Source organism: Rhinopithecus roxellana, chromosome 2, assembly GCF_007565055.1.
Source record: "Rhinopithecus roxellana isolate Shanxi Qingling chromosome 2, ASM756505v1, whole genome shotgun sequence".
Taxonomy (NCBI): Eukaryota; Metazoa; Chordata; class Mammalia; order Primates; family Cercopithecidae; genus Rhinopithecus; species Rhinopithecus roxellana.
The window spans coordinates 195,076,494-195,148,582 of record NC_044550.1 but is presented as its reverse complement, the minus strand read 5'-3'; positions in this window follow the sequence as shown (position 1 = coordinate 195,148,582).

Here is a 72,089-nt window from a genome sequence, read left to right as displayed (position 1 = left end):
ACCAAAGCCTGCTACTTGACATTTTGCTCAAGGGTTTATCTACAGAACATAAAATGAAGCAGATAAAAATAACATATAAAATATTATGTTAAAATTTTTAAACTTGTGGCATTTTATGGAACATGGGCTGTCCATATATGAATTTCCTTATAAATGGAAATCTGAATAACAGTTGAGCTTATACAAGCCCAAACCTTGAACATCAAGTATTCTTCAGCCTGGGTTTGTGGGACTCATTTGTGGGAAATTGTGATGTGAGGTATAAGTAAATATTTTTAAATTAACGATGGAAGGGGGAAAAATCATAATAAAGTAGTTGTAGTTTGCTACATGTCAGATCATTTTCTTTAAAATATTCTACAAGCATCTAGGTGAAGTTTTCTTCTGCCCAATTCAATTTGATTATTATTTCCTTTCAAATGGGGTGATGTCAGAAAACCATAAAGCAATGTTGATTCTAGGTAGACCCCTTGGTTTAATATTAGTGAATTAAAACTATATAACTTTGGTTATTGTTTCTATGCTAAATGGGAGAGAATAGATTCTGTAGAAACATGTGGCATTATCCACGTATCACACAGAGGCATACACACATTGTTCTTTAAGTCTTTCTTCTGGCAGACAAAATATGTGTACAAGATGTGGGAAATGTGTTTGTCAGTATCTGTGCCTACTCTAACAGGAAGAAAGTCAAATTTTGTTTATCCGTCTTGTCTGTATGTAACACCAATGCAGCTGCAGTCTTGGATTTGTTTATTTTGAAGCTTGGGAGGAACAGAGTGTCTAGACTAAAGAATGGTTTGTTGGGTTCCTGCTATTGTCAGTCATGAGCATGTTCTTCTTGCCATGGTGCTGTTATTAGGTGTGTACTCCAGATTATAATGAGGCTGTTAAAGTCACAGATACTCAGTGAGAAAAACAGACACTCTGTTCAGCAAAGGAGCAAAGAAAAAGAACACTTATAGCTTTAAATATTTGAGAGTGAGGATCAACTTTGTTTCTTTCCCTTCTTGTTCTGGCTCTTATACAAATGTGTAGATAAGTCCAAGAAAAATACAAAACATCCAAATATTATGAACATAAGTCATGCTGGTCTCAAAATCCCTACAAGATACATCATCATAACAGTTGGCTCATATGTTCTTGAAAAGAAAAAGAAAATGTTGAACAGCTTTGCATATTCTATCAAAAAGATTACTCAACAATGTTGACTGTTATTATTTGTAAGAAGTAATTTGGCCATTTGTTATTGTAGAGTTGGGAGGTTCCCTGCAGCTTATTTTCCAGCTCATGGATGGATCGTTTCTTTTCTTTTTTTCCCATAGATTTAGAATCATGTATGTTATTCAGATAGCATTTTTAAGAATAATATTATAAACACAAAACTACTTTAAAAATTCTGGCAACAGTTCTCCTCAAAAAACAACTTTATTCCATGTGACATTTATCATAGCAAATTCTGAAAATGGTCTCTTTTTTTTTTTTTTTTTTTTTTTTTTTTTGAGACATAGTCTCGCTCTGTCACCCAGGCTGGAGTGCAGTGGTGAGATCTCGGCTCACTGCAAGCTCCGCCTCCCGGGTTCACGCCATTCTCCTGCCTCAGCCTCCCAAGAAGCTGGGACTACAGGCACCCGCCACCATGCCTGGCTAATTTTTTTGTGTTTTTAGTAGAGACGGGATTTAACTGTGTTAGCCAGGATGGTCTCGATCTCCTAACCTCGTGATCCACCTGCCTCAGCCTCCCAAAGTGCTGGGATTACAGGCGTGGGCCATCGCACCCGGCCTTCCCTTTTTATATTTTATCTATTTGTAAGTTTCTCCATGTGATAGTGAATATGGGAATTGAAGTGTCACCCATTTTTACACCAAATATGTGTATTCTGGGAAATGTCTGGGAAATGTCGTGACACCAGTATGTGTGTTATTTAGTATGTAAATGAGCATCTAATTAGGTCCTAGGAGCTCTCTATAGATAATGGTTTAAACCATTATTTCTTCTTATTCTTAAAAATACCACTTAATTTCCTTAAAATCTCCTAAAGTCACTTAGACTGCCACTTAACAATGCAAATGACATTTTTTTCTTCCTCTTTATCAGTCCTCATGAACTCTTAGAACAAATACTCGTTATAATCTTTGATTGCATAATTTAAGGTCTAGGGAAAAAAATGCATTTTTTCCATCTTATATCATTCTCCTACCTTGTTACATGACTATTTTTAGATTAGTGTGGCTGCTTATTTAAAACTGAATGGTGGTAGACAACCTTATATACACAACCACTGACTCTTGGAGGTTCAGTCACCTGAACTGCATTTGTATACTGATTTGCTGAGCAGGGTTTCTTTAGGCTTTGCTTTTAATGGGTTTATATAATGACATTAATTTGCATTTTCTAAAATCAGGTCTTTCTACATATAAATACAAGTTTTATAAATTTTAGAGTTTAAGAAATTATCTTTAAATAATTCAAATATTTGATTATCTTGAGCTATGTATGTTTTTATATGTGTAAACCAAAGAGTATCTGAGACAAGTTTCAATTTAGAAAGTTTATCTTGGCAAGGTTAAGGAGGTGCTTGTGACATAGCCTCAGGAGGTCCTGGTGACATGTGCCCAAGGTGGTCGGGGTACAGCTTGCATGTATACATTTTAGGGAGACAGAATATATCAATCAATGCATAGAAGATTTACATTGGTTTGATCTGGAAAGGTGGGACAACTCAAAGCTGGGGGTGCTTCCAGGTCTTGGTAGATTTAAACATATTCTGATTGGTAACTGGTTGAAAGAGCTATTACCAGTAGAAAGGAATGTCTGGTTTATGATAAGCGGTTGTGGAGACCTAAGTTTTATCAGGCAGATGAAGCCTTCAAGCAGCAGACTTTAGCAGATGCAAATGTTTCTTGTCAGATTTAAGCTTTGTGCCGATATTAACGCTGGAGGGGTGTAATGAGGCAAGTCCAAATCTTACTTTCTGTCACAGCCTACACCACACTTTCAAGTTACATTTTAGAGTGCCCTGGCTGAGGAGAAAGTCCATTCAGATAGTTGTGGTGAGGGCTTCGAATTTTATTTTTGGTTTATATTTTCATCTAAAATAAATATGCAAATACATATGCAGGACCTATTTAAAGAATTACTGAAACTAACTTTGCTTTCCTTAAGACTGACATTCTACTATATGATCTTTCTTAAAAAATCTAAATGTCTTACATAAAGCTTTTGGAGAAAATTTATGCTTTTTTTCTATATCTTTGACAATTACCTCCTGCGTGATCTCATTATTCTTGCCTTGTTCATGCCCTATGTCTCCGCTACTTAGAATTAACCTGTATGTGAAGCATTTATTATTCTCTCTAGTAGGATACAGTATCTTCCTCCGGACTCCTTAGCATTTTGTGCCAACTTTCTTTCAACTTACTTTTTTTAACCTTAAATTGTTCAGATGTGAGGGTAAGTGCATATGTGTGCAAATAATCAGACACTATCTTAAGACATTTGTATTTTTTCTATTTATGTGTCTTGATAACTCTATTATATCATAAATAACATGCAAAATCCTTCTGCTAATTTAATTTTTATCTGGTAAATGCCAAATACTTGCTTTCAATAAAAATTTGTTAGCACTCATCTGAATATACATAAAACCTATTTTCTGTAAAGTTTCTCAGTGCGTGAAAATTATATAAATCACCATTTCAGTATGACCACACCAGCTAAATCAGTTTCTTCCTACCTTTCTCCTCCTTTTCTGTCATATTACTTTACTTTAGATTCTTTGAAGCAGGTATCCGTATCTACTTTTTGAAAGTTAATATAGACTAAATATATGTAAATGAAGTAAATAATTAAACACTTTATACTTTTAAATGCAGTGTGTGTTGCATTTTTATAATTGAGAATGCCAAGAAGATCAGTCAATTGAAGGAGGATACAAGAAAGTCAGCATGGGACCTGCCCATTGTTGGATTTAGGGAGGCCACTGTGGGTCTAGAATATGATATCCAAAGGGTTGCAATGTAATAATAAAAAAACCCTGACATTAGGAGTCTAACTAATAATAGTAAGGTGTTCCAACATCATTATAGAGATGGGGCATCCATTAAAATGCACTATGTAAAAATCCACAGACAGAGCAGTGATAGGTATAAGAGACGTTCCTCGGTTGGTAACAAGAGCCATCAGGACTGTTAGATATGCCTAGAAGCATCATATTAATTGGGAAACCCAGACATTAACTCATTTACCATGAGTTAAATAAGAAATCCTGTTAGCATCCCAAGACAAAAGCTAAGAATTCAAGTTGGAGGAACCAGTCAAACATTAATATATTAGACTGGATTAGACTGGATTATTAGGTTAATAGTGGAAAAGCAGCAAGAGACTAGGCATAGACATCCACAGACGAGTCTGGAATAGCTAATGGATCACCTGCCTTTGGGAGGCAGAGAAGGGCAGATCACCTGAGGTCACGAGTTCGAGACCAGCTTGACCAAAATGGAGAAACTCCGTCTCTACTGAAAATACAAAATTACCTGGCCGTGGTGGCACATGCCTGTAATCCCAGCTACTCAGGAGGCTGAGGCAGGAGAATCACTTAAACCTGGGAGGCGGAGGTTGTGGTGAGCCGAGATAGTGCCATTGCACTCCAGCCTGGGCAAAAAGAACAAAACTCCATCTCAAAAAAAAATAAAAAAAAAAATAATAATAATAATAATTGCTTCTCGGCCTACAAAATGAATTGGAAGGCTATTGGTGAAGGGAGGAAAAGGCTGCAGATTTAGAAAACTGGCAGAAGCTGACATAATTATAAACATATTTACTAAAATCCTTTATATATCATAATAAGAATATTAAACATTGTTACAATCATGAAATAATACATTCATATTTTGTAATCTTTACTGAGCCAATTAGCATATTAGCTACATAATCTTAAAACACTTATATCCTTATTAACTTTTCCTATATCTGAGCAGCACTTGTGCTATTATATATTACTTTACTTTAAATTGAACACCTATACAAATATAAATAGTTTTAATGTTTTAAAGATTATATTACTACACTAAGTGAAAAATATGTAAGAGATATGATCAATTAAAACTAGCTGTGGAAATAAATGTAATAAAGAACAATAGTGTTATTAAATTTTAGCTTGATTTACATCATTATCAATGTCTTCACCTCTCTGGCTTGTTTCTGTCCTGTTAAAGGAAGAGATTAGAATGTGCTTAAATGGATACTGAGTTTCCCCTTTATGTAATCAAAATGATTACAGGAGAATAATTTCAAAGTTCTGTTTTAAAATTTAAAAATTTTTAAAATTTAAAAATAATTTTAAAGTTATTTAAATTCAATGACTTTGTAGCCCCTAAGCTCCTGCAGTTAACAGAATCTCACTTTTGACAAGATATTCATGGAGTGAAGTTGCCCTGGTGTATGCAAATCTTAATTGCCCTGGGTTCAAAGAAAAATCAGTAACGGACAAATCCTAACCACAAATTGTCTACTCAGCATTTCTTCAACATTAGCCAGAGTCTTTCTTATAATTGATATTTAGAGTTTATTGTCTTTACCTATAGCATAAAAATTTATATGATGACAAGAATATTTAAATGTTTGGGTTGGGTTTTTCAAGTTTAAATCACAATGTTATGTTTATAAAAAATTTTCTTCCAAATTAATCTTTTTGTCTCTCTCTCTGTCTTAAGTATACATTATTCTCTTTTCTTAATCATATATAGAAATCTCGATTGCCTACATAACTGCACATTTAGAAACAAAATTTTAAAATTTTAAAAGAGCTTATTTTATGCCAAATACATTATTAAGATACCTGATATTTTCAAAATATAAATCCAACGCTTATACTTAATTACTTTACAGACTCTCCCACAAAGTTAGAAGTTTTAAAGGTGAATAATAACATCTTATTTTGAGGACATATTGACTCACTGTCATAGAAACATGTGGGAAAATAGATATCCTCTTTTAAAGTATAAGGTATAGAAACACTTTTATTAGTACCTTATTTTCAAATAATTTTAACCTGGAGATGTTTTAAACTCTAGTCAGGAAACTCAGCTTTTGCCATTCATCCCATGAGACATAAATGAATTATTTCCAATTGGAATGAGGCTCGTCTTTTCTAGGGTAGGCACCTGTCTATGGTAACAAGACTAAGCTTACCATTCATTATTCACATGCCACATGGCAGATGGAGGATAACAATGACCTTTAGTCATTTTGTCCAGTGAGAAATTAAAGTTAGCTCATAAATTGCCAATCTGCTAAGCCATCTGGTCTTTCATGGCAGATTTTTAAAAGTCATTCACATGGTTTAGAAAAATAATTTATTGACCACCTATGTTCTATATATTTAAGACTGTCTTACAATGATAATTTGTAAACATTTCAGGATGTCCAACAGGAGAGTATTCTCAAAATGCTCTATGTGGAATATATGTATATATCTTGTAGATATATGTGTTTAGAATATTTAAATTTTTTTACATGAGATGTTTTGACATCTCATATTTTCTCTGCTATGGGAGTGAGGTAGGGGTATAGTATAAATATGCTAAATGAGAAACCACAGAGTGAACAGCTTTTACTTGGAATTATCCATAAATTTCCCTGACATAATTTTGCCACATTGATAAATAGGTTATTTATACTTTTCTAGCACATGTATTTTGGCATTACTGTTGTAGTTTTAAACTAGAATTAGAATAATTTACATGAAATTTAAGAACCAACAACATTGTAATGTGGAAAAAGATTTCTATAAGTCTACATCCTGCTCTTGATTTCCAGTAGGTCATTTTTAATTTGTTTGCATTTTAAATGTGAGAGGCTCTGAGAAGAGTGCCTCTCCTAGGCAGCAGTAGTGATGGTGAAAGTGACAGCGTATTTTACAGTTGTGAACACCCAAAATTGGTGTTCATTCTTTTGGAACTTAGGAATTATTTCAGTTAACCATTTTATAAAGAATGATGGAAAAGGACCCTTTTTTCTGATAGTAAATATGCATTAAGGCTTGTATAATATGACACCCTTAGAGATTATTTCTAATACTAATATATCAAACAATTGTTTTCAGAAAGCAAAAGTGTAAATAATGATCATACCAAGGGATAGCCAATGCTTTATTCAAACCAACTGCTGCCTTGGCAAGCAGTCAATATGACTTACTTGCTTTTTTCAAAAATAATATTGTTATCATTACCACTGTTATTTTATAAAATAGAGATCATAGGCAGGTACAAGCTACATTTTTTAAATAACATCTTTCTTTTCCTCTTTCTCCCTTTTTTTGTTTAAGTCTATGACTTAAAAAAAAAATTTTTTTTTTTTTTACAGCCAAATCCATGGCTGCTAAATTGGTAATGGTCTCTGACTTTGAGAAGATTGCCAGATGAAGGAAGTGTAAAACATGGTACTTGACTTCTCTATTTCCTGGCATTCCATCTGGGGACCACTATTCACTATGATTATTGCAGTGTGAGAAGAATCTCTCCATCTGTCCCCAGGCTGCAGTGTAGATGCTATATGTGCCATTGCCAAAGAGGGGAAACAATGGGAAACACTATATAAGCAGACAAAATCAGATATAGAATATAGGGTTAAGTAAAACCATCAAATGGTATTTGACAACATATGTGAAAGTTTGGAAGTGCTTTAATTTCAGACTCTTTTCTAAAAGTAACTTTCCTCCTTATCCTGTATAAGGCAATAGAGTGTCTTAAATGTCAGTTAGGTGACTGCTTCATCTTAAATATGTGCCTCACATATGCACATAAGTACTTTTAAGTATTATTTGTTTATTATTTTACTTTAGGTTGACTTGTTTGAGACCTGAAAATTTTATTGTACATTTTATTCATAAGTGAAAGACTGGCCTGTAATCCCAGCACTTTGGGAGGCCGAGGAGGGCATCAGGAGTTCAAGACCAACCTCGCCAACATGGTGAAACCTTGTCTCTACAAAAATACAAAAATCAGCTGGGCATGATGGTGAATGCCTGTAATCCCAGCTACTTGGGAGGCTGAGGCAGGAGAAACACTTGGACTTGGAAGGAGGATGTTGCAGTGAGCCAAGATGGCGCCATTGTACTCCAGCCTGGGCGACAGAGTGAGACTCCATCTCAAAAAAAAAAAAAAAAAAAAAAAAAAAAAAAGGTGAAAGATTAATATCAATACCTATTATATAATTAAAAATAAGTATAAGGAGAAGAAAATGAATAAAGGTTTACATAGATATTGTTGCCTATGAAAGACTCTGATCTGAGTCCTTCTTTGTTAACTGAAAAGTGGAATTGTCAAGTACCAGAGAGGCAGTCAGTGTAGGGTATTCCCAAACTGCAGCTCACTCCTTGACTAATACAGAAAAGTAAACAGAAGTAGAAAGCAAATCACTTTCAAATTCTCTGGATCAATGTCATTAGAGTCCGTGGGTATGCATTGAATATTATTTCTCCATTTCACATTTTGGTAACCTGAAATAAGTGTTAGACTTTAGACTCAGAGGCATCTGAATTTAAAACCCAGTTTTGCAATTTTCTAATTTGTGTTTTTGGATAACACACGACTGCCTGAGTTTCTCTTTCTTATCTGTAAAAACATTGCTTATTTTGGAATATAGCAATGAGGACTGAACAAGAGTGCATGTAAAATGTTGTTCTGAAGCTATAATGTACAATTTCTGCAACAATTTGTAGATTGTTGAGGATAGAACATGAAATGAAAATATGAAAATATTAGTCAAAGCATACTAATCTAGTACATGGCCAAGAAAGTCTCCCAGTATTCTTTATTTTTAAAAAGATGAGGTCCATTCTGACATGTTTTTCATTCTTTGACATCATTTGTCTTTTTCTCACTTAAATTAATTTTAGATTTAAGTAAAATATTTCATAAATTGACACAGTTTTAATGAATGCTTATTCAAAAACTGAATGATAATTTTCCAGGGAAGTTATATTTTCCAAAGATAATCTCAGTGATATCTACCAGCCTATGGGCTGCAAGGTAGGCTTTTGTGGCGATTTCCACCAACAATGTACAGTGGGAGTAACAGTAGGTGACTTCTGAGAGCCAATTGAAAAAGCCATGTATCTGCCAATTTCTTCACCAGAACACTTCTCCTGGAGCTCTGCACCTCCACAGGAGTCTGACTGCCCTGTGGTGGCTTCAACATAAAGAATGTCCAAATTAGCGCCTACAGAGAGACCCATGGAGAAACTCTGAGAGGAGGTGCCAGGGAAAGCCCAGGCTGCTTCATCTCCCGCTCCACTATCCCAGCTCCAGCCCTCACCTGACATCTACGTGAGAGACCCTGAGCCAGAGAGCCCAGTCAAGCACTTCTGACAGAAACCAGGAATGATACAAAAGGTTTTCATTGTTTTACACCTCTACATTTCAGAGTCATTTTTTCTATTACAATAACTAACCAGATCAAATTTCAACATGATGCAATCCTTGATATTTTTGTGTACATAGCCATACATATATTACTAATGTGCTTTCTCTTTCTCAAATAGCAGAAGGCTATTGTTCTGTCTGGAAAACATCATGTTCCCAAATGTTACCTTCTGGTAATCCTGCCACCCACTTTATTCTCCTACATTGTTTTGGGCATCGTTATTATTTTTGTGTATTTTTCCAGTAATCAAATACTTTGGACGTATCAGGTAAATTTAAGTAGAAGGCTATGAAGAAAATGCACTATCATCTTGAAGAAAACTTTTCCCAATCTCTAATTAAAGAATATTTGGATTATTATCTGGTTTATTCTCAATTTCCCTTTTCTGTTACAGAAGCCCAGAACTGTGGGAAAAAAAGAAAGCCTTCCAACAATAAATCACATATTAAAAAAATTATTTTAGAGAAAAAGGATTAATTGAAAAAATAATTTTGATTATATGTAATAATTGAGAATTTACCTTTATAATACAGAATGATGAATATTAAAAGAAATAAAAAGAATGACATGGAATATTTTATTCTGTCATCATCTTGAGAAAAAAAGGGCTTAGATTATTTTAAGAAAAGTATCCAGAGCTATAATAAAAATTTGACATTTCATGAGGTCTAGTTTTCCTCTAGTTAGCCCCTCTTTTTCTCTTAACCACTACTCAGGGTTCTCTTGTTTTTCATAATAACTAGAAACATTACAACCTAGTCACCTGAGCCTCTTTCTTCGAAACTTTTCATCTAAAATACCAATTTAAGAAGTACTTTCTTTAAAGTAGGTTTTATGTGCTTCTATTTTTAAAGGCTGATAACAGCAAACAACACAGTCTTTTGATTTTAGTTTGAAAGCAAATCTAAATTGTCTGCAAAGACTCTGAAGATTCATTGTATGAGATTAATAAAGCCTGTAGTCCCAGCTACTCGGGAGGCTGAGGCAGGAGAATGGCGTGAACCCAGGAGGCAGAACTTGCAGTGAGCAGAGATGGTGCCATTGCACTCCAGCCTGGGCGACAGAGCAAGACTCTGTCTCAAAAAAAAAAAAAAAAAAAAAAAAAAAAACAAATCAAATATGAATTTATTTTTGATACACTTTTGTCAAAAAACAATGCATTTTACTTTCATTGTTTTTGTTTGTTGTTTTTAGTTCTACAAATTATGTTTATACTAGGTTATCAACCATATTGAGTTTAGCATCCAGCTCTTTTACTGAACTTGAAATTTGTATTTTGCTTCACCATTCAGCTACATGTGCATCTCACTCCTGGCCCTCTATAACTTTGGGAGCCTTACCCTTTAATAAACACCTTTAGAATGGGTACCTTCCTTCTTATGTTAAAAACTTCCCTTTATATGCAAGTTATTAGCTTGTATATTTTTATCAAACACACACACAAATACACACATCAGAGAGAGAGAGAGAGACATTACTTTTCCTGTTTCTAATCAGTAATAACTATCTCCATTCATCAGGATTGAGACACAAATATTTTAAAATATTATTTTTTAGATGATTGTAATAATATTCTATCTGAAGCAAAGATTAAAATGACAGATCAATACACACTAAAAGAAATAGATAATACTATCACATGAAGGGTAACAAAAAGAATTCTTTTTGTAGTAGGGTGATACATGTTAAACGCAATGGCTTTTCTGCCCTGGAGGACTGAGCACGACACACACAATCACCCCCTTAACGACGCTGATTTTTTTGTCATTCTTATCTTTCACTATGATTTGCTTATTTTTGACTCAGAAAAGAGAAACAATTTCCAGTTCTAACAGAAAGGTGATTAAAATATGTTATATGTTTCCTTTTGTTTGCTCCCCTTTGAAACACCATAGCATATATTGATTGGTGGTTCAGGAAAGTTTATCTAAGGATCTTCCATAAAAGTTATTAGAATAAAATTATTATATGCATGTCTGAACCACACTATAAGTACCCACTTAAAAAAACTTCCTCACCAAGTTTACTGTGAGGACTCTTATGGGTACTTCCACTATTTGTTTTTATTTTTCACCCCTCTAGTTCCCCTCAAATTCTCAGAAAAGTCTATTTATAAGAGCCCAGTATTTTTATATTGTCATGAAGCTTTTAAATAATGAGTACTTACACATTTTCCCATATTAGTCCTTCTGAGTTAAAGGTTTTGAATGTTCAGATAAACTGAGCTTCATGGTGTGGAAATTTTGTCTAAAGTTCTAGAAGTTTCATTGTTTAAGTGTCAACAGTGACATATAAAAATAACCTTTTGTTGAAGACAGGTTTAGAATATTCATTATAGCTCTTAATAATGCCAACAAAAATACAGAATTTTATTTGCTGAGCACAGTACTCGATAAACGCTAATAAAATCCTCTGCTTAGAACACAGGGATTAGTTTCACTAGAAAAGATTTTAAAATAGTTTGCCTTTTACATTATTCCATGATAGGACAGGGTATTGCCTGCTCTCAGAATTCAAATAAAACACATAATTTCAAGTTAACTTAAGTTTGAGTCATATAAACATTTAATTAAGAATGAATGAAATATTGTACTTGGGCAAAATATATATAGAAAGCATCTGTTGGGCAATTTCTGAAAGACGAGCTGTATTACATTCTGTTACAAGCCTTTTAAAAGAAATGTATAACATAATTTAAAGCGGCAGACATTTTTCCTTATAAACACTGCCAACCAGTTTTATAGATAGCGTTATTCTAGAATGCTACCTATATCTTGCCAAAGTACATACTAAATAATCTTTTTTTCCCCCTAGACTGAGTCTGTCCTCTTTGTAGAATTTGACTTTTGTTAGGAAGTTGAAGTACCTGAGACTTGATGTTACCTGCTCTGAGGAAACCAGCTCGAATCAATTTAACTTCATGCAGCAATCAGCTGTTTCTTTTATTTTCTAATTCGCTTTTGGTCATCTACTCTAAAGTGTTTTCACCGTTACATACTACTTCAAAAAAAGATAAAACTGCAGCTATAGATAAATGAAGAACTTCTTTTTAGTAAATTTATTACTGAAATTTATAAAGAATATCTTTTTAAAAGTCCCTAACAATTTAATTTTTTTAATCTTTTTTTTTTAACTTACTAGTTTATACTGGCATCTTTCTTGTTCTTTTCTATGTGAAATTTGGAAACAACTTTTTAGAGATCAGTTTATTTGTTTTTATAATCACCTTTATCGAGGTAACAGTAACATAAAATAAAATTTACCATTTTTAAGTATATGAGTCAAACAATTTAAAAAAATATATTCAGTTATGTAACCACCATCACAATCATGATAGGGAATATTCCATTACTCCAAAAAAGTTCTGTGTATATTCTTGTGGTCAATCTACTCCCCTAACTCCAACCCATGAGAACCATTAACTTCGTTCCTGGCCGATAGTTTTGCCTTTTCCAGAATGTCATATACATGGCATCCTACAGTGTGTAACTTTTTGTGTCTGGCTTCTTTTACTTAGCACAATGCTTTGAGATTCATCAAGATTGTTGCATGTATTCACAGTTCACTGCTTTTAATTGTGGAGTAGCATCTGACTGTGTTGATATACCACAATTTGTTTATTCATTCACCAGTTGATTGCTTCTAGTGTTTTGAGAAATTAAATAATGTTGCTTTGAACACTGAAATACAAGTTTTATTGTGAACATATGTTTTCTTACTAAGTTGTATAAAAACTTAGGAGCAAGATTGCTGGGTTCTATTATAAGTGTATGTTTCTATTTCTAAGAAATGGCCAAACTGCCTTCCAAAATGTCTGTACTCCATGTAGTACTCCAACCAGCAATGAATGACAGAGTGTTCAAATTGTTCACACATTTACTCATAAGTGGTATCATGAGTTTTTGTAATTTAGATCATTCTATTGGGGTGCGTAGTGGTATCTCTTTGACAACTTTTAAAAACAGTTTTATTCAGTGATTATTGACAAATAATATACTTCACATATTAAACTATACAGTTTGATAAGCTTTGACACATGTATACCTATGTTACTCCCATGAACTTATTACTAAAACTGTAAAAGTATTTGTTACCCCAAATAATTTTCCCATGCTCCTTGATATTTCTTTCTCCACTTAACGCAGCTCTACCCTATGAACTCATTTTTGTTGGCATAATTATTTTGAAATTTACTCATGTTTTCACATGTATCAATAGTCCTATTACCAAGCAGCATTTCATTGTAAACTGTAACACAATTTGTGTATTAATTAACCTGGTGATAGACATTTGGGTTACTTCCACTTGTAGACAATTGCCAATGCATTTACTATAAATTTCCATCTACAAACCTCTTTATAGGCACACACATTCTTTTCTCTTGAGTAAATACCTGGATGTTAAATAGCTGAATCACATGACATGTGCATATTTAACATTTTAACAAACCGTCAAACTGTTTCTTAAAGTAGTAGTGACATTTATAGTTCCATCATCAGTGTATGTGTGTGCCAGTTGGCCCATGTCTTTGTTCTGCTAAGTAATAGGTCTATTTTTACTGTTTTTTAAATAATGTTTTATCTTCATCATCGATTTTTTAGTAGGTTGACTATGTTGTAAATATTCAATATTTTTTTTCTAATTAGAGTTACTTGAAATAGTTGGATCTATGGGATAATAATTTTCATTAAATTTAAAGAGGTTTTTGTCATTAATTTTTGAGTTAAATGTCCTGCTTCTCTCTTTTACTCTTTAGACATTTCAACTAAACAAGTGTTGGAATGTTTGATATTGTTCTCAGAATTTCTTTTTCATTTTTTCAGTCTTTTGTTTGTGTTTCTTTCTGGACATTTTAGTGTTCTCTCTTTTATATTCCTGATTTATGTTCTGTAATTTCTAATATGGTATTACTTCCATTCAGAGTATCTTTTACTTCAGAAATTATGTTTTCATTTGGAATTACTAATTAGCTCTTTTTTATATGTTTTTATTTTCTCATCATATTTAAAATTTCCTCTACCTCCATCAATATATGTAGTGTATGCATAGTAGCTGCTTTAACTCCTCTTTCTGCCAATTTCATCGTCTATGTTAATTTTATTTTTCTATAGGCCATTTTTCCTGCTTCCCTCATGTCTGGTAATTTGCATTAAATACCAGACATTGTGAATCACATTGTTGATTACTGAATTTTGTTATATCACTTTAAATGTTTTTGTTGATTTAAGATGCACTTAAACTACTTGAAATCATTTCTTTTTTTTGTTGTTATTGTTCTTGTTTTTGTTTTTTTGAGATAGAGTTTGGCTTTTGTTTGCCCAGGCTGGAGTGCAATGGCACAATCTTGGCTCACAGCAACCTCCGCCTCCTGGGTTCAAGGGATTCTCCTTCCTCAGCCTCCCGAGTAGCTGGGATTACAGGCACGCGCCCCGACACCCGGCTAATTTTGTATTCTTAGGAGAGGCAGGGTTTCTCCATGTTGATCAGGCTGGTCTTGAATTCCCAACCTCGGGTGAGCCGCCTGCCTCAGTCTCCCAAAGTGCTGGGATTAGAGGAGTGAGCCACTGCACCCGGCCATTTTATTTGTTTTAACACTTACCTTACAACTTATTTAGGGCAGATTCCAACTAGTTATTATTGTAGAACTAATGTGGTTCTACCACTAAATAGTGCCTTTTATATGACTCTATCCCAGGCATGCATTAAGATGCCATTCAACTCAGGTTTGTGGGAACACAAACAATTCTTATCCACAAGGGAGTTCCAGGAATTGTTTCACCTATTATTTTCCGATAGAAATTATAAACATTATTATTTTATAAAAACTAATGATGTTTTGGAAACACTAAACAATGTTATTTTATTATTAATTACATTTTACTATAAATTAACTATAATCAACTTATATTGTGTAGACATGGGGACATTTATACAGTATAACTTTAAGTTTACATTATAAAATATTCACAGTAAATCACATAGTATAGTTCTTTGTCTATAAATATGTCAGTGCACGTGTCAACTTGTATGAGAGAGAATTTAGCTCTATGTGTAGAGGATTAGAGAGGAACATGTTAAACAAAAGTAAAGAATGTGACCACCTCTTTCCTTTGGTAAAGAGGAAGAGAATTTAGAGGAAAGAAAGTTTCTTAATTTATATACTTGTGTTTTTTCATGATTTGATTCAAGAATGGCATCATTTGTTACTTGAACAATTAAAAATTATACTTGATATGTGATTGCATTGCATACTACATGAATTTACCTTTACATCTCAAAGCAAAATAAAAATAAAATTCAATGAAAACTCAATTACCTTTGCATGGCTCAATCACTCAAAATGCATACTGGATATCTGCCTGGCCCTAGGACCTACACATAACTACTATAAAACAATAATAAAAACAGCAGCACAGGAAACCTTCCCCCTAAGGAAAGTTTCTTTGTCGTTAATAATGTCAGTACACCTATTGAAAACATCTGCGCATGTCTAGGTCAAAGATTTATACTTTATTTTCATTGTCTAATTAAACATTCTAGTGAATTTTAAAATTGAATATGGAAAATTCCATGTTTTTCCACAATTGAGAAAAAACACGAAAAAAGAAGCATGGAATATTTCTTTTTAGGATTAATTTAATTTGTTACAGGTGTCATCATGAGTGAGCATTGATGCTATTCTGTTTTGCATTTGTTAATGATTCTTGTACTTTTTAAAAAATTAATATAAATAAGACATTATATAAGATTGTTTCCTTAAAAATGACAAAGTAAATTTTTAAGATTTAAACTTACATCTCCATAAAGTGAGCTGGAAATTTTCAGAAATGAAATGTGCCTCTCCTAAATATGCTTTCCAGCGATCCATGATTCTTTATCATCTTATTTCTACTGTATCACTTATTTTTAGAGAGAAAATGCTGGTTCTTAATAAGGGAAATTTTTGGGAAGAAATAATTTTCAATTAAATTATGTGACTTATCTTATTGAAACATCTGTAGTTAAAATCCACCATGTATTGTGCACAGTCCAATCTCGTTAACCATATTTTCATTTATTAGAATTTCATTTTGCAGTCATTTGATTATTATCCCTTATAGAACCTATTCTAATGTTATGAAATCAGATGAACCTTTCTTCAATTGCAAGAAAGAACGCTAGACTTATTAGAAAATATTTCCTTGAACTGTTAATTAAGTAACTCTCATTAGAAAGTGAGAGATGTGATACTTTGGGGAATTCATTTGAAGAATATGCACTTTTCTCCAATTCTATTTATTTTATATTCTACACTTATAAGCTAAGCATCCTAGAAATGAATAGTACACCGACATTACATTAACCCAGTGATTTTGAAATTTATCAGAACAAAACCTTCCTTTTCTTTTTAAATAAAATATGTTGTAATAAGCATTCAACTGAAATGAATACAAAACATAATTTTATTCTAATATAAAACTTCAAATCTAAAAACAAACATAACCTATAAAATACCCTAATGGTAATATAAAGATATATAAGAAGAAAGTAATTCTTAATAAATTAATAATTTTTAATATAGAAATGAACAGGAGTGAGACTACCTTGGAATGTATAAGGAAGAAAATCTATTTCCTGAACCAGGAACTAGGGTATGTATTTACAACAGCTATAGAACCAGACTTACGCAAATTTGAAAATGGCAGTCCAAATACTTTCATATTGGTGATGTGACTTTCCCAAAATGAAAAAAAACTGATAAATTTCTAAAGCAAACAAATTAAATCTTCTCTCTTTATTAGTAATTACCTTTTCTACATAGTAAAATGCAAGAAATGTTTTGCATTTTTTTGAATGTAAACTAGTTTCTAAGCTCAAATAGTCATAAATGTCCTGTCTACCAAGATGAATGTCCAGCAGGTTATGTGCAACTCGGATAAGTCTTGAATAACTGTATTGTGCAAGACCGTTACGTGTATTATCATATTTGCCATTCCTAGCCTCTTTTTTTAGGCACCAGTAATGCCTCCCTCAATTACTCCCATGGGAAAAAATGCCGTCATCACTCCATAAACTTCTAATAATCTTTTTCCTGGGCTAAATGTTGATGTTATCAGTCTTTGTTTTTAAAAACTAGCACATTTTTATTTGTAATACATTATGAGAAAATATTGGTTTGATTTAATGTGATATAAATGTAATGTCTACAGAGATAAAATGTGCATTTCAATGATTAAATTTTCATATGCATTATATAAAATGAATTGTGCATTGAGAAAATTATAAATCCATGCACTGTGAAAGTTATAAATCAATATATAATCAATATATTTTATCAGAGCCAGTTTGTTGTTTTAGAAACTCCAAGAGCATGAGTAAGATGTGTCAGCCCCATATGATGTACATGATAAGAATTTGATACTAAAATATAAGAATTATTAGTTATAAGAATAAAATTTAGTTTCTCCTATAAATCTAGTGAATATGTTTTTTAAATTACAAGTTATATGATAAAAAATCAAATGTACGTGTAACAATAAATAAAACTGGAGTTGAAAACTGCACATGAAATTCTTATTGTATTAACCTAGCTATAACACATCTTGGAAAGTTTTCAAAAAACTTCTTTTAGATTACAGTCTTTATACTATCCTGGACTTCATCACCTTCTACTGCATTGTAGAATTCTGGCTTTTCTGTGCATAAGCAAAACACAGGCACACATGCCCACACACAACGAGTCAGATTGAAATGTCCCTAATTGGACAAAAACAGGAGACTCCTTAGTTTATTGCTATCATGTTAGTTTAAATAAATTACCTTATTCTTAATTTTATTGTCAATAAGATTAAGTACAAAGTGAATGATGCTTGTTATTAGTATTTGATAGTAGCTCCCTAGTGTATAAAAAGACAATATAAGTGAATAAGAGCATGGGCTCTGGGGCCAGATTGCACGTGTCATATTCAAGTTCCTCAATTTGCCCGCTAGGTGACTTGGCACCCCAGAAAGAAATAAAGACGCACCTACCTCATATGTTGATACAAAGATTTAAATGAAGTTATGTATTTAGAAAAATATCTGGCAGAAAGTGTGACATAAGATTACACAGTATTAGTTTATTGTGTATTTAGCTTAGTTTTTGAAATAATAAAAGGTGAAAGAGTGACATGTCTTTTAAAGAAACAATATCTCCCAGTGTATTCCTATGATAATTGGCATGCAACGTAATGATTATTTTTGATTACTAGTTAAATAAAAATTTAAATATCTCATTCATATATGGCATGAACAACATTGCTGATTATATATTGCCCCTCCTGTCTGGAACTAATCTCCCTCCCTCCAAGGAAGGGAAGAGGAAGAGAAGAGAAGCAAACCAGAGAAGAAAAGCTTTCCTCTTCCCTCCTTTCCCTCCCCCTCCCCTCCCCTTCCCTCCCCTCCTCCTCCCTCCCTCCCTCCCTCCCTCCCTCCCTCCCTCCCTTCCTTCCTTCCTTCCTTCCTTCCTTCCTTCCTTCCTTCCTTCCTTCCTTCCTTCCTTCCTCTCTCATCTCCTCCCCTCTCCCCTCCCCTGTTCTTTCCTCTCCTTTTCTTTCTTTCTTTTTTCTTTCTTCCTTTCTTCCTTTCTTTTGCTTTCTTTCTTTTCCTTTCTTTCTTTCTCTTTCTTTTTCTCTCTTTTTTCTCTTCCTTCCTTCTTCTTTCTTTCTTTCTTTTTTTTTTTTTTTTTTGAGACGGAGTCTTGCTCTGTCGCCCAGGCTGGAGTGCAGTGGCCGGCTCTCAGCTCACTGCAAGCTCCGCCTCCCGGGTTCACGCCATTCTCCTGTCTCAGCCTCCGGAGTAGCTGGGACTACAGGCACCCGCCTCTCCGTCGCCTGGCTAGGTTTTTTGTATTTTTTATTGTAGAGACTGGGTTTTCATCACGTATTAGCCAGGAGGGTCTGCGATCTCCTGACTCGTGATCCGCCCGTCTCGGCCTCCAAAGATGTGCGGGATTACAGGCTTGAGCACGACGAAAGGAGCGAGGAGGAGGGAGGGGGAGGGGCGGGAGGAGGGAGGGTGGGAGGGAGGGCGGGAGGGAGGGAGGAGGAGGGAGGAGGGAGGGAGGTGAGGAAGGAAGGAAGCTTAAGCGAATGCAGGAATGGAAGGAAGGAAGGATCGGAGGCCGTACGATGATGGACCGAGCGTGGGCGTCGGGATGATGTCGTTCTGTCGTTTTTCTTTCTGTTCTGGCTTGCTTTCTTTCGTCTGAGTGTTTCGTTATCTTTCCTCTCTTTCCCTTCCTTCCTTCCATCCTTCCTTCCTTCTTTGTCTCTCTCTTTATCTCTCTCCCTCCCTCCCTTACTTTTCTTTTCTCTTCTCTTTTCTTTTCTTCTTTCTCTTTCTGTCTTTCTTTCTTTCTTTCTTTTTCTTTCTGTTCTTTCTTTCCTTCCTTCCTGTGCCACATTATTATTTAAACATAATAATATAGTCATTTAAACATATTATTTAAACATAATAATATAGTCTATAATTTGGACTATGTGAAATATTATTTGCCATTGAAGATTAGGTTACATAACATATATATATAATATATTTATATTTTAAAATATATGTCACTCAAAACATTCACTCTATAGCACTCAAATCTATGATATGTTTTTCAAAAACAATTTTAATTTGTATTTAGACTACAAGGTTTATATGTAGATAATTTTTAACTGCTCATCATCCTAAAATTTAAATTTGTCACTGGGTGCAGTGGCTCACACCTGTAATCCCAGCACTTTGGGAGGCTGAGGCGGGCAGATCACAAGGTCAGGAGTTTGAGACAAGCCTGGATAACATAGTGAAACTTCTTCTCTACTAAAAATACAAAAATTAGCCAGGCATACACCTGTAGTCCCAGCTACTCAGGAGGCTGAGGCAGGAGAATCCCTTGAACCCAGGAGGTGGAGGTTGCAGTGAGCTGAGATTGCACCACTGCACTCCAGCCTGGGTGACAGAGTGAGATTCTGTCTCAAAAAGAAAAAGAAGAATAAAATAAAATTTGTCAAAAGCTTTTGTTAAATAAGTAAAAATTAGTATCATCATTAGTATTTATTTATTTATTATTTTTTTTTTTTTTTTTTTTTTTTTATTATACTTTAAGTTCTAGGGTACATGTGCATAACGTGCAGGTTTGTTACATATGTATACTTATGCCATGTTGGTGTGCTGCACCCATCAACTCGTCAGCACCCATCAATTCATCATTTATATCATGTATAACTCCCCAATGCAATCCCTCCCTCCTCCCCCCTCCCCCCTCCCCCCTCCCCATGATAGACCCCAGTGTGTGATGTTCCCCTTCCCGAGTCCAAGTGATCTCATTGTTCAGTTCCCACCTATGAGTGAGAACATGCGGTGTTTGGTTTTCTCTTCTTGTGATAGTTTGCTAAGAATGATGGTTTCCAGCTGCATCCATGTCCCTACAAAGGACGCAAACTCATCCTTTTTTATGGCTGCATAGTATTCCATGGTGTATATGTGCCACATTTTCTTAATCCAGTCTGTCACAGATGGACATTTGGGTTGATTCCAAGTCTTTGCTATTGTGAATAGTGCCGCAATAAACATACGTGTACATGTGTCTTTGTAGTAGACTAATTTATAATCCTTTGGGTATATACCCAGTAGTGGGATGGCTGGGTCATATGGTACATCTAGTTCTAGATCCTTGAGGAATTGCCATACTCTTTTCCATAATGGTTGAACTAGTTTACAATCCCACCAACAGTGTAAAAGTGTTCCTATTTCTCCACATCCTCTCCAACACCTGTTGTTTCCTGACTTCTTAATGATTGCCATTCTAACTGGTGTGAGATGGTATCTCATTGTGGTTTTGATTTGCATTTCTCTGATGGCCAGTGATGATGAGCATTTTTTCATGTGTCTGTTGGCTGTATGAATATCTTCTTTTGAGAAATGTCTGTTCATATCCTTTCCCCACTTTTTGATGGGGTTGTTTGTTTTTTTCTCGTATATTTGTTTGAGTTCTTTGTAGATTCTGGATATTAGCCCTTTGTCAGATGAGTAGGTTGCAAAAATTTTCTCCCATTCTGTAGGTTGCCTGTTCACTCTGATGGTAGTTTCTTTTGCTGTGCGAAAGCTCTTTAGTTTAATTAGATCCCATTTGTCAATTATGGCTTTTGCTGCCGTTGCTTTTGGTGTTTTAGACATGAAGTCCTTGCCCATGCCTATGTCCTGAATGGTACTACCTAGATTTTCTTCTAGGGTTTTTATGGTATTAGGTCTAACATTTAAGTCTCTAATCCATCTTGAATTAATCTTCGTATAAGGGGTAAGGAAAGGATCCAGTTTCAGCTTTCTACTTATGGCTAGCCAATTTTCCCAGCACCATTTATTAAATAGGGAATCCTTTCCCCATTTCTTGTTTCTCTCAGGTTTGTCAAAGATCAGATGGCTGTAGATGTGCGGTATTATTTCTGAGGACTCTGTTCTGTTCCATTGGTCTATATCTCTGTTTTGGTACCAGTACCATGCTGTTTTGGTTACTGTAGCCTTGTAGTATAGTTTGAAGTCAGGTAGCGTGACGCCTCCAGCTTTGTCCTTTTGACTTAGGATTGTCTTGGCAATGCGGGCTCTTTTTTGGTTCCATATGAACTTTAAAGCAGTTTTTTCCAATTCTGTGAAGAAAGTCATTGGTAGCTTGATGGGGATGGCATTGAATCTATAAATAACCTTGGGGAGTATGGCCATTTTCACGATATTGATTCTTCCTATCCATGAGCATGGTATGTTCTTCCATTTGTTTGTGTCCTCTTTGATTTCACTGAGCAGTGGTTTGTAGTTCTCCTTGAAGAGGTCCTTTACATCCCTTGTAAGCTGGATTCCTAGGTATTTTATTCTCTTTGAAGCAATTGTGAATGGAAGTTCATTCCTGATTTGGCTCTCTGCTTGTCTGTTGCTGGTGTATAAGAATGCTTGTGATTTTTGCACATTAATTTTGTATCCTGAGACTTTGCTGAAGTTGCTTATCAGCTTAAGGAGATTTTGGGCTGAGACGATGGGGTTTTCTAAATATACAATCATGTCATCTGCAAACAGGGACAATTTGACTTCTTCTTTTCCTAACTGGATACCCTTGATTTCTTTCTCTTGCCTGATTGCCCTAGCCAGAACTTCCAACACTATGTTGAATAGGAGTGGTGAGAGAGGGCATCCCTGTCTTGTGCCAGTTTTCAAAGGGAATTTTTCCAGTTTTTGCCCATTCAGTATGATATTAGCTGTGGGTTTGTCATAAATAGCTCTTATTATTTTGAGGTACGTTCCATCAATACCGAATTTATTGAGCGTTTTTAGCATGAAGGGCTGTTGAATTTTATCAAAAGCCTTTTCTGCATCTATTGAGACAATCATGTGGTTCTTGTCTTTGGTTCTGTTTATATGCTGGATTACGTTTATTGATTTGCGAATGTTGAACCAGCCTTGCATCCCAGGGATGAAGCCCACTTGATCATGGTGGATAAGCTTTTTGATGTGCTGCTGAATCCGGTTTGCCAGTATTTTATTGAGGATTTTTGCATCAATGTTCATCAGGGATATTGGTCTAAAATTCTCTTTTTTTGTTGTGTCTCTGCCAGGCTTTGGTATCAGGATGATGTTGGCCTCATAAAATGAGTTAGGGAGGATTCCCTCTTTTTCTATTGATTGGAATAGTTTCAGAAGGAATGGTACCAGCTCCTCCTTGTACCTCTGGTAGAATTCAGCTGTGAATCCATCTGGTCCTGGACTTTTTTTGGTGGGTAGGCTATTAATTGTTGCCTCAATTTCAGAGCCTGCTATTGGTCTATTCAGGGATTCAACTTCTTCCTGGTTTAGCCTTGGGAGAGTGTAAGTGTCCAGGAAATTATCCATTTCTTCTAGATTTTCTAGTTGATTTGCGTAGAGGCGTTTATAGTATTCTCTGATGGTAGTTTGTATTTCTGTGGGGTCAGTGGTGATATCCCCTTTATCATTTTTTATTGCATCTATTTGATTCCTCTCTCTTTTTTTCTTTATTAGCCTTGCTAGCGGTCTGTCAATTTTGTTGATCTTTTCAAAAAACCAACTCCTGGATTCATTGATTTTTTGGAGGGTTTTTTGTGTCTCTATCTCCTTCAGTTCGGCTCTGATCTTAGTTATTTCTTGCCTTCTGCTAGCTTTTGAATGTGATTGCTCTTGCCTCTCTAGTTCTTTTAATTGTGATGTTAGAGTGTCAATTTTAGATCTTTCCTGTTTTCTCTTGTGGGCATTTAGTGCTATAAATTTCCCTCTACACACTGCTTTAAATGTGTCCCAGAGATTCTGGTATGTTGTATCTTTGTTCTCATTGGTTTCAAAGAACATCTTTATTTCCGCTTTCATTTCGTTATGTACCCAGTAGTCATTCAGGAGCAGGTTGTTCAGTTTCCATGTAGTTGAGCGGTTTTGATTGAGTTTCTTAGTCCTGAGTTCTAGTTTGATTGCACTGTGGTCTGAGAGACAGTTTGTTATAATTTCTGTTCTTTTACATTTGCTGAGGAGTGCTTTACTTCCAATTATGTGGTCAATTTTGGAATAAGTGCGATGTGGTGCTGAGAAGAATGTATATTCTGTTGATTTGGGGTGGAGAGTTCTATAGATGTCTATTAGGTCCGCTTGGTGCAGAGATGAGTTCAATTCCTGGATATCCTTGTTAACTTTCTGTCTCGTTGATCTGTCTAATGTTGACAGTGGAGTGTTGAAGTCCCCCATTATTATTGTATGGGAGTCTAAGTCTCTTTGTAAGTCTCTAAGGACTTGCTTTATGAATCTGGGTGCTCCTGTATTGGGTGCATATATATTTAGGAGAGTTAGCTCTTCCTGTTGAATTGATCCCTTTACCATTATGTAATGGCCTTCTTTGTCTCTTTTGATCTTTGATGGTTTAAAGTCTGTTTTATCAGAGACTAGGATTGCAACCCCTGCTTTTTTTTGTTCTCCATTTGCTTGGTAGATCTTCCTCCATCCCTTTATTTTGAGCCTATGTATGTCTCTGCATGTGAGATGGGTCTCCTGAATACAGCAGACTGATGGGTCTTGACTCTTTATCCAGTTTGCCAGTCTGTGTCTTTTAATTGGAGCATTTAGTCCATTAACATTTAAGGTTAATATTGTTATGTGTGAACTTGATCCTGCCATTATGATATTAACTGGTTATTTTGCTCGTTAGTTGATGCAGTTTCTTCCTAGCCTCGATGGTCTTTACATTTTGCCAAGTTTTTGCGATGGCTGGTACCGGTTGTTCCTTTCCATGTTTAGGGCTTCCTTCAGGGTCTCTTGTAAGGCTGGCCTGGTGGTGACAAAATCTCTAAGCATTTGCTTATCTGTAAAGGATTTTATTTCTCCTTCACTTATGAAACTTAGTTTGGCTGGATATGAAATTCTGGGTTGAAAATTCTTTTCTTTAAGAACGTTGAATATTGGCCCCCACTCTCTTCTGGCTTGTAGAGTTTCTGCCGAGAGATCTGCTGTTAGTCTGATGGGCTTCCCTTTGTGGGTGACCCGACCTTTCTCTCTGGCTGCCCTTAAGATTTTTTCCTTCATTTCAACTTTGGTGAATCTGGCAATGATGTGTCTTGGAGTTGCTCTTCTCGAGGAGTATCTTTGTGGCGTTCTCTGTATTTCCTGAATTTGAATGTTGGCCTGCCCTACTAGGTTGGGGAAGTTCTCCTGGATGATATCCTGAAGAGTGTTTTCCAACTTGGTTCCATTTTCCCCCTCACTTTCAGGCACCCCAATCAGACGTAGATTTGGTCTTTTTACGTAATCCCATACTTCTTGCAGGCTTTGCTCATTTCTTTTTCTTCTTTTTTCTTTTGGTTTCTCTTCTCGCTTCATTTCATTCATTTGATCTTCAATCGCTGATACTCTTTCTTCCAGTTGATCGAGTCGGTTACTGAAGCTTGTGCATTTGTCACGTATTTCTCGTGTCATGGTTTTCATCTCTGTCATTTCGTTTATGATCTTCTCTGCATTAATGAGTCTAGCTGTCAATTCTTCCACTCTTTTTTCAAGATTTTTAGTTTCTTTGCGCTGGGTACGTAATTCCTCCTTTAGCTCTGATAAGTTTGATGGACTGAAGCCTTCTTCTCTCCTCTCGTCCAAGTCATTCTCTGACCAGCTTTGATCCGTTGCTGGTGATGGGCTGCGCTCCTTTGCAGGGGGAGATGCGCTCTTATTTTTTGAATTTCCAGCTTTTCTGCCCTGCTTCTTCCCCATCTTTGTGGTTTTATCTGTCTCTGGTCTTTGATGGTGGTGGCGAACTGATGGGGTTTTGGTATAGGTGTCCTTCCTGTTTGATAGTTTTCCTTCTGACAGTCAGAAGGACTCTCTGTTGGTCTGTTGGAGATTGCTTGAGGTCCACTCCAGACCCTGTTTGCCTGGGTATCAGCAGCAGAGGTTGCCGAAGATAGAATATTGCTGAACAGCGAGTGTACCTGTCTGATTCTTCCTTTGGAAGTGTCCTCTCAGGGGTGTACTCCACCCTGTGAGGTGTGGGGTGTCAGACTGCCCCTAGTGGGGGATTTCTCCCAGCTAGGCTACTCAGGGGTCAGGGACACCCCTGAGCAGGCAGTCTGTCCGTTCTCAGATCTCAACCTCCGCGTTGGGAGATCCGCGGCTCTCCCCAAAGCTGTCAGACAGAGTCGTTCGCGTCTGCACCGGCTCCCGCTACTTCCCCTGTTGGTCTTCAGCTGTGCGCTGTCCCCAGAGGTGGAGACTACAGAGACAGGCAGGCTTCCTTGAGCTGCTGTGAGCTCCACCCAGTTCGAGCTTCCCAGCGGGTTTGTTTACCTACTTAAGCCTCAGCAATGGCGGGCGCCCCTCCCCCAGCCTCGCTGCTGCCTTGCGGATAGATCGCGGCAGACTGCTGTGTTAGCAGTGAGGGAGGCTTCGTGGGCGTGGGACCCTCCCGGCCAGGTGTGGGATATATTCTCCTGGAATGCCTGTATGCTTACAGCGCAGTATTGGGGTGGGAGTTACCCGATTTTCCAGGTGTTGTGTGTCTCAGTTCCCCTGGCTAGGAACACGGATCCCCTTCCCCCTTGCGCTTCCAGGTGAGGCGATGCCTCGCCCTGCTTCAGCTCTCGCTGGTCAGGCTGCAGCAGCTGACCAGCACCGATTGTCCGGCACTCCCTAGTGAGATGACCCCAGTACCTCAGTTGAAAATGCAGAAATCACCGGTCTTCTGTGTCGCTCGCGCTGGGAGTTGGAGACTGGAGTTGTTCCTATTCGGCCATCTTGCTCCGCCCCCCCCATCATTAGTATTTATAAAAATTATTTTATTAATTGATTCATTCACATGTTTATTGTATTTTGATATGTATAAAACATTATATTAGGCCCTAGGAAGGTAATAGTGAGACAAAGAGTTTATATTATCATAGAAGTACATGTAACATATCTAAAATAAGTTAATAATATGACTTTTATGTGGTTTAAGTATTGTGGATAAAATGTAAAAGGAAAGGTTAATGAGGATGGTCAGAAGATATATGGGTATAGATTTAAATTTTAAATAGGTGAACAGTAAAGTCCTCATTAGAAGCTAGTATTTGAGGAAGTGCTTATAAGAATTAAAGGTAGAACGATGTAACTATTTGAAGGACTATGGACTCCAGGCAAAGGAGAGAGCAGTAAAAATGTTATGAGACAGAAGCCTGCATAATATGTTTGATGAATAGCGAGGCACCCAGTGTGGCTGTAGCAAAGGGAGAAATGCAGAGAGTAGTAAGTGGTGAGGTCAGAGTTAAGGGAAGGGGGTATATTATGCAGTAACTTTAAGACATTGAAAAGACTTCTGCTTTAATTCTGACAAAGGCTTTGTATTTCATTCTTAATGACATGTGACGAGCAGTTACATGACCAGGTAAACATTTCTAGAGAATTAGTCACATGTTGAATTGAGGAAATACTGAAGATGACAAGATTTCAAATAAGGAGACCACATGAATTACTACATCAATAAATAATGGTGACCTTGACCAAGAAAGCTGCAGAAAAGGTAATTTTACATCTGTTAAAACTAATAATGACAATAATAATGATTTAATATATTGTTTCTTTCTTTTATTTTGCTGGTAATTAATTTTTATTTTATTTTATGAAAGCTTTTGACAAATTTAAATTATAAAAAAAAAACAAATCAAACAAAAAAACTGCCACTTCTCTATATAATTTGAGATGAATTGCTTTTAAGTAAGGTGCATCCAGAATAGTTCATACTTGTGTATGTTACTGAGTCTCTACTTTTTCTAATGTAGTACATTTCCAATTTATTATACAAAGTTTATGTTACCCTATTGCAAAGCCTAGAAAAACTTAGCACACATACAAAAATTTACAAACATATTTGATTAAAGTAGATGCAAAAATGTTAACAAAATATTAGCAAATAGAATTAAGCAGTGTATAAAACTCATGTGCAATATAATCAATGGTGCTTATTTGAGGTATAAAAGGCTGGCTTAACAAATATAAATTGATGAATATAATCCATCATATCGATAGATCAATGAAGCAAAAACATGTTTATTATTTGAATAATAAATCATTTTTATTTTAATAAATCAATAATTTATATGCCTGCATACATATGCATATATATGAATACATATATACATATGTGTATGTGTGTGTGTATAGTAATTGATCTATGCAATGATGGAAACTGTGTATCCCATGATCTGCTGTCTGTCTGAGAGAACCTGGACAGCTGGTGATATAATTCAGTCTAAATCCAAAGACCTGAACATCAAGGGAGTCAGTGGTGTGAATTCCAGTCTGAGTTTGAAGGCTCAAGAATCAAGAGAACTGATGTCTGAAGGCAGGAGAGGGTGGATGCCCCAGCTCAAATAGAGCAAATGCACCCTTCCTCCCAATTTCGGTTCTATTCAGTCTCTCAAAAGATCAGAGGATGTCCCGCGGCATTGGTGAGGGAACAATTCTGTACTCAGTTTGTTAATTCCTATACTAATCTCTTCCAGAAACACCCTCACACACACCCAGAGATAGTGTTTTATCAGCTATCTTGGCACTACTTAGCTCAGTCAAGTTGACACATATAATAAATTATCAACAAGATGGAAGTTCTAGCCAATGCAATATGAAAGAAAGAGAAATAAAAGACATTTCGGTTGGAAAGGAAGAAATAAAACTGTCCCTATTTGCAGAGGATATGATTGTTAAAAAAAAAATTCCATTGTATCTTCAAAGAAAACCTTCTAAAACTAATAAGTAAGTTGAGGAAGGTTACAGGACAGAAGATAAGATTACAAACAAATTTTATTTCTCCGTATTAGCAATGAATACATGGACGTGAAAGTTAAAAACAGAAAAATACCATTTACAAAAAAAAACCTAGGTACAAATCTAATGAAATGTATATAGGCTCTGTATGCCAAAAACTACATGTTGAAGAAAGAAATAAAATGTCAGAATAAATGCAGAGAATTACCATGTATTGGGTTGGAAGATTCAACATTTTAAAGATGTCATTTGTCTTCAAACTGACATACAGATGAAGCATAATTCCTATCAAACTCCCAATAATATTTTTGTAGATATATACAAGAATATTGTAAAATTTATATGAGAAGGGAACCAGAATTGCTAAAATAGTTTCGAAAAAGAAAATAATAGGAGGAATTAGTGTAACCGATTTCAAGACATTATATAGCTACAATAATCCATACTTGCTGGTACTGACAGTGGCATCAATGGAACAGAACTGAGAAACCAGAGATAGAACCACACCAATATGCCTACCTGATTTTTGACAAATTTGTAAAAGTAATTCAATGGAGGAAAGATTGCCTGTTAAACAAATAACATCAAGCAATTAGAAATCCTCAGGCAAAACGCTAAAACAAAAACAAACAGACTTATGACTCACATCTTACACAAACATTAACTCAAACTATATCACAGATTCATATGTAAAACATAAAACTGTAACTTTTTCAGGAAAAAAACACTCATAACAAAATATCTGGGACGTTAGGCTAGGTGAAGTTTTCCTAGAATTTACACCAAAAGCACAATTCATAAAAGGAAAAATTGATACATTATGCTACATAAAAATTAATTTTTAAAATTATGAAAGACTCATTAAAAGTATCAAAAATAAGCTTTAGACTGGAAGAAAATATTTACAAATCATGTATCTTTAAAAAACTATTTAGAATATAAGAAGAAATCTCAAAACTCAAATACATTAGGCAAACAATCCAATTATAGAATGGTACAAAGAGATGAAGAGGAGTTTCACTGAAGAGAACAGACAGATGAAAAATGAACACATGAAAAGATTTTCAACATCATTAGCTGTTAGATAACTGAAAACGAAAACCACAATGAGATATCACTACATACCTAAAAGAATGGTTAAATTTAAAAGTAGTGACAACTCTAAATTCTGTGGGGAAAGAGAGAAAATATATACTCATACATTGCTGTTGTGAATGTAGAATATTACAATCACTCTAGAAAAGCACTTGGCTGTTTATTTAAAAAAATGCAAACATCATATGACCAATTTCTACATTCCTACACATTTATCCCAAAGAAATAAGAATTACACAAAAATCTGCACATGAATGTTTATAGCAGCTTTATTCATAATACGCCAAACTGTAAACAACCAAGCTGTTTTCAGAAGATGAATGAAAATATCTGCTTAAATAAAAAATAAAACTGAATTTTTATCAAAGCTAGAAAAAAGTTAGTGGGTAAAACTATCCAAGATAATTTTTAAGAGAAGAGTATTGGGAGGAAATTGCATCCCCAGGTATTAAAATATATAACTATAAAAGCAAATGATGTTATCATCACAAATATTTAAGGGTATTGCAGTAAAACAGAAAAAAAAATTGGAAAATAAATGCTGTTTTGTGTAATATTTGTGTGCATTGTATTACGTATTATATGATATACACAGTCATATAATATATTGTAAGGGCTTAATAATAGCCACACAAAGAAATTAAAAGAGCCAAGATTATCCAACCTCATTCGTATTCATAGTAATGAAAGTCATAACATCAATGATTATTTATCTTACAATTTGGTGGACCTTTATAATACAATCAGACTTGGTGATTGATATGGTTTGGCTCTGTGTTCCCACCCAAATCTCACCTTACACTGTAGTCCTCGTAATCCCCATATGTCAAGGGGAGAACCAGGTAGAGGTAATTAAATCACGGGGGTATTTTCCTCCATGCTGTTCTTGTAATAGTGAGTGAGTCTCAGGAGTTTTGATGGTTTTATGTGTCTGGCGTTTTCCCTGCTTGCACTCATTCTCTCTCCCGCCACCCCGTGAAGCGGTGCCTTCTGCAGTGATTGTAAGTTTCCTGAGGCCTCCCCACCAATGTGGAACTGCGAGTCAGTTAAACCTCTTTCTTTTATAAATTACCCAGTCTCGGCTAGGTCTTCATTAGCAGCATGAGAATGAACTAATACAGTGATAATGAAGATGTAAATTAATAATAGCCCATATTGATATTGGAAACTTAATTTTATTTAAAAATTGACACCCAGTGCCAATTGTTTCAAAACTACACTTCTAGGAATCTAAAACAATAATTGTAAAAGTATTTACATAATTTTTGTTATGCAGTAGCTTATCTGATAAAATACTACTTACAATATTGAAAAACTGGAAAAGAAATAAATGGTTAAATAAAATACTGCATATGTGGATTTTGTAGGGATTACAATTATATATTTAAACAATACAATGTTAGTATGGTAAATAGTATATAATATTAAGCCATTTCATATACAAAAGTTACCAATATTTTTTCAATATATATCTTGTACCTTGTTCTTTAAATCTAATCTACGTACAGAAAACAGTGTATATTATACATATGTATATATGTAAAAGATATAAGCACATAGATAAAAACTAGGAGACATTTCACAAACATATTAATAGTGTTTATCTCTGTATTGCAGCATAATGATACTTTCCATATTTAGGGCTAAAAATGTTAAAGTAAAATTAAAGGAAACCAGAAATGAAGATGCATTCTGATCATCATTGTGTGTAGGAGCTGAACTAGGTAAAGGAATTGATTGATCAAAAGGAATGGACCTCTTGAGATGCTGCTGACCCGGACAATTCCTTCAATAATCTGGTCTAGCAGGCTCTATTTCTCCACATTTCCACCAGTCCATCCCAATTAGTTCATTCTAAAGAGGTTAAATAACAGACATCCTGACCAAGATGCCAAAAAGCATTTGATGATGGGTTAAATCTGCCAAGCAATCATTGCTATTCATTGGTAAAATTGGATGTCCTTATGAGTGTGCACATAGAGGAAATTTCAGCATGTATTGCAACTGTGTGTGGCAATCTGTTGCCATGTAACGCTCACTTCCCTGATATTTACTGTCAGACTTCATTCACAGATATTTCACAGACAGATGGTTCCTTTCACTGGCTCAGGAGCCACTTCAAAGTGTTCTGACTCCTGACCAAATCATATATCATACTTCCTTTAGGAAGATTTTTTCCCAGCTGCAAACTTTAAAATAAAATCAAGAATAATCAGAAGGCTACACAACCCTTTCAGCTTAACTGCCTTCACAAGGCAGACAGCAAAGGCTTCTTCACCATGGCAACGTATTAGAAATTAAATCATATTTAATACTTCTTCAAAGACAAAATTAACATCATGGGAGAGACTCTTATTAAGACAACTGGCAGGAAATGTATAAAGAAATTCCACAGAGATTTGTGCTTGTCATTCACATTACTTCCAAACTAAAACTGAAGGCGTTGAATATACTATTTACCTCTTCATTTGCATTCATATAGACTATTCAGCCTTAAATTCCTTCAGCATTAGCACTTATTTTTCTGCTTGATCAGAATCTGGGAGTTCAAAATACATTAATATTTTTACAGTATGTGTTTAAGATTTGGAATAATTTTCTAGACAAAATTTTTACTATTACATTAAGTAGTTGCAATTTGTAGGAACATTAACATTTTAAAACAACCAAACTGAAATATAAGATGTTAACGGAAATTATAATAACAATAAACACAATGCAATAATTTTGAGTTTTCAATTTTTATAGCATCTCTATCTTTCCTCTTTTAGTGTTCTTTTATCATTCAGACTTGATTGTAACTATTACACAGTTTAGGATCTGACTCTTACATTTGGACCTGGGAAGGCTGACTTACAAAGTGTCTGTTTTTTGCATGCAGTAGGCAATTCTCATGAATTTTAGATCTCAGAGGCCTCAGAAAGGCAATTTTCATTTTTGGTTAATACAATAGAAATGCAAATAATGCTAATTTCAATAATTAAAGGAGCAGAGTTAATAAGAGTAAAAATAGTCATTCAAATTGTGGCTTCTTGGAAAAATATTATTGAAATAGACCATTCTATTTGTGTTTAGTCTTACAAAAATAAGTAAAACATTAGGCTAAACTCTTTCTTCACTAAAGAAATAAGCAATTTAAGAATATTTTAAACTTATGCTTTTCCAAGTGGTCAATGAAATAAGACCAATGGAAGGAGCAACTTTTTTTAAAGCTTCATTTTAGTTTTAATTTACAAATAAATGTGTATATTTGTGGGTTATAATGTGAAGTTTCAATACAGGTGTATTTTGTGGAATAACCAAATCAGATTAATTCACATATTTATTATATCAAATACTTATCTTTTTTGTAGTGAGAAGATTTAAAATTCATTCCTTTTGCTATTTTGAAATAGATAATACGTTATTATTTACTATAGTCACCATGCTATGTAATAGATTACGAGAACATTTTCCCCTTGTCTAACTGAAAGGTTGTAAGCTTTGATTGACATTCTCTTTTCCCATCTATCCCTTGGCTCCCAGCTTCTGGTAAACATGATTCTACTCTCTGTTTCTATATGTTCCACCCTTTCAGATTTCATATTAAGTGAGACCATGTGGTACTTTCTCTGTGCCTGGCATACTTCACTCAACATAATGTTCTCTAGGTCCATCCATGTTGTTGCAAATGACAGAACTTCCTGTTTTTTTAAAGGATGAATAGTATTGTATTTTGCATATATGCCACATTTATAATGCATTCATCAATTGATGCACACTTAGGTTGTTCCCACATCTTGACTATTGTGATTAGTGCTGCAGTAAACATGGTAACGCACACATTTCCTCAACATACTGATTTCAATTGCTTTAGCTATATACCCAGAAGTGGAAATGATGGATTATACGGTAATTCTATTTTTAGTTTTTTGAGGAAACTTTATACTATTTTCCAAAGTGGCTCTATTTATTTACATTTCCACCAACAGTGTACAAGTGTTCCCTTTTCTCCACATCCTTGCCAATGTTATCACTCATCTCTTTGATAATAGCCAGTCTAATAGGTGCAATGTAGTATCTCATTGTGGTCTTTATTTGCATTTCTCCAGTGATTAGAGATATTCAACTTTTTTTTTACAGATCTGTTGGCCATTTGTGAATCTTCTTTTGAGAATTGCACATTTTATAATAGGTTCTTTGTTTTCCGGTTATTGAGTAGTTTGAGTTCCTTGTATATATTGGATATTAGCCCTTTGTCCATGTTAGCCTTTGTTTATTCTATTTTGTCTGCTTGGCATATATCGTTTTTTTATTCACCATCAATATTTGAGTGAAGTAACTTTTTAACCCATTGTTTTATGTCTATGGATGCCTTCAATCACGTTAATGACTTTAATTTAGTCAACTCTGAAAATTAAATGGTTTCACTTTTTTAACCACGTTCTCCTCTCCTTTTACTAACCCATTCTTATATTCCCAGTATCTACAATTAAGTATCTTGAGACTCAAATATTTAGCATCCTCACTATCTCTTAGCTCAAACTTTACCTTTTTTGCTATCTAACCTATATTTGATAGGATCTTATACCGGAGTTTCTAAGCTCCACAGAGGAAAATCATACAAGCACAGGAAAGATTTTGTTCCTCACTCCTGTATAATAGTAGACCTGACTCTTTGGGCCTTTCTCATTCCAATATAGTGCCATGCCATATTTTTTCTTTTATATTCTCCTCCTACCCTTAACAATTCTTCTTGATTTTTAGTAAATAGAAATAACTATCTATTTCTCTCAGAATCGTAGACTATCAAGTAAGAATTCCCTCAAACTCCTCTCCTATCCTTGTTCTCCACTAGATGCTTCCTACCCACTAGGTGCTTCCTAGTGGGGAAACTCTCTTTTCATTAATAAGTATCTAAGGAGCATTCCTGAAATGGCACCTTGGGTTCCCTGCTTTCTCCCCCATTACTTACCATTTTTGGTACAATCATAATTGCTTGAAATGAAAACAAAAATTTACAGGGTTTCAAATCCTATAAATATCATAATATCTATAAAAATAATAAAATGATTTTATTAACTGCCCTATGGAATTTGGTGATACTTTTAAAAAAATGGGCTTCACTCTCTTTGGTCGCTTCTTGATAGGAAAATAATCTGATAATATAAGTTTCTCTGATAAGAATAGAAAAGAGAATTAAGAATTTCTTTCAAATTATTATTGCTGATATTTTGAAAATTTCCCTACTTCACAATTTGAAATTGGTAGTGACATACAAAGTTTTATGATTCATATCAAATTTGGAAAAACATTTAAGTGGCTTTTAAATTTAACTTGATAGATTTCAGTACATATGTGATACAACCTCTGGTCCTGTCTTTCTTGTCAAGACGATGGGTGAATTGGCACAGTGAAGGTGAGGAACATTCTTCACAGTCATTGCTGTTGCATGCTGGCTTGCAAGAATATAACTGTACACCGAAATGCCTGTGAACCACAAAAATACATCCCACTAAACCAAAACTAAATGTATTTCCAACTCAACTTCCTTTTACCAGATCCCCAAAAATATCTGTGACCACTGCAATGCTACCTTAGATGAAAGGATGTGTATCTGAGGGAGGTCTAAGTGGAAAAAGACAGTGGTCTTTACAAGTGTGGTTAAAATACTTTACTTCTGCACATTCTGAAAAAACATATGACCATGCAAACGCATTCCTTGAGTCCTCTCTCAGGGCCTTAAAATCCAGGCTCAAGCAAGTGAGAGTTCTGTGACTTAATGGGAAATATCCTTTTGACTATCTATATTATATTTTTATATACATTTTTCACACTTTCTTCAGTTATTTTCATTGTCTTCTTTTGCTCTCATCCTGGATCTTCTTGTCTGTTCTCCACTACTCTCTGGACAAGGAAGATACATAATTATTTATGCATCTTCAGTGTCTATCAAAGTATCTAGCACAGGGACATTCATTGAAATATAAAGAAAAAAGTTTATAATTTCGACAATTATAAGAAGAGTTATAAAAATATATAAAAATTAGATAAAATATGTTTATAAATAATCAAACAGATTGAAAGTATTATTGCGGACCTTTGTGGAAGATCAGGTGAGAAATTATGGTAGTTCGGACAAGGTCAATGGTAATGAAGACGTGTACAGAGGGTACTTCAAGTTGTATCTTTTGTAAGTAGAATCAGCAGAAATTTCTGACAAATTGGAGGTAGTAAAGGGAGAGTGAGGTATAGAAAAGCATTAAGTGTTTAATTTGTGATTCCAGGTTTTTAGCTTGACAAACTGTATAGAGTGGAACTAAAACGGGAAAGAATGAGTAAACACCATGTTCTGGTTAGAAAATTGAGACGTTACTTTTTGACATATTTTCATGTGTTTGAGACATATTGAAGATTAGAAGTTGAGTAGGTAATTCAAAGTGGCTGACCAGGAGAAAAGATGAAAGAGCCTCAGAATATCACAGAGTAAAAGCAATGGCTTTGCCAAGAAGACTTTCAATAATGTATTGTGGTCATGAGTGCCAGAGGTAAGTAGAAGCAAGTGGTCAGTAGTGAAGAATGAAAAGTAGCTGAAACAGTGATGGAATGGAGAGAGGAGGCTAAAATACAGGGAACTACTTGGTTTAGTACTATTCAGTGGTAATAGTAGTCCGAGTTAGTGGGAAGCATGAATGTGCTTTGGACAAAATCACAGGCAAAAACCTATAGTCTAAAAAAGTCAGTTTAATGACTCTATGCAATGCAAAAAGTCACTCCAGGCAAACCATGGAATGCCACTCAACAAGAGGAAGGGTAAATAATTTTTGTAAGGGTTGGGTTTTCTCAGTTTTCAACTGAAAGGTTCTGAGGAAGGAACTAAGAGAAGCATAGATCAGCTGTTTCTGTGATGAGATTAGGAGAAGAGGAATTATGTAGGGTTTGCTTGCTGCCATGAGGCAAGAGTAGTTTAGCAACTGAATCTCCCCAGTCAGAGATGGGTGTGGCAAAGTGGGATTGGAACATTACTGGTAAGAAAACAGTAGTTACTAAAATAGGTAGTCATGTCATTGTATAGCTGCTGCATGACTTTGGGAGAAACTATGTCTCCTGTTAACTTTGAAGCTTGGCTTTATATGTCTCTCCTCATAGCCTGGTTAACAGTGAGGTTACTTTTTTTTTTTTTTTCTGTATGAGCAGATGTTCACTTTTAGTCCCAGATAAGTTTTACCTCTTTAAAAACAGGTGAAATGGCCAAGCTAGTAAATATGACTGCTTTGGGGATAAACTAGGCAAAGCTGGCCCACTGGCAAACAGGGGGACTAGTGACAAGGCCTACCTGCAGGCAAATGTTTGACAGGTCTCTTCATCTCTTTAACAATAGGGAGATTTGTAATGATGATGTTACTTACTATTCTGTCCTGTATATTCTTCGAACCTCAAATTTTCCTTTTAGACTTCTATCCCAGGAAGTTATACGCAGATGTGCACAAAGCTTTATACAAAGATGTTCATCACCACATTGTATATGTTACCCAGATATCAGTTATGTTTGCTCTGTATTTTGAGGTTACAAAAATGATTACCTCCATTTCTCCTTTGTTTGGGCCCATATATTTCATTATCATTATTTTGCATGGATCAAGTTTTTTATCCTTCAAGATTTTTGGCCAATTCCTGGTTGGATTTGAGTTTCTTCTTCCAACAGAGCTTAAGTTGAAAGTGCATAAGTCTTTTCTCTTTACTCCATAACAAACCAAGTCTAATTTCCATGATTTTTTTTTTTTTTTTTTTTTTTGAGACTGAGTTTCACTCTGTCACCCAGACTGGAGTGCAGTGGCACGATCTCTGCTCACTGCAAGCTCTGCCTCCGGGGTTCACGCCATTCTCCTCCCTCAGCCTCCCAAGTAGCTGGGACTACCTACAGGAGCCCGCCACCAGGCCCGGCTAATTTTTTTTGTATTTTTTTTTTTTTTTTTTTTTGGTAGAAATGGGGTTCCACCATGTTAGCCAGGACGGTCTCGATCTTCTGACCTCGTGATCCGCCCGCCTCGGCCTCCCAAAGTGCTGGGATTATAGTCTTGAGCCACCGCGCCCAGCCATTTTCCTTGATTTTTATTTCTTCTAAAATACATTTTTGAGACCAGGCGCAGTGGCTCACCCCTGTAATCGCAGCATGCTGGGAAGCCGTGATGGGCGAATCGCCTGAGGTCAGGAGTTTGAGAGGCTGGCCAACACGTCAAAACTTTGTCTCTGCTGAAAATACAAAAATTAGCCAGGCATGGTGGCAAGCGCCTGTAGTGCCAGCTACTCGGGAGGCTGAGACAGGAAAATCACTTGAGCCCGGGAGGCGGATGTTGCAATGAGTCAAGATCGCACCATTGCACTCCAGCCTGCACGACACGAGTGAAGACTCCGTCTCAAAATAAAATAGAATAAAATAAATAAAATAAAATAACATTTATGTGTGAATAGTAATCTTCTTTGGCGTTTTGAGAAGCTCAGTTCATTTACCTTGTTCAAATTATTTGAAACAGACCTTCTTTTTCTTAAAAACTTTTTGCCTCTTAGTATTAATTCCTCTTAGGTCCCTTATTCTGTAGGTTCCTAGATTCTTTTATTTGCATTCAGACTGGAGTTTTAGGTCATAATCTAAGTCATAAGCATCCTCAAAGAGTTTGCAGATAAAAATTGTAGAATCCTGTTGAACTTTTACAGGAAAAACATTTATCTATACATTCACTAACCTCAAAACTGTTAGTAGTACTTATTATTCTGTCGCCAATAGATATTTCTTTGATCCTTCCTTATTATCTTAAAAATGCTGTAGAAATCTTGAAATGCTATCTAACTTGTCACTCCTTTGAAATCATGGTTTTAGAGCCACCACCATTTGTTTATTTAAAGTATAAATTTGAACGCCCATCTATTTCAATATAATTGGGTTTCCTTAAAATTCTATATATTTTATTTTATTCATTTCAAAGCAATATTGTGAAAAGAGGTCCATGTGTGAGAGCCACGTGATTCTTCTTTTGAGGGACTAAGCAGACCATATCCTTTTAAAGTAGACTATATCCCTACAAATTTGGGATTTCCTCAGAAAAGACTTAACCTTCCCAATGTCAATCATTTTGGGAATAAATTTATCGTGGGACAGAAAATATGAATTTTAGAGATAGAATAATGTCTTCCTCTTAGTGTTTCCTGTGAAAAACTGTATAGATTATGAGAAATGTCTCTACCAGAATATTTCTGGTAATGAGAAGTGATCTGATCCCTCCTTGTGGAGATGAGCAGTGACCCAGGTCAAGATGCAGCCACATAAGAGACCTTAATCAGTCCTCAGTAGGCAGTCTCTGGGAGGTGCCCTGTCTATCAGATGACATGAGCCATATGCTATGCTATATTTCTCTCAAGCAATATGCATTTCCTGAGTAAGAGACTACATGAGGCCCCCAAATCTCCTCTCACAAAGTTAGATAATTGAGAGAAGATAAAAATATTTTGTTTTTTTCTGATATACCATGTGGTACAAATAACAATCAAAATCTAAAATTAAGCAAATAATCTAGTCTTATTAGATGTTAACTATTATAGTGTGACCTCTGAAATTCTGTCAAACATAAATAAACACATAATTAATTCTACCAGGAGTAGAGCATTTCTCTCCAGAGAGATTAGACAAGTTATCTACCCCAATCTCAAAAGATGTATTCACATTTGTAAAATCCTTTCAGACATATTTACTTACCAAGTGTTCCTCTTTGGGAAATTATTTAACCTCTCCAGTCCTCAGTTTACCTATATTTAAATTTTGGATAGTAAGAGTACTTAATGCATAGAGTTCTTCTGATTAAAGATGAGTTAATAGAAAATAACCCAGAAATGTGATTGTAATATATATGGTAAACACTCAATATTTTAGCTGCTCTTTTGATTGTTGTTATTATTGTTGTTACTGACTCTTTTAGGAGCCTGCCCTGCATACTTAAGATTCCCACATTTTGGCCTCCTTTTCCCAGCACACTGTACATCTTAGAAGACACAAAGAGCATTGGTTTCTTGGCTTCTACTCTGAAATGTAATTATGCATTCCATACTAGATTTAGCTACATAATGAAATCCAAATTAAAACAAAAAATGCCCCATGTTTCTTGTTAAACACTATGGAAATCCTGATGCAGAATGGAATACATAGGATAGAAGTTGTTACGAAACATTTCAGTTCATTCCCAGTCTATTGCTTGCAGCCATGAGTTCTTAAATACATATTCAAGTTCTAATTTTCCTTACTAGTGCCTTGCCTATCTAAACTGAATGACTTGTTCTGGATTAGATCTAGATAGTGATCTGAATCAAAAGTATGTTAGGCTGATAATTGAAATTGATAATTAAAACTTTCTAAGGAAGCGTCTCGCTCTTTTCACTAATTAAAGTTTAAAAACCCCTATTAAGGTCTCTGCTGACTTTCCACACTGTGGTTTTGTTTAGAGACTGTGGACTTGAAAAGCAAAAGAAAATGTAAATGTCCAGCTTACCAGGACTTTAAACTCTTTCTTATGTGACCCAGAAGAGAGCTGGCATTTTACATGTTTTCTACTTCAATATGAGATCAAATTCTGTAATGTCCTTTTTTATTACCAATAACATAGATTCCATTTACTAATCTAATATGTACCAGGTATAGAAGAAGTGCTTTACATAAATTTAATTTAAATATTACAATAACTAAAAAATTAAAAAGTCTAAAATTGACGCCACTTTGACCACATCATACAGCTGACAGGTGTCAGCATTGGATTCAGAATAACTATCTTCTGATTATAAAACTATATAGTTGACCCATCTGATCATTACAATTCTGTATATAAGCATGCCAAAAAGTACTTATGGAGCAGCAAGCACTTATTTATTTGATAAGGGTACAGAAAACATTAAGAAACCATCTTTCTCATGTAAAAGCTAAAATCAATAGTTCGATCCAGAAAATTATGTAGATTCAAGTATAGTCTCACTGGCCATTACACCAGAAAATGTGGTATCTCTTGGGTGCATTGAGGAGGACATTTAGCTATTTGCAGGGAAGCTAATCAAATGATCGCAAATATCTAATTTGCTGAATTGAAATGTATCTATTAAAAATTTAAGATTCCTTTACATACATGTTTAAAGACTATTTGGGGACTTATAATACTTGTTTTTAGTATTGCACTTGCTTATTTCATAATGTAATTTCTGATTGACATTTTTTTATGCCACTACTTTTTTCCATAAAAGTTCATGTTTTTTCTTCCTCCATATTTTCTATTTCCTCTAAAGAATTGGAACCTTGTTCTTTGTATATACTGCCATGTCCTGAAATTATAATTCTTAGTTCTTTCAACCTGCCACTTCCAATAATGACATGAGAGAAAAAAACTACTATGCATGCCAGTTGGCTCTATTTTGTATCGAAAGGAAAAACTACATCTGCTTTTTGGATTAAACTGCGCTTATAAAACCATGCCTATTTAGTTGAAGGGAGAAAAAAGTACAATTTACATGTTTTAGTAGACTTCAGAGCTTTAATTCACCCTAAGTTTACCCTTGGAAAAAAAAAAAAAAACTGAGAATTTCAATCTGATGGTTGTTAGCCAGCTGTTTTCTTTTAGACTGGCAGCATGATGTTTGCCAAAGTTACGACCACTTATGCCAATCCCTATTAGTGACTAAATGCTGTTTGCCCCACACACTTGTTCATCTGACCTAAAATTAGTTTCAATAAGCACTCATCTAAACCATAAGTTAATTCAGAAAGTATTTTAAAGTCACTTGTTTTGTGCATTGTTCAGTGCTGGTGCTGTAACAAATATGAAGAAACTGACTACGTGGCCTATGGTTCTGAGGACTTCCAGTTGCTTAGTGGAAGGGAAGGGGGATGGCAAATCGTGTAAAAACTTCGTAGAGTCATTATTACATAAGATCGGGGGATCTCTAATTCAAAAAACAGTCAGATTATTAACATGAATGAGTTAAGTGGTGGGAGAAAATGTGTATGGCTGATGTGTTCAGATAAGTCTTCATTGAGGAAGTACAAAATGGGAATAAAGTATGAGGTACAAAGGAAATCGCTCCCCCTTTAAAAATGATATGAAGAAAATGGTTTCTTTTTGTAAATTAGAAAAGAATACACTGGTGTGAAGCTCTGAACTACATGAGAGAAAGAAAAGGATTTTATCACTTCTAATATTTTGAATTAATAAAGGTTCAATTATTTAGCAAGTATTTAAAATTTTACAAAATTTGCTTCTCGAGTAGAAAACAATGGATGAGTTGCTACCTCCATATAGAACTTGAATAATAGCTTGTGTTTGCATGGTTAATATTTAAAGTCATATCTCATAAAAATTTTATTCAGAGTGCTACTGTCTCAGCATTCTGAAGGTATAAATCCTAATGATCTCTATATCTTCATTTTCTTTTTAAATGTTGAGTTTCAGAAGCAAATTAGGGATAAAGGAACAGAAATGTGTACTGAAAGAGACTTATCTCTAAGTCAATAAGTCTCTTACATAGATCAAAGAAGGTATTTCAAGGGTCCAATAAATTTTCAGTGCCTAAAATCAGCACTTAGGAAACATATTTGGACATGCCTTCCAAACACTTTTTTATGCCAGTTTCACTTGACTTTTCATTATATCAAAAAAGACAGCAAATCCAGGAGGAAAAAATAAGAAAAAAGCATTAACAGTCTAAAAATAATGTGGAAACTCAGTTGTTTAATTTTGAGATGGTATTCTTAAGGTCATAAAGAATTTGAAATCTTATAAATAAAACTCGAGTATCTGAAGGCTAAATGCCCTTGAAGCTTAGAGACTGATGTTGCATATTTATGAAAATGCAAACTTTGATTAAATCAACTTAGTTTTTGTTGTTGTTATTTTGGTTATTCTAAGATAAAGTTATATATTGAGTTTTTTAAAAACAATTAAAATTTTTTGAGTTTATCAAATTAATTGAATTAGGTAGTTACTCTGGCGTTATATACTCAGTCTCGGTGTGGAAAAAAATAAAATTATAATTTCCATACTAAAAATAACAAATTTTCGGTGGAAATCTGTCATCAAAACATTTTCCAGCTCTAATATTACTGAAAATAAAGTTTCCTCTTTTTAAAAATTAACACTTAACAGCATCTTACATGGGCAGAATTTTATGAAATTATTTTGCTAAAAATAGATAAAAATTGAAAGAATTTATCATGAAAAAGTGCCAACAAATAGCAAATTAGAGATTTTCATCAACAGATGGCTCTTAAAAATCCAAATTTTCTCCCATCTGTAAATGCTATGATGCAACTAAAAAAACAACACCTACAATCTCTAGCTTATTAATACAATTATTATTTATTTAGACACATTTACAGATGGGAAGTATTCTGCTGTAATAATTTGTTATTTTGCTCTGGAAATTGAGACATATATATATCTTAAAAGCTATTTTGTCATAGTAACTCCTAAAATTTGATCTGGAAAAAGTGTTCTTTATAATTTCTATTACATGTAGCATTATAGATGAGATATTAAAATATAAATTTTTGAATATGCTTATAATATTATTTATAGTAATATGCATAGCATTATAGCATTATTTTAATAATATCTGAAATAATTTTTTGTCTCACATTAAAATAAGAAAATGTTCATTTTTCTATGTATCATAGAAGTATAATGTAGCCACCTTTTACCTTATGGTTAATCATTTTTAATAAATTGTTGAAAGAGTTTTATGATTGGGAATTTTATTACAAAGCATAGGGAGTTAGAAGCGAAATGCCAGGTCTTGAACTTTTAAAATTTGAATTATCATTCAGTAATTTGCCAACCTGTTCTTTCATTAAACACCAGGGGTATCAAGACAAACGTGTTTGTCCTTGTACTCAAAGACTTGAGGTCTTATAAGAGAGACAGTCAAACAGGTAGATAATTAATTTAAAATACTGTCAGTATAGAGAGGAATGTGCAGTTTTCAAAAAATAATTCAGAGGTGAATACATGAGGATGGGATAATTAATTTTACTGAAGAAGCTAGGAAGCGAAAGTCATTGAAATACTAGAAAATTTAATGGAAACAAGACACTGAAATTCTAAATAAAGTTAACAGTAAGGTTCCCAATAAAAATGTAAAAATGTTTAATACTATGTTGGTCTGACTGCATGGGCACCATTTTAGTCAATTTAAAGCACCACATTTATATGAGACACTGATAAACTGAACTACATAGGGATGATTGAGATCAACACTAAAGATACTAGGAACTGCTCAACATGAGAAAGTTTTGAGAAAATGAAGTAAACAAACTTGAGATATGATACTCTTTTTAGATTTCTGAAAAAGGGTTAATGTAAGGGTGATGTGTTTCTCTAAAGAGGAGAATTTTAAAAAATTACTAGTTACCGGCAGGACAGATTTTAGTTAAATAATAACAAGGAAAAATGCAAAAAGAAAACAAAACAAAACAAAACAAAAACTTAAACCATTGAACAACATAGATTTTGTATAGGCACACATAATTGTATTGTATTTCAATTTATCATGCTTCACAGATACTATATTTCTTATACATTGAAGGTTTATGGTAAACCTGCATTGAGCAAATTTATTAGTGCCATTTTTCCAACAACATGTGCTCACTTTGTGTCTTTGTGACACATTTCAGTGATTCTACCAATATTAAACTTTATTATTATTATATTTGTTAAGATAATCTATGATCAGTGGTCTGTGATGTTACTATTGTTTTGGTACACAATAACACACCCCCATGTAAGATGGCCAAATCAGTTGATAAATACGTGTATTCTGACTGCTCCACAAAAATCTGAAAAGGATTCTCCATTCTAGATGTCATTAAGAACACTAATGATTCATGGGAGGTCAAAATATGAACATTAACAGGAGTTTAGAAGAAATTGACTCCAGCCCTCATGGATGATTTTGAGGGATTTAAGACTTCAACGGAGGAAACAATTGCAGATATGGTGAAAATAGTTAGAGAATCAAAAGTGAAAATGGAGATGGGATTCATTTGCTGCAACCTCATGATAAAATTATAACAGATAAGGAGTTGCTTCTTATGATTCAGCAAAGAAAGTAGTTTCTTGAGGTGGATTTGAATTCTGATGAACATTGTTGAAATGACAACAAAGGATTTAGAACATCATATAAATGTTGATAAAGCAGTGGCTGGGTTTAAAGGATTGACTCCAATTTTGACAGAAGTTCTACTATGGATACAATGTTATGAAACAACATTGCATGCTTATATTAGTCCGTTCTCATGCTGCTAATAAGGACATACCTGAGACTGGGTAATTTATAAAGAAAAAGAGGTTTAATAGAGTCTCAGTTTCATGTGGCTGGGGAGGTCTCACAATCATGGCAGGAGGCAAAAGGCACATCTTACATGGCAGCAGGCAACACAGAAATAAGAACCAAGGAAAAAGGGAATCCCTTTATAAAACAATCAGATCTTTTTAGATTTGTATCCTCCTATGAGAACAGTATGGGGCAACTGTGCCTGTGATTCAATTATCTCCCACTGGGTCCCTCCCAGGACAGGTGGGAATTACTGGAGCTACAAATCAAGATGTGATTGGGGTGGGGACACAACCAAATCATAGCAATGCTACAGAAAATTTTTCTTAAAAGGGTGAGTCGATCAATGTGGCAAACTTCATTGCCATCTTAGTTTAAGAAATTGCTGCAACCATTCCAACATTCAGCAACCACCACAATCACCAACCACCAAGATTGAGGCAAGACTTTCCACTAAAAAAAGAGGACCCCTTGTGAAAGGTTCAGATAATTGTTAACATTTTTTAGCAATGCAGTATTTTTTAATTAAGGTATGTATATAATTTTTGTAGACATTATGCTATTTCATATTTAGTAGACTACAGTGTGATGTAAACTGGAAAACCAAAAAATATATGTGACTTCCTTTATTTCAGTGGTCTGGAACTGAACCCGCAATATCTCCAAGGTATGCCTTTAGGTATGTAGAAAACTGCAAGTAAATGTTCTATTAAAATATACAAATTTCAATTTATTTCATGTTGCTTTGTTTTACTCTTCACATAAATTACAGCACAACAATATGCAATATGTAGCATGAGAAATTTTGTTGAATATTAGGTTCTTGAGCTTTCAATATAGCTATCTTTTTTTATTCTGTAATTTTCATGTGAACATTGACATAGGTAATTTAGAAACTGTACAACGGTTTAAAGAACTACAGCTAGCAAGGATGAAAATAAAGGGGCTATCGATTCTTGTGCTTTAGGGCATTGACTGCTTTCCAGATGGCTTAGAGTAATACATACTCTGCAGTGTAGTTTATTAGGTGCATTAGCAAGATTTTATGACATTTTCAAAAATGCTTGACAATGGCAACTTTTAAAACAAAATACTGAAATAAATACCTTACAGTTTCTAGTTCTGTGTCAATTTTAGACAGTTTTTAATTTGTAAAATAATAGAATTCAATTAAATATGACCTTTTTAGAGATTTTACAAAGCGTACGAAATGAATTCTTACTTATGAAGTATTGAACAGTATTTTCTTTTTCCATGTCATTTTAACAGATGATTGTAATGATTATTTATAAAGTTTACATGTAAAAAAAATCAAGCTCACCTCCCTTGTTTTTAGGTACTGTAACATTTTTGAAGGACATTAAAATAAGGTAGGAATTTGATGTATTCTGTTTAAGTATGGTAGTGCAGAAATGCAAACATGTGAAGTTGTGACTTGTGGTATTGACTGGAATTTCATGACTGCATTTTATTCAGATAAGCTAAAGTTTAAAAATGTATAAATATATGATTCTCTCTTCTCAGCTCCATAGTTCTGAAGATTTTAAGAGACACAGAGAATATATTTACACAAGAGATATTTGAGAAGGCTTGAGGGTGTATACTGTATTCTAGGCTTATGGTAATAGAGTTTGGGAAAGAATGGCCCCTCCCACCCTCACATACACTCACTCACTCACTCACACATACATACCTGATAGAGATGCAATTCATGCTTCTTAATCTCTGACCAGTAGAGCCATTTTTATTAACTTGTTTTGGGTGGAAAAAATGGAGTTAATACTTAGAAAGAAAATTGTTATTTTATTTATTTATTTTATTATACTTTAAGTACTAGAGTACATGTGCACAACGTGCAGGTTTGTTACATATGTATACATGTGCCATGATGGTGTGCTACACCCATTAACTCGTCATTTATATCAGGTGTATCTCCTAATGCTATGCCTCCCCCATCGCCCCACCCTACAACAGGCCCCAGTGTGTGATGTTCCCCTTCCTGTGTCCAAGTGTTCTCATTGTTCAATTCCCACCTATGAGTGAGAACATGCGGTGTTTGGTTTTCTGTCCTTGTGATAGTTTGCTGAGAATGATGGTTTCCAGCTTCTTCCATGTCCCTACAAAGGACATGAACTCATCACAATAGCAAAGACTTGGAACCAACCCAAATGCCCATCAACAATAGATTGGATTAAGAAAATTTGGCACATATACAACATGGAATACTATGCACCCATAAGAAAGAAAATTATTTTTATGGGGAATTTTGCTGATAATTAGCGTTCTCAAGATGACAGTGAAAGAGTTAGTGAGGTCAAACAGGGGTGCTTGACTGTGAAAGAGTAGAAGATGGGGGATAGCCTGTTGAGTCTTAGCTTCTAATTGTAGCAGAAGTAAAAAGGGATGCAGATCATAACAAGATTAATTCTGCTTTAATCTTGTTTGGAGATGGTTTATCAATTTTCATTGTACATATGTTTTTAGAGACTTGTTTTCTAAATGGATGATAGTAATGAAACAGGAAAGTTTGGGAGAAAAGAAGGAGGCCTTGCCAGACCCTGTGGACTAACTACAAGAGTCTTCTTTTGTGTTCTGGCAGATGAAACTATAGAGGCCAGGAGAGTGAGATTTTATTGAAACACATGGCTATGCAAATTATTCTTGTCATCCAATCAATACAGCATTCAGTATATTTTGTCTTCGATTTAGAGTCATTTTAATGAATAAATAGAATAGAAATTATCAATTTATTTATAGATTTAGTCATTTAACAAGAATTTCTGAATTTATGCGGAAGATTCTTCCAGGAATTAGATTTCTTTTTAATATTATAATTCTAAAATTATTGTAGATTTACATGCACTTGTAAGAAATAATAGCGATTTACATGCACTTGTAAGAAATAATAGCGATATCCTATATATTCTTCACCCAGTTAATTATGATAACATCATTCATGACTACACTATAATATCACATAAATAGAATGAGTTGTTTCCAGTAAATGAGTAAATGTTTCACAATTCTGGCAGTCATTGTTGTACTCACTTAGAAAAAAATTAACAAGATAAAGAAGTAGTAACATAAAAAAATTCTAGATGAAAGTATTAAATGTTGAGATGGGCAGATCATTTGAGGTCAGGGGTTTGAGACCAACCTTGCCAACATGGTGAAATCCAGCCTCTACTAACGATACAAAAATTATCATGGTGGCACATGCCTATAATCCCAGCTACACGGAGGACTGAAGCAGGAGAATCTCTTAAACCCAAGAGGTGGAGGTGGCAATGAGCCAAGATTGTACCCCTGCACTCCAGCCTGGGTGACAGAGTGAAACTGTGTCTTAAAAAAAAAAAAAAAAAAGTAGCAAATGTGAGTAATGTGCGATAAATCTATAATGATTTTAAAATAGTATTGTTTCAAGAATATGATAATTAAACAGATATTTTTAAAGAGTGCTGTACAATAAACAAATTTTTCAAATCACCAAGAAATAGAGACCATTAATGATAGTGGTACAGTTGTTCACTTTCAGAATAAATAATCTTCTAAAAACCTCAAAAGGAAGATAATAAAATGTGAAGCAACCTGAATATATAAAACTTCTCGTGATCTTGGTTAATCTTGTATTTCTTACTCTTGATATAATTTTGACCGTAAGAAAAATTTTGTTTCCTACTGTGAGCAAAGCAACAGAAACATTACACAAATAAATGACAACCTACACTTAGACACATGACATTCATTTCATAAATATTACTTAGACTCTTCTATTCAACAGGCTTTATTCTAGGTCCTGGAGAACCTGACAGCCAAAATTTGAGTGATCTAAACAAAGAAGAAATGTCCAGTAGCAATAATTGACATGAATACAAAATAGACAAACAGGATGGAGATGAAGCTGAGTAGGAAAATGGTGAGGGAGCCTCTCAGGCAGTTCCATATGAAACCTAACCTTTATGACTCAGAGAAGAAGGGGTCTGAATCATGAAAAAGGAAAAAAATGGGCACCCTGTTTAAGATGCAGCTGTCCTTCAAATTGAATAGATTGTCATTGTGTGTTAATGAGGTACCCATGGTATCAGATTCTCTTACTTATAAGTTAGAAAATGGATTCTTACAGAAAAATTGTGGATTTTTAAAAGTTGGTGACTAAATTAAGTTTAGAATTGATGCTGCCCACTCAATCAATTCAGGGCAAACTTATTACATTATTATACCAAATCCCTCAAGCCACTGATGTCCAACCACTAACATAGATCATCCTTATATGTATATTTTGGCCACATAAAGAGTTCATTTTCTTTATTAAAGAAATGAGAGTTTTCAAAAATCCCATTAGTCCAGTGAATATGTACTCCCATCATCCACCAGTTTGTCATTTGTATTATAGATCATTAAATATTTTCTCCTACCATTCTTACAGAGTCCATATTGCTTCATTGTAGAAGTGGGAATTCTAAAATTCCAGAGGTTCAGTGAGTATTTACTGCCTGGTGATTTATATCATTTCACTCTATAGATTTTATAGGTTCACTTGTTATGATGCATGATAAATAGGCTTTGTCTGAGCCACAGTTCTGGGATAGCCATCAGATTGGGAGCCCCCCAAACAATTAAATCACCTCTCATATTTTTAATGACTATAGGGAGCTAATTATGTCTAATTTTACTGAAGGAGTATAAATAGACATGAACTTCAAGTATCATTTTCATCTTCTCCAATCATATTTTGCAGTTTAAAAAAGTGCATACTTAGTTATTACAGTTTTAGAGGTTATTTTTATAACATTTCTATACCCCAAAGTCTGAATTTTTTAACTTGTTCTATCAATTTGGCAGTGGCAATACAGGCAGAGAAGTGAACAGCAATTAATATAAACACTAAAGCTTTTTCAAATTAAAGCTTACCTGCATACATAAAATAGAGTTTTAGTACTTTGAAAATCTAAAGGAAAACACAAATTGTGTATTCTCATTAAACAATGCAGTTAATAATTAATTTTATAGCATGAATATTTCAAACTATTTTACACACCTTAATCAGTGTTCATGAATCCCATTTGCATTTGATATTACTGCATGCATATGTGTATATCATAATAAATTCAGTGTAGAAGACAACTTTACTATTTACTCACTAAATTTATTTTGTCATATTGAGCATATATTTTCTGAGAGAATAATTCTGCCATTATAATTCCAAATAATATAGATTTTCCACAGGTAAGGAGGATTTTTTGTTTTGTTTTCTTTTGTTTTGTTTAATAACAGATGTACCGAGGGAAGCTCTGGGGTTTGCTAAAGAGCATACACGTCCTAACAGATTAATTGTTCAATCAATATTTATCTGGTATTCACCCTTTCACATTTTTCTTCTCTCCCCAATTCAACAATCTCACCCAGTATACAAATCCATAAATAATAAGTAAACAATAAATCATACAACAGTGGAAGAAAATGTAATATTTTGAATATTTTTCTGTGTCAAACCCATGCCTAAGGTAAATTTTAGAAAAAAAGTGTTTGCCTTATGTAAAAATGAAAGACATTGGAAAACTCTTTAAAAATGTAAAGTAAATGTTAAGAGAAAGATATTGAATTTCCAAATACTTTCATAAATTTGATAACCTATTAATATTAGTGATGTTTAGTATCTATGTATATATTTTTAAAATTTCTTTGCATTCAGCCTTTTTACTACTTATGGAAAGCAAATAAGTATTGTTACATGAAATTTAATAACTTTATAAACCAATTTAGTAAAGAAAATATTGGTTTTGACTGTAGTTGAATAATAATTATTTTATATTAATTATATCTCAAAAAGAAAGTTATATGTGAATGTGAGTACAGACACAATATAAATTTATATTTGATTACTGGCAGTATATTACTAAAAATGTCTATTGTTTGAAAAGATACATTATCATAATTAAAATTTCATTGATTCTAGTTATGATAGTAAATAGATTTTAAATTACTTATAAAATAGATATCCATTTTCACTGTCTATAATGTTATCGAGATATGCATATATAAACTAAATTAACTTTGTAAGAGTGGTAATCTGATTCATTTTTTTGTTGAGGTAGGCAGGGCATAAATAATTATTGATTGCTTTAAATTTATTCAAAAATCATTTATATTGTAATTCAGTTGAACTTTGTCAATGAATCATAATTTAGGATAACTAGATATTCATTATGAAAATAAAAAATAAGCAAAGTTATATTTACAGCATAAAACAATCAGCTAGGGTTTAATGTAATATATTAGCATGCTCATGAATGTAATTGACTGCATATCACAAATCCATGATACAAAATATTAGATACTTGAAAGTATTATAGTTTAGAGCTTATTCTAATTTTTCAAAGCTTTACAAGTAAATGATTCAAGTGTGACATTTGAAGCAATGTAACAGATAAAGATTGATTTTTTTAACCCCAGAATTTCACCCTTAAAAAATTAGAAAATGGGAAGATTAATGGCTTAATTTCCAGTTCAGTCTTAGTCTCATTTTAAGTCTTTCCATCATTCTACGTGCACCTTTTTCAGAACTAGGAGTCATTATATTCAATTATTTTTATAAAGGAACAACTGTTCCTTTATAAAAGGAAGAATATTATTAAATGAATACCTAGTAAATAAGAATTTTACTCAAACTAGTACAAATAGCTTATAGGGATTATTTATCAAATTATTCCTAGAACTATGGGGATATTATTAATCATGTATATCTGCCAATAGTCACAATAAACACACACAGATTATTAATAAACAAAACTATCTTTACATTAAGGACAACATAGAGAGATTATAATATTTTCACCAAAGTGGTCAGCTGCCAAATTAGAGACAACAATGGAGGACTGGATAATAATAAGACATGAATTAGAATTAGAGTTATGAAATGTTTTCCCAGCTTGAACCATTTATAATAAAATGATCATGAAAATATAAAAGGAAAGCAACTTTAAATGATATGATTTTTATATGTAAGTGCTAGAGCAGTATTTAAAATCATTCAACAAATTTTGATAGTTTTTGTGCATGAGGGTTTGACTATGTGTTGTGTGTGTGTTTTTGTTTGTGGATGTTTAACATAGGAAGACTAAAACTATCAAAACATTTATTAATTTTATTATCAACTATAGTCTATTTTAAGCATAAACTTTTGTAATGTGAGTTAATAACTTTTTCTATTGACAAAGAAACTCCACAATAGCTGAGTATTCCCCCTTACATAGCAACCCAGAAAGAGCCATTGTTCAATGAGTTTATGCCCTTTAAGCATAGATAATTGATCATAAATCTTTAGGCGGCCCAGCTGGTTTTCCATATGACTGCAGAAAAGCACCATATGGCCTCACACACTCACAAGGATCCTCAGTACTCACAGGTTAGGGATTAAAAATCTGTCACATTATTAAGAATCGAGCTGCTCTCAAACTGGTGGAAAATAAATGATATCCCATTTAAAGTGGAGAGAAACAGCTTTTTCAAAATGCTGATGGCTATTTCTGCAGTTCCTGTACTGTTCTGATAATTTCCATATAATTTAGGTACCTGAACAACTCAATGAGATTACATTTTAAAGTCCTTATGCCTTGGAGAAAAGCATTAAATTGTGGCTTTGCTCAGTCCTAACATGTGTGAGTCCTACTCTCTTCTGCATATTGGCATATTTTCTTAGGTTTTGTCCATATGGTTGGAAATAATGTCTTCCAGATAGCTTCCCTCTTCACATTTCTCTACTACAATGGGACCTAATCCATTTACCTAGCTTTAGCTCAAATAATCCTATGGCAGGATGAGTTACGCGTCCATCCTTTCACATGTGGTAAAAAGAACAGTCCCTACTGTAAACTAATGGTTAAAAGGCAGAATAAAAAGTCCCCCAAAATACATAAGTTGATATTTCTAGAAGAAGAATTAGTTACTAAAATATTATTATAATGATCATGAACCACATGTACAACCACTTACCCATACTAGCTAGGAAATTTGGACCCTGCCACCAAATAGGATAAGTAAACACGATTATGCCTGATATGTAGCTAAAACTTTACCATCTTTAGACCAAGGAAAAAGGTACCATGCCCTGGGAGGAGACTGTAGGGCCAAGAAGACATGATCACCCAAAACTCACAGGTTCCTCTTCAGGATCATGTTCCAGATAGCCAAGACCCTAGAAGGTCTTGCCCAAATGTCCCAAGGCCATGTTACCAGTTCCCGCATGGGCCTCTTTGAGTCTGCCTTCCTTAAGGCAGAACACACTGATGTGTGTATACTTCTGGGAACATTCCAAGGAATGATCAAGGGGATGCTCTTTACAAAGGCTGTTTAGATGGACCCTAAAAGTAAAAGATGGAATGTTTACACACGCAAGCATTAAGCCCCTTCAGGTACAAGGTCGGAGATGGGAATACAACGGGGCAAGCTGTGAGCAGAAGACATGGGGCTGGGTCTCAGCTCTTCCTCAACCAGCACACTCAAACACAGACATCCAAGGGACTGAGAACTTTAAATTCAAACCTAGCTTTCCAGGTTGCTGTGAAGGCATATTTTTTATAGTAAAGTACAGAACTAATTTTATCTGATAATTTTTTAGTTTGGTTTAAAATCTTTAATTTATAAACTTCCAATTTTACTTCTAATTTAGGGTATAAAAGGAAACTATCTTTAACATGGATGAACTATTAATTTATATTCTTGCAGACTGAAGTGATCACTTATCTGAGAAATGGATTAATACACCTTTAAATATGCTATGTATCTAGCATCTCCAGTTATAACTTCTAAGAATAAAAGAGTTTCAAACAGAAAATTCATAACTTGCATAGTTAATTTGCATCATTCAAAAATGCTAACCTTTGAGAGAATGAAGGTTTTAAATTTTAATAAAACTTTTAGCAATTATAGGATCAAAGAATAAGTTTGATTAATATCTAACCTTATGGCATTTTAGCCTCCTCATTTGTAAAATGAGGAGCTATGTATCTATCTACATATCCATCAAAGGTGTGGTTTAGGGATTTATTAAGCACCAGGAATATTATCATCTGTGGATATTAATCCTTGCTTTGAATGAACATTTAATTATTCTGAAAATGATTGTATCAACTTATTGGATAAATACTTTTATATACTTGGTAATAAGATGATAACTAATTGCATATTTCAAATTGTTAACTGTCTATTAAGGCAAGAGTCTAATACATGATGGTAATATCACATTATTAGGTAGGTTAAAATTTAAGAAATTTATATGAGGTAGAAACATAGGTTTCTATTAATCAAAAGGATTTGCCATTCACTAAAAGGCAACACTATTTTGATATTTCTATAGTCAGCCTCTACATAAACCAGTTTGATTTAATTCATTATAAAATAAGTGTGAAATGAAGAAACTATGTTTCTGATCTATGTTATACTATTCTAACTTAACTGAATATTTAATTTGTATATTATTTTAAAAATTCATGGCCGAGTGCTGTGGCCCACACCTGTAATCCCGGTACTTTGGTAGGCCAAGATGGACAGATCACCTGAGGTCAGGAGTTTGAGTTGAGCCTGGCCAACATGGTGAAACCCCGCCTCTACTAAAAATACAAATATTAGCCAGGCGTGGTGGTGTGTACCTGTAATCACAGCTATTTGGTTGGCTGAGGCAGGAGCATCGCTTGAACCCAGGAGGCAGAGGATGCAGTGAGCCGAGATTGCGTCATTGCACACCAGCCTGGGTGACAAAGCGAGACTAAAAAAAAAAAAAGTTCATAAGCATCATTATAGATTATTTTAAGTTCATAAGAAAGAAAACACACATAGATAATAAATCTTTACTATTAGAAAGAAATCTATTTTTTTCTGATGTTTCAACTTGTTAGTATTTTTATAAAAATTAACTTCAAGCAGGCTAATTTTGCATCAACTAAATTATATAATGCTGCACAAATGGATTGGTTTATCTTTTCTACATTATTATACTTCTAATTCCAAAAAGGTTTTTTAACTTTTTGAAACAGTGTAACTTAAGATCAAAAGAAATAGAAATTACTAATATAAAAGCTTATATAAGAAGTCAACATGTATCATACTTTTCTGTCTTATAGATTTAGTAATACAATGTATCTGAACCAGGCCACTGTTTACTTATTTTCTGTACTAGAAAAATTGAAATGTTAACTGTTAGACAAGCATAAATTTGTCAAACTACTAAGATAAGAAATGAATGTTTGATGGTAGAAACCAAATAAAATCAGTTATATGCCTTTCAAAATCCAAGTAAGTCCTAAATTTTGCCCAAAATGAGGTTGTGTATGATTCATCACCTTATATATGATCATACCTAAAATTTTCAATCTTCTCTGAAATGCTTAGGCAAAAGATCTTAGCCTTTGTAAGATGAAGACTATTTTTTACCTTTGAGTATGATCCAATGATATCTACTGGTTTATGAGTTTGTATTCCTGCTTGAAACTAGGTGAAGTAGACAATTTAAACTGACATGTCCAGGGAATTGTCTTTTTGTATGTCTTTTTTAACTTGTAGATTGTAAACCCCACAGAAACGTCCCACCCAACGTAGAATTCTGGGCTTTCTCCATAACCAACACACAGAACTTGAATAAAACAGCCAATGCACGAGCTTTTTCTCATCTAGCAGAATAATTGAGCCAAAATATTAAACACAATGTTCAGAATATTTGGCAGCAGCTTTTTCTGCACTAGAGATAAGGCCTAAAGCACAGTTTTATACATGGTTTCTAATGGATATATTATTAACCTCTGTCAAAAGCAAGTAACCATTTGCAGTGAAAGAATTAGATAATTAACCAGGAGGCAAAGTAGTAGTGTGATTAGCTAGGTTTTAGAGTAATTCTGTTGTACACTTATCACTTCTGACTCCTACTATCTATATGATTTTCACAAACCTATTTAAGGATAGATTTTGGGAGGCATACAACTAATAGGTCCAGGAGGAAGAGCCATATGATTCAACTTTGAGCATAAACAGGACAAGATAAAATGCATCTTAATCCTCTTCACTTAAAAAATACAGCAGATTTTAAAATGTCCAATACCCAACACAGTTTGACTTCTCAGTTGAGAAAGTGAAGTGGATATCAGCATGAGTCCGCAATTTAGTAATTCTCTGCAGTTTCATTAGTGACATTAAGAAAGTATGAACACCAACAAAATCAATCATTACATAGTCAATAGGCAGTAATAAACATAAAAGAAAGGTTGTTTATAGATATACCCACAAATTCCCACACACCTCTACATGCACCTCTACATGAAACATCTATAAGTCTTTATCTCCTATTCTGCTCTGCCACTGAACATCGTTAGTTATCTCAATCTTACAGTTACAGATCTCCCTAACTCCAGTTATTCTGGACATATGCAATATTTAGCTCTGGGCTCATTTTAATGTCAAACTATGCTTCTGCTTATCAGGAAGGATCATTCTACCCATAAATCTATCTTAATAATATTAAGTTTAATAATGACACACAGAAATGCACCCTTATGTAATGTGTATAAAGAACAATAATAGAATATCCTTGAACACAAAGCTCAGGGATTGCTTCCAAATATAATCCATGAAAGCCTCACTTTGCTCAACTAATTACATCTACTACTTTGTAGTTTTTAAAAATACAGTGAGTAATGATATGAAGAGCAAGAACTATGTTTGATGCATTGGGAGGATTATAGATGTTGAAACTCACTTTTTGACATTTTTAAAGATGTCGATACATTTATGGTGTAAAAGTATAATTTTATAACATGGGTTGAATGTGTAGTGGTGAAGTCAGGGCTTTTAGGATGTCTATCACCAGAATAATCTACATTGTTTCCATTAAGTAATTTCTCGTCGTCCACCCAACTCCCACTGGCTCACTCTTCCTGGTCTTTATTGTCTATCATTACACACTCTACTCCATATGTCCACATTATTTGGCTCCCACTTATAAATGAAAACATGCATTAGTTGGCTTTCTATATCTGAGTTGTTTCACTTGAGATAGTGGCCTCCAGTTTCATTCATGTTGCTACAAAAGATATTATTTCATTCTCTTTATGGCTGAATAGTATTCCATTGTTTATATATGACACATTTTCTTTATCTAGCCTTCCATGATGGACACAGATTAATAGTGCTGTGATAAATAGTGCTGCGATTTTTTAAACATACCAATGCGGGTGTCTTTTAGATACAATGACTTATTTTCATTGGTATATATCCAGTAGTGGATATATACTTTCAGTATGATCCAGTGGTATCTACTAAGTTGAGGATTAGTTCCATATTTAGTTTTCTGAAAAAATCTTTATACTGTTTTCCATAGAGGATGTACTAATTTACATCCCCAACAACAGCGTTTAAGGGTTCTGCTGTGATTTGGTTGTATCCCGACCTAAATCTCATCTTGAATTATAGCTCCCATAACTCCCATTTGCTGTGGAAGGGACCCAGTGGGAGACAATTGAATCATGGGGGCAGTTTCCCCCATACTGTTTTCATGGTAGTGGATAAGTCTCACAAGATCTGATGATCTTACAAGGGGTCTCCCCTTTCACTTGACTCTCATTCTCTCTTGTCTGTTGCCGTGTAAGATGTGCCTTTCGTCTTCCACCATGGTTGTGAGGCCTCCCAAGCTATGTGGAACAGTGAGTCCATTAAACTTCGTTTCCTCTATAAATTACCCAGTCTCAGGTATGTATTTACAGCATGAAAAGAGACTTTGCAGCATAAAAACAGACTAATACACACTAAAATATACTAATTTTTCTCTGAATATTCATCAACATCTGCTACCTTTTGTCTTTTTAGTAGTACCTAACCTGACTGGTGAAAGATGTTATTGTGATTTTAATTTACATTTCTCTGACGATTAGTAATGTTGAGCAATTTTTCCTATGCTTGTTGACCATTTGTATGTTTTCTTTTTGAAAATGCCTACTCGTCCTTTGCCCACTTTTGAATGGAATTATTTCTTGTTGTTGCTGAGTTGTTTGAGTTCCTCATAAATTCTGGATATTAGTCTCCTGTCAGATGCATAGTTTGCAAATATTTACTTTCATTTTGCAGGTTGTCTATTGACTCTTGATTATTTCTTCAGCTGTGCAGATGCTTTTTAGTTTAGTAAAGCCCATTTGTCTATTTTTTGTTGTTACCTGTGCTTCCGAGGTCTCAGTCATGAATTTTTGCGAAGACTAATGTCTAGAGGTCTTAATCATGAATTTTTGCGAAGACTAATGTCTAAAAGAGTTTTCCCTAGGTTTTCTTGTTTGTTTGCTTGTTTTTGACACAGGGTCTTACTCTGTCACCCAGGCTGGAGTGCAGTGGTGTGATCTCAGCTCACTTCAATCCCTGCCTCTCAAGCTCAAGTGATAGGCTCACCTCAGCTTCCCGAGTAGCTGGGACTATAGGCTTGTACCACCATATCTGACTAATTTTTGTACTTTTGTAGAGGTTCAGTTTTGCCATACTGCCCAGTCTGGTCTCTAACTCCTAGGCTCAAGTGATCCACCCACTTCAGCCTCCCAAAGTGCTGGGATTACAGGTATGAGCCACCATGCTTGGCTATCCTAGCTTTTCTTTAAATAGAATTTTTATTGTCTTAGGGTTTACATTTAAGTCTTTAATCCACTGTGAGTTGATTTTTGTATACAATGAGAAATAGGGGTCCAGTTTCATTCTTCTGCTCACAGCAATCCAATTTATCCAGTTCTATTTATTTATAAGGATGTTCTATCTCCATTGTGTGTTCTTGCCAACTATGGTAAAGATCAGTTGACAATAAATACATGGATTTATTTCCGGGTTCTCCATTCTGTTCCATTAATCTTTATGTCTATTTTTATATCAATACCACACTGTTTTGGTTACTATGGCCTTGTAGTGTAATTTGAAGTCTGATAATGTGAGGCTTTCAGCTTCCTTGTTGTTGTTTTTCCTTAGGCTTGCTTTGGCTATTTGGGCTTTTTTGTTTCCATGTAAATTTTAGGATTCCTTTTTCTAATGCTGTGAAAAATGTCATTGGTACTGATGGAAGAAATTGCAGATGAAACAAAGAAATGGAAAAACATCCTATGCTCATGAATCAAAATAATTGATCACTGAAAAATGATCATACTGTCCAAAGCAATCTACAGATCCAGTGTAATTCTTATCAAACTCACTCTTTAAAGTTCTACAAAACTAAAAAAAATTCTACACAACATTTTCTCAGTGAAAACATTATAGAAAATAAAATTTGCTGACATTTTAATGTAAAATTTTAAGTTCTTAAGAGTATATGGACAATAATTATATGAAATATTTTCCTTTAATAATTTAATCCATTTGTAAACCAAAGAGGACTTTCTTTTTGGAAGGAAAAGGAAGGGTAAACAATGAAAGAGTAACAGAGCTTTTTAAAAATGGAATTCTTATTGTGAAATTACTTCTCACATTGTATAAAATTACAGTTAAACAAAAATTGACAAAGTAAATTAGCTATAGCTAAACTGCACTTTTGTTTATTTAATGCCAATACCATCTTTAAAAGATATCACGGGGTGGAGAACTACATAGTTTTGAGTTATTAAAAAACGTAGGTCTACTTTCTTGAGGATATTCTGTCCCGTGCATGTTGGCAGTTTTAAAATGCTTCATGCCTCTTAGCTCACAATATAACATCAAAGTACTTATTTTGACTGCATGCAAACAAACAGCCATAGGCACTAACATTGCAGTATTGTTTATAAAGAAGAAAATATAATAAGTTAAATGTCTGAAAAGAAGTGCTTAATTAAATGAATGATAGAACTTTTATATGACAGAATTTTGTCTTTAAAGAAGATTTTCTCGAAATAAAAATATTCACAATGCAATGTTAAAGAGAAGTAGGTTGTTCTGAGTGTGTGTGTGCTTTCAGGAAGAGAGAAAGAGCGATGAAAGAGACAAAAAGAGAAGAAGGGATAGGGAGGAGGAGAAGAAATTTGTCCCTGTCACTGAAGTGACCTTATCCTCTTACTGCTTGCTTATTCGTATTTTTAAAATGTTTGTAATTATTATTCATTATATTTTCCCTAAATTATTTTAAAATATACGAAGGCATTAAAAATAGAACAGAGGGACTGAGTTTCAAGATGTCATCTCTAGTTCCTTTGCCTTTGTAAAGCTTATTATGTTTACACATGTATATACTATATAGGAAATATTAATATTTTTTATTTTGGTATTTTGGTTTATGGTAATATCATAGATAGTATCCAACATCGTCTTAAAAGTTATTTCTATATGGCTGTATTAGCCAGAACCCAAGCAGAAACTAGATAAGACTCACTCAGATTGTGTAATTCAAGGGCAGAGTAATCTGAAGATATTTACAGAACTAGACAGAAGATGGGGCAAGGATCTGCAAGGGAGAGATACTACTTATTTGATTGTGTGCAAAAGATGAAGCTTCTAGTAGCTAGAGATAAATTATGTATTATACAAAACAGTCAGCTATTCATAAGTTATTAACTCCTCAAAATGATTCTATTTTTTAAAATTGTTTGAGGTTCATGCCATTAAAACAAAGTACCTTTAATGGTAAAACCACAATTACTTTGACATTACTTTTAATGGTAAAAACCTCAATTACTTTTGCACCAACCTAAATACTTTGGAGGCTGAGGTGGGAGGATTGCTTGAACTTAGCAATAGTTTAAGGATACAGTGAGCTATAATCTTGCCACTGTACTCCATATTTTGATTTCCTTCTGATATTGTCTAAGTAGCAAATATGGTGAAAGTGTCTTGGGGATCATATATTAGCTATAAACAGCTAAATCTCTTTCCAATTTTATGGGCCTCATTTTGTTGACTATTCTTTTAACTTCATCAAATATCCATGAATATTAACAGATTTTTAGACCAATCTTTACTTTTTGGAGTATTACTATCTCATGCATCATATGGACAAACTTTAGTCATAATACTTTTTAAATAAAAAGTTGTAGAATAATATAGTAATTCTTTTAAAATTGATATGGTTTTAAAGTAACTTATTCCTTTTTGGATATCTCTGATTTAAATTCTTCAATAGTTGATTGTTAAAAGGCCATAAAAGTTAAGAGGAATTTATGAATGTACATAATACCTGAAAATATTATTAAGAATTCAAATGGTTCCTCATCTATTTTTAAAATGTTGATTTATAAATTATAATATACATCGTAGTTTGATGGGAATAGCATTGAATCTATAAATCACTTTGGGCAGTATGGCCATTTTGACGATATTGATTCTTCCTATCCACGAGCACGGAATGTTTTTCCATTTGTTTGTGTCCTCTCTTATTTCCTCGAGCAGTGGTTTGTAGTTCTCCTTGAAGAGGTCCTTCACATTCCTTGTAAATTGTATTCCTAGGAATTTTATTCTCTTTGTAGCAATTGTGAATGGGAGTTCACTCATGATTTGGCTCTCCATTTGTCTATTGCTGGTGTTTAGGGATGCTTGTGGTATTTGCACATTGATTTTGAATCCTGAGACTTAGCTGAAATTGCTTATCAGCTTAAGGGTTTTTGGGCTGAGACATGGGGTTTTCTAAAATACAATCATGTCATCTGCAAACAGAGATAATGTGACTTCCTCTCTTCCTATTTGAATACCTTTTATTTCTTTCTCTTGCCTGATTGCCCTGACCAGAACTTCCAATATTATGTTGCATAGGAGTGGTGAGAGAAGGTATCCTTGTCTTGTACTGATTTTCAAAGGGAATGCTTCCAGCTTTTGCCTGTTCAGTATCATAAAGTTACTCTGTATCCCTTCAACTCAGCAGGCTGAACTTAGATCTCTGTTACAAAACAGCAGACTCACTGAAAACAACTCATCTTTGGATCAAACCATGAGTTTTTTAGTCATAGTTTTGTTGCCTTCCAGCTAATCCAGGCTTGCATAATGACCTTTGAAAAAATCCTGCATAACAACTTGTGAAATGGAAACATTTCTTGTCAGTTCTGGGAATGTATTTATTTTTGTTTTTGTGTTTTGTTTTAAGTATATGGAACTATTATACTGAACAAACTTTTGATTTTGTTGATATTTTGTATAGTTTTTGTGTCTCCATTTCATTCAATTCAGCTCTGATTTTGGTAGTTTCTTTACTGCTGGTATCTTTGGGGTAGTTTTGGTCTTGTTTTTCTAGTTCCTCTAGGTGTGATACTGAATTATGAATTTGAGAACTTTCTAACTTTTTGATGTGGGCATTCAGTGCTATAACCTTTCCTCTTAACACTGCTTTAGCTATGTCCCACAGATGTTGATATGTTATATTTTTGTTCTCATTAGTTTCAAAAAATTTTGTGTTTTTTGTCTTAATTTTGTTTACCCAAAAAGTCATTCAGGAGCAGATTTTTTAATTTTCATGAGATTTTATTATTTTGGAAGATCTTCTTGCTACTGATTTCCATTTTTATTGCACTCTAAGCTAAGGGAATTCATTACCTCCCAGCCTCTCTTACAGGTGTCCCTCAAGGGAGGTATAAACATAACAAAAGACTGTTACCAGCCACCACAAAAACATCCTTATGTAGGGAGACCATTAACACTAAAGTAACTACACAATCAAGTCTGTATAATAACCATCTAACAACATAATGACAGGATCAAATCTGTACATATCAATATCAAACTTGAATGTAAATGGGCTAAATGCCTCACTTGAAAGGCCTAGATGGACACCTTGGATAAAGGAGTGGGACCCAACACTATGCTGTTTTCAGGAGCCCCATCTCACATGCAAGGACACCCATAAACTCAAAGTAAGGAATGGAGAAGATCTATCAAGCAATCAAAAGACAAAAATGAGCAGGAGTTGCTGTTCTTATTTCAGAAAAAATTGACTTTAAACCAATGATGATCAAAAAGGACAAAGAAGGGCATTACATAATGATAATGGGTTCAGTTCAACAAGGAGATTTAACTATCCAAAATATATATGCACCCAACATTGGAGCACCCAGATTCATAAAACAAGTTTTTAGAAACCTACAAAGAGACTGAAATAATCACACAAAAACAGTAGACAACTTCAACATCCCACTGACATAATTTGACAGATTATTGAAGCAAAAATTTAAAAAGATATTCAAAACATAAACTCAGCACTTGACCCAGTGCACCTAACAGACATCTACAGAATGCTCCACCCAACAACAGAATATACATTTCTCTCATCTGCACATGAACACTCTAAAATTGACCACATATTGTCCATAAAAAAGTTCTCAACAAATTTTTAATAAACTGAAGTCATTTGGGATTTTAGAAACTATTTATTTTGCAACTTGCAAATGCCAATATCTGTATTCAATCAAGTTCAGAAGAAGATATCCAATGATGCCCAAAACATTGATGGTAATACTTTCTTCAAATTGAAATTAGAATGGTCTCAATTTATTTAATTCCCATCTTTGTACAGGATCTGATACAGAATTGTTGGCTTCAAAAATTCAGTTTAATGAAGACACAACTTATTTCTAATTTTTAACCAGGAAAATACAACATACATAAATATCATGCCTGTGAAAATATGTGATTTATTGTTTTTCTGCCTTTCCTATACACTATCATATTTGCATATGATGACATCTCATGAATTTTACCAAAATTGTTAATATAAATTTTTATGATTATGTTGTTTCATGTAATTTTGAGAATTGGATTATAAACTTTAAATTTACTTATATGGTAGTAAATCATCCCAGTAGTTTAAGGACAAATAATATGTGATAGATATTTCAAAACCAGGAATGTCTCATAATTTAGAGCCAAAGTATGATTTGTTTAAATAATTTCACATGAGATCTGGTCTCATATTTTGATATGTATTAAGAAATCAGTTCTTCCAGATTTCATTCAGTTTTCTAATATTTCTAGATTGACTACATGTTACAAAGAATGTTATAGCTATTATGACCTATATTATATTATATTAGAAGAAATTAATGTAAATCATTGAAAAACAGTTACAATTGATAGTAATGGCAGATTATATTATGTCATGGAATAACCCATAAAGTAACATAAGCTAATCTGATGAATTTAAAAGTTAGGATTTTTTTTTTCTTTTTTTTTGCTTTTTTTTTTAGATAGAGTCACATTTGAATGCCCAGGTTGGAGTGCAGTGGCACGATTTCTGCTCACTGCAACCTCTGCCTTCCAGGTTCAAGCCATTCTTGTCTGTCAGTCTCCTAAGGTCTCCCAAGTAGATGGGACTACCAAGTCTGGCTAATTGTTTTGTAGGGTTTTCTTTTTTTTAATTTTAATTTTAATTTATTTTTAGTATAGACAGGGTTTTGCCATGTTGACCCGTCTGGTCTTGAACTCCTGGCCTCAAGTTATCTGCTCACCTCGGCCTCTGCAAGTGCTGGGGTAACAGGTGTGAGCCACCATGACTGGAACGGAATTTTCATTTAATTAGGATTACTAATATGTGGATAAAGAGCTAAACAAATATTGTAAGGAATAATATAAAATGACATGGTTGAAAGATATTATATTGATTGTTAAAAATTAAACATTTGGGAACATTGTTTACATAAATTTTTATATATCCTTTATAGTTACATGGTTATACTTTCAGATAAAGTTATATAAAATTTTAAGTATTATTTTATTCACAATAAATAATTGTATGCAATTTGAATTATTCCATTAAGAATAGATCAGCATACAGTCCATGTTAAAAATCTATTTTCTTTAGATTTGAAGTGTATATTCCACTTAACTCATCTTCCAAATTAGCCTGCATGAAAAGTAGGAAGCTGGTACCTTGATGAAAACATGCTCCATCATCGGTATCTGACCAAGGAATACTGAAGAAGAATGCAGTGTTTTATAAATTAAAAAAGGGTATTTTTAATGTAATTTTCAGCTTTACTTTTGGCATTAGTCAAAAGAATAGACTCACAGTTTATGAATGTTAAAGTAGGGATGTAATTTCGATCATGTTCCAGGAATCTCAGAAAAGCCTCAGGAGAATATGGCAGGGGCCTTTGAAAAGACATTATACCCACTACTGGAGAGAACTATGAGAGTTTCAAGGGAGCAAGTGGAGGGCTGATTGATAAGAATAATTAACTTGGGAAGATTGATTCCTCCACATTAATTCAAGGGAAGATTAGGCACAAGAGGAGTATGTCATATTTTAGTGGTTATGGCTGACTTTGCCACAACAGTGCAGCAGACGTTTTATAAAGGCTTCCCGAAATCATGGTTTCTCAGAAACAACCATAAACTCTTCTTCCAGAGTCACCACTCTTTGGTTTGGGTGCAGAGTTATTTTGCCAGACTTCTATTGTGAAATATCCAGATTTTCCACGGAGTGTGCCAGACTCTGAGAAGGCCACAGGAGTGGGACATGTGATTCTTAGCTACACCAAAGAAAAGCCATTTAGAGAATGAGTTTAAAGTGACTCAAGTCAGCAGCTGATCATTTATTATACAGGATATATTGGTCTGGAATTATGAGTGACTTGGGAAACCGCAGTGTAATTCTCAGACAGCCTGAGCTCTGCTCCTAATTGAGGAGAGAGTGAGGGCCACTGGTGATGAAGAAAATGAAGATACTTGCACGTATCTGCCATTCAGACGTACCAGATTCTATACTGTGTCTTTTATCCCACAATTAAGTAGTCTTTGGGAACAGGAATATGGGTATTGCCCCAAATTAACTGGGCAATGGGGTACCAAAAATTGACTGAAAATGTTTTGAGATCTTTCATGTTGATAAGGGATGACATTGATTTTCTTTAATTTCTGGGAGGAGTTAGGAGTTGCGGGAAAACAGAATAGGCTAGTAAAACATACAGGGAGACAGACTTGGTTGCAATAAACCTTTCTATAATCTGCCCGATTGTCTGATTGTTTGTCTTCTGAATTCATTAAATTTGCAGAATCATTATTTGTTAAGGAAACAAATTTTATTGTCAAATTTTAGGTTTCTTTCTTTTTTTCCAGTTCATTAGGACTCTAAATATCTTTGTGATATTAACACAAATATATTTACAAGCTCTTTAATGATCATACTGTGAGATACAGGAAAGAACTATTGTACAGCAATGACACTGCTAAGATAAAGGCTTCTATTCCTTCTTTATCCGTCATGTTACTAGAGTGACATTTTCAAATCAGACAATCAAAATCCTCTTGACTCTGACGTGGGCCTTGCCTTCTTGACTTTAATCATCTGTGACTCATATTCACCCAAAGAGGTGTATAGGCTTATTGAATGTTTCTTTGAACTAGGTATATAACAACCTTGACTATAGTGTACTAGCCAAGATATCCTTCCAAAATTGGACTATCATCATGCCATTGACAATATTTTGAGTTATCTGTTTCATAAACCATATAGGTGGGAGAGCACAGAGCCAAATAATGCATTTTAGATTTTTTTGCATGAGGGCTTATATCAGGAAATATATATCTTAGCCCCCAAACAATGATGTCATCTTTCATTATGTAAGGTTAACTCAGATTTTGTAGGAAAATATCAACTGAAATTGTATTTTTTGCTCCAAATAATTTGGATCTTTTAAAGATTATAATAACTATGGCGTTTCTAAATACTTTACTATGTTGCTAAAATACACTTCATTTATTTCCCTCTTTTCTAGTTACTTATAAAATACTATTTAAAATGAAATAATTTATATTAATAAAAAATAATGAAATAAGAATAATAGAAGTGTATTCATCATATTAATTCAGTAAGCCTATTATTGCTATTGTAATCTAATGTAACTTATTTGATAATTAGTAATCCTTATAGCTACAAGAAAAAGTAGTATTATACATTGAAATTATAAATTGACTCCCTGCTAGTTTAAAATTCAAGACAAAAAAGTAAATTAATTTTATTTACATTAAGAGAAAATAGTAAAAGATAAACATTGATAAAAATTGCCCAAATAATCAGTATAATAGCATAGCACAAAATTTTGTTATTTGTTGTGTCTGAGTGTGTGTGTGTGTGTGTGTGTGTGTGTGCCCGTACACAGTTTTCCATTTTTAAGGAAATGCCTGAAGGAAATAGGCCTTGAATTCTAACAATGATGTTGTAAACCGAGAGTCTGAAATTGTTGAAGTGACACTAGATCTTAGTATATTTTCTCTCATAGATTTTGGTTAGCATTGAGGTTGGCAGATTACTTATCATGGCTTACAGATATAGTGTCAACCTTATAAGCACTTGCATTCTGAGCCAAAGGCCATCAGATTACTGCTCCATAGTCTTGAGGCTCAGGAAATATTTCTAAACTACTCCTTAAACCCAGGCAGCCTGGCTGCAAAGCCCACACAATTAACAATAACATAGCATTGTTTCTCTGACTGCACGAGGGTAAACAAAATTGGAGGAGTATTCAGACAAAGTCCCATAGTCCTGAGAAGTGAAAGAATAGTAGGAAGAATAAAAATTAGAGATTTTTATTATAAAAATAAAATAAAATAAAATAAATAATAAAAATAATTTAAAAAATGAAAAATTTCTAGATGATACAAAAACGGAGGAGTACATTATAAATGGACAAATAAAAACTGTTCAAATGGAGCTCAATTGGAGGTTACATAATACATAGTTTAATACTAAAGATAAAGTTTACATGTTTTATAATTTACCTTTAGACATGTCTGCTTTTGTAGTTTTAAAACGTCATGAACTACCAAGTTCCAAAGTGAAATTAAGATTTTTAATAGAGACTTAGCTCAGATTTTCCACATGTGATACTCAAAAATATAAACATATATGTATAGTGAGTAACTTCCTGGTGAAAGGCATGTGCATTTGCTAAGCTTTAGGCTTGGTATGAGCATGAACACACTAATTCAGTTTATGTTCCATTATTATCTTTACTTTGTTCTTCTTTTTTTTTTTTTTTTTTTTTTTTTTTTTTGAGACGGAGTCTCGCTCTGTCACCCAAGCTGGAGTGCACTGGCCAGATCTCAGCTCACTGCAAGCTCCGCCTCCCAGGTTCACGCCATTCTCCTGCCTCAGCCTCCCGAGCAGCTGGGACTACAGGCGCCCGCCACCTCGCCCGGCTAGTTTTTTTTTGTATTTTTTAGTAGAGACGGGGTTTCACCGTGTTAGCCAGGATGGTCTCGATCTCCTGACCTTGTGATCCGCCCGCCTCGGCCTCCCAAAGTGCTGGGATTACAGGCTTGAGCCACCGCGCCCGGCCACTTTGTTCTTCTTTATATCGTGAAAGTTTGTTTTCCATTTTACGTATAGACATTTATCATTCTTACAAATCTTTATATTCAAAAATGAATTTTATTTTGCTATTTGACCAATTTGTAGGCACAGGTGTGAATTATTATATAATCCTGTTGTTGATAGTACTAGCTGTCCTTTCCTTTTTCTCAATTTCAACAGCAGCACTTGTAATCTACCAATTTACTGTATATGCTGCTTTTTAACAGCAGGTGTTAAAGTAATTTATTTGAATGAGCAACCACCTGGGCATGTATGAGATAATGAACTTCATTTCTCCACATTTTTATCTATTCATTCTCAACCCTTGTAATATTTACATAAGTTAATTATGTAAAGTTTCGTTAGTGAATTAAACCAAGATATTGCCTATTACAATCTAAAATTAAAGATTTTCATCAACAGCTTGGGAATTTGTTCTATTTTTAAAGCATCCTCAAATACACCAAAATAAACAACATTTTTTGATGAAAGAGTCAGAAGATTCAGTGGAAGTCATGGCTTCATAATAAAAACTAAATGAGTCATAATTTTGATATTTCATTTGGGATATAAGTCCATTTTTTCATAGCTTAAATTAAGATGAAAAGGGAGTTAGATTTGCCTTATTTGATACATGCCATTTGGATGCATCAAATAATAATGCAGAAAATTTGAAATTGACTAAAATCATTTTTAAAATTAAAGCACTATGTATAGCTCAAACATAGTTTTCTTGTTTTGCTTTGAATCCCAGCTACCTAATCCTGATTCATACATAGAAAGGTCATTTAGAAGTCTCAAACCCTGAAATGTGATTTTAAGTTGTTTAAATATGACAATTTATTATTTCATTCATTCATTATCAAAAACTTGTTAACTGTCTCATATATATAAAATACTATAATCACTAGGGATGTTTTGGTCTTACAATCTGGAATAGAGAGACACATATAAACAGTTAAATACACCATTAACTAATTGTCGGAAAGAAGAATTGAGTTCATTTAAAGTATAGGCTGAAAGACCTAAAGGAATCTTGGAGGAAGGCTTGTCATAGAAAGAGAAAGCGCTGAAGGACATATCGAATGTGCGGAGATGGCGGTGGTATATTCTGAAAGAGTGAGGCAAAGGGTACTCTATGAAGATGGAGAGACATGTGAAAATGCCCTGCAAGAAAATGGAGTTTTGAATACTTGAGGAATTGAATAATTCTAGACATCATGTTGTAGAATGACACTAAGTTACTTTGGGAGGACAAGCAGGAGCAAATCATTTGGGAATCTGACACATATTTGGAAATGTATCAGCTTTATGTAAGAGCCACTAGAGGGTTTAAGCTGTTGAAATGACATGACAAACATGAATCTTTAACAATCCCTCAAAAATAATACAGCAGAGAGAATAAGATGAGATAAGATTCTACACAGAGAGATAATTAGGAATTTCTAGTGAAAAATGATAGTGGTCTAGACTTGACAGACTGAATAGAGGCGGTTTGAAAACTGAGATATTCATAAGATATATGAAAAGTATTTAGGGCCTGGTGTTAGATTGATTGCGGAGAGTGGTAAAGAAGAATAATGTTTGTTACACTAAGGTCTTCAGGGTGGTATGAAGTCAGAAAAGGATGCTAAGAAACTGATATTACAGTTAATGTCACATAATGGGTACTCAATGATGTTAATTCTCCTCTGCTTCATCCATTTCTTTTCTACATTTGCCCAAGGTCTGGATGAATTAAAAATAAGAAAATAAAATGAGAGATATACAAAAAGACAATAAGAAATATGTGGGAGTCAAGGAAGAATCGCTTGGGCATGAAGAGAGACTAAAGACAAATGTAATTTGTGGCAACCACATAATAAACCATTCTGAAAATAAAATAATAATAATTACTTGTGAGGCCTTTTCTACTACTTATTCTCTGACCATCTGATTTATTACTTAAACCTTGCCATTTAGGATTTCATCTCTAGCTCTTTCCATTTATAGGAGCACAGATAATCTATAAAACATAGTAAGTATTAATTTTGCTGTAGTACAAATATGAATTTCACATGCCTGAAAGCATGGTGTGGAGGGATAGGCAACTTAACTGATGTATGAACATATCAGCTTACCTAGTGATATTGTCTAGTTCTGTGTCCCCATCCAAATCTTATCTTGAATTGTAATCTGAATTGTAATCCCTACATGTTGGGGGCGAACCTCATGGTAGGTGATTAAATCATGGGGTCACTTCCTCCATGCTGTTCTTGTGATTGTGAGTGAGTTCTTATGAGATCTGATGGTTTTATAAGGGGCTTTTCCTGCTTTACTCTGCGCTCTTCTCTCCTGCTCTCTTGTGAAGAAGGCTGTGTTTACTTCCCCTTCCACCATGGTTGTAAATTTCCTAAGGTATACCCAGCCATACTGAACTGGGTTAAATTAAACCTCTTTCCTTCATAAATTACCCAGACTCGGGTAGGTCTTTATTAGCAGTGTGAGAATGGAGTAATACAGTAAATTGGTACCGCAGAGAGTGCAGCACTGCTGTTAAAATACCTGAAAATGTGAAAGTGATTTAGGGACTGGATAAAAGGGAGAGGTTAGAACAGTTTGGAGGGCTCAAAAGACAGGAAGATGTGAGAAAATTTGAAACTTCCTAGAGATCTGTTGAATGACTTTGACCAAAATTCTGACAGTGATATGGACAGTGGAGTCCAGACTGAGGTAGTTTCAGATAAAGATGAGGAACTTGTTGGGAACTGAAACAAAGGTAATCCCTGCTATGCTTTAGCAAAGAAACTGGCAGCATTTTGTTCATGCCCTAGAGATCTGTGGATCGTTGAACTTAAGAGAGATAATTTAGCCTATCTGGTGGAAGAAATTTCTAAGCAGCAAAGGTCGCAGATGAAGCAGAGCATCAAAGTTTGGAAAACTTGCAGCCTAATGATGTGATAGAAAAGAAAAACCCATTTTCTGGGGAGAAATTCAAGCCTGCTGCAGACATTTGCATAAGTAATGAGGAGATGAATATAAATCCCCAAGACAATGAGGAAAAAGTCTCCAGAGCATGTGAGAGATTTTCAAGGCAGACCCTCCCATCACTTGCCTGGGAGCCTAGGAGGGAAGCATGGTTTCATGGGCTGGGCCCAGCACCTCCCTCCTACTCTGTGCAGTCTCAGGACTTGGTACCCTATTACTCAACCATGGCTAAAAAGGCTCAATGTATAGCTCAGGCCTTTGCTTCAGAGGGTGCAAGCCCCAAGCCTTGGCATGTGGATTGGTCCTGCAGGTGCTCAGTAGACAAAAATTGAGGTTTGAGAACCTCCACCCAGATTTCAGAGGATGTATGGAAAGGCCTGGATGTCCAGTTAGAATTCTGCTGAAGGGGAAGAGCCCTCATGGAGAACCTCTTCTAGGGCAGTGTGGAAGGGAAATGCGAAGTTGGAGCTCCCACACAGAGTCCCCACGGGGGCACTGTCTAGTGGAACTGTGAGAAGAGGACCACCATTTTCCAAACCCCAGAATGGTAGATTTGAATGCCAGCCATGAAAGCAACCAAAAGGAAGGCTGTACACTGCAAAGACACAGAGGCAGAGCTGACCAATGCAATGGGAGCCTAACTTTTGCATAAGCCTGACCTGGATGTGAGACATGGAGTCAAAGGAGGTAATTTTTGAATTTTATGGTTTAATGACTGCCTTATTAGATTTTTGACTTACATGGAGC